The sequence below is a fragment of the Barbus barbus genome (genome assembly GCF_936440315.1).
Source record: "Barbus barbus genome assembly, chromosome: 6".
Taxonomy (NCBI): Eukaryota; Metazoa; Chordata; class Actinopteri; order Cypriniformes; family Cyprinidae; genus Barbus; species Barbus barbus.
The window spans coordinates 5,993,063-6,065,151 of record NC_136734.1 but is presented as its reverse complement, the minus strand read 5'-3'; the positions used below and the strand labels follow the sequence as shown (position 1 = coordinate 6,065,151).

The window sequence follows — 72,089 nt, the reverse complement described above, 5'->3', positions numbered from 1 at the left end:
GAAGGCTGAGCGTCTCCGGCTCTTGTCTGTCTGAGTGACCCGCTGCACGGCAGCCCTCCCTCTGCCCACCACCTCTTTATATAGCACCGCACGTCTCCGGCTGACGCACGGCACAGAGGGGCTGCTGGGAGGGAGTGCAGGAATGCAGCAGATGGATCAGAGCTCATGATTGGTTGCTTCTATTTTCTTCACATTTCAGGAAAATGGTTCAGCATTCTAACCATTTTCACATGTATTATCATGTAGCCTCAGTGGCTGAAGTAATTATCAGCCATGATTTTTGTCTGAAATCTTATGGCAGGTTTAACACAAAAATGAAAGAGAAAAAAAATTTGAAAAGAAACTTCAAAATACAACTCAATTCATTACAAAAATAGGATAGACCGTTGGCTACTGGTCCTACAAACACCCTTCTTTTTTCTTACCAAACATTTCTCTGTTCTTTTATAGTTTTAATCTCCTCCTTCATTTTCAAACTGACCAATCGTAACCCCTCATCAGTTACTAACTGTACATTCTACATGTTACAGACCATTTATAAGCTTACAGACAATACCTTAATAATCATCACCTCTAACAAGTTGTATTATTACCTTGAACATATAACCATTCATGAAATTTAGGCCTAAACATTCTTAACGGACCAACTCCTCCCCTTCAGGGTAACATATAGGCTGTGTCCAAATTCAGGGTCTGCATCCTTCGGAGTACTCATTTGAAGGATGTTACGTCACAGCGCCGCGACGAAGGCTGTCCAAATTCGTAGGATCCTTCAAATGCGGCTCACAAATACGTCCTCCTTTTCCCCGAATTGGAAGGATGGGTGTGGTGGATCCTTTCCCGTCCTACCTATCCCATAATTCTTTTCGGCAGAGCGTAATGGCGGACGAAGCGAGCGGTAGCGGAGTGGGAGAGGAGTTTCTCTGACAAAACAAGCTAAAGTTTATGTTTCGGCTCAATGAATTTGTAGGAGAAATTAGTAGAACACTTAAAAACAAATAAAAATAGGCTATAATGGCTTACCTGGATGTGACTGTCTTGTAGTCTGATATAAAAAACTCTCCGACAACGAGCAAAGAAAGTATTTATTTAATTGCTTTATTTCTTCCAAAAGAATTCAAATGAGGAGAATAACTCTTTGTTTGTCCATTTTCCCGCTTCTTGCTTGGCGCTGTCACGGTTGCTAGGCGACAGGATATGAGCAACGGGTAAGGGAGGGAACTGAAAGAAGGGTAGGCTGTCCAAATTCACAAACACTGACTTCCGGGTTTTGCGGACGTCGGAGGATCCCTCCTCCTTCAACCGGGTAGGAAGGATCCTAAGGAGGATGCAGACCCTGAATTTGGACACAGCCATAGTCGGCTTCCTGTTTGTGTGTCCCTCCTACTAGGCAGCTCCAGGAACCGGTAAGACAAAAAGACATGAACATTAATATACAAACATTGTTTGTCCAACTTCACCCTGAATATTTCACTCTGATAACAGTCACCATGGAATGTGCACCTTTCATGTGACTGCCACTTGAGTAAAACTAACAAAATAAAGATCTTAAAAAACAATTTGGTCTGGGTTTTCTTTAAGTTGAAACATGAGTGCTACATCACACTGTACAAGGATAGTCTGTCGATAATATTTCACTGTTTTTACTGTATATTTGAGCAAATGTTATCCACACTAGATATGCATATAGCCATGTGTATTTATATGAATATTCATTTAATATCTATAAATTTAAATAAGTATGTCATATTAGAAAGCCTTAAACTGAATGTGTATTGTAACGTTTGTGTGAAATTATTTCTTTTTTAAAGGGTTTTTTTAAAGTTTCAGATTTTTAGATTCAAGTTTGTGAAGTTTTTATGAAAAACTTATAAAAAAATAAAATAAAAATTATATATATATATAAATCCTTTCTATCCTCATTTTCACTCTCTGTGAAGAAAACTCAATTTGAAGGGCATTTCCTATTGTAGAAATGGAAATAAACTCCAGTAAATAAACTGTCAGGTTAAACAGAATGCTGAAGACATTAATTAGTGATCCCAAGCAGGTATTTATTGAACAGGTGGTTAAACTGAGAAAGGCACGTAAATAATGGCAATAAAAACAGTTACAGAGTTGAAGGAGCATTGGTTGATGCTGACGAGGAAGGCATTGAGGGGAACTGTGAGTAAGAGGGCAGTGAAGGAGCTGGTAAAGGGAAACACCACAGAGCCAGCCAGACTACAGCCAGGAAAAGGGAACTACAGCGGAACCGATGGAAGGGCAGAACCTGGATGGAGCCAGAGACTCGACAGACAGAGGTGGGGCCATGGGAGATGATGACCCAGGTGAAGTTGAGGAAATGAGAAGCTGACATGATTAGTCTGGAGGACCAGGGTGGAGCTGACGGCTCAAGGGACTGAGGTGAAGGAAGGGACCCAAAAGGCCACGGTGGAGCCAGAGCAACCAAGGACAAAAGTGGAGCCAGAGGGAAGACAGAGCCCACTGGAGCCAAAGGGATGGAGGATTGATGCATAGTGAAAGGCCTGGAGGTACGAGGGAGCCCTGCAGAGACAGTGGGATGATGGTCCATGGTGAAGACGAGAGAGCATGGAGCCAAGGTGGAGCTGATTGGTCAGAGGCCTGAGGTGGAGTCAGGGGCTATGAGGCCAGAGGTGGAGCTAGGGAATTATCACACCAAGGCAGAGCTGGAGACCGGAAGGCCCAAGGTAGATCCAAACCACTCAGTGGGACCACCGATTGAAGAGCTGAAAGGACTCAGTAGAGACAGGACCAAAGAACTGGCTTGAATTGGCAGAGGAGGAGAGAGAGGAAGGCTGGGCAGGAATGACATCACCGAAGGAGACTTTCAACTCTCCGATGAAGGAGACTTAGAGTTAAATGGAACCAGCAGAGATGCAGGAGGTTCAGAACTGGGTGGAACCAACGAAGATGCAGGAGAGTTGTGTTGGATGGAACCCGGATAGGAAGCATGGTTTTGATATAGGAGGGAATTACATTGCCTGTGCTCGTGGGCTGAAACTGTTGTAGTAATTTTAGAACTATTAATTTAATTTTAGTTTCTGGAAATGAATGCAGGCAATGAATTGTTTTTATTTGAAGAGAGTTTAAGATTCTAATGCTCGTTTCCAAGAATGCTCTAACTTCAACCTGAGGGAGTCACAAGCAAGGAACTTTGCTATCTTTACTCTTAAAGATGAATGCAACCAGTTTCCAGCAGAATTATGAAGAATTGTTTGATTACTTGCTTTTAGTTGAGTTTGACAGCTGGGTGTTTCCACGCGGTCTCCACGGGGTCGGAGGGAACCTCCGACTGATTGGCTGTTGATGTGTCATCGTCTGACATGTTTCAAGGAATGCCCTTCGGTGGTTGACTGGCTTCTTTGTGACATGATGACGCTCAAAGTTCTTCCTTGAGTTCCTTTCGTGTAGCTTCAGACTTTCAAGGGTTTCTTCAGAAGTTTGATTAAGTATTGATAGTTGTTCAATGCTCGGCCAGATGTTAATGGCTGGGAGAGCTTAACAGCGCGATCAGATGAGGAGCCGAAGTTTCAAACAGAGCGCGAGCAAGCAGCAAGCAACAACACCGAAGTTGGGTGTCTGTCTTTATTGGGCTGATTTCAGTCTGCCCCTTTTTCTGTTTGATCCAATCACAAGTGTTTCTGTAGGGCGAAGCCCCGCCCAGCACGGCTCAGTTTTCCATGCGTAACTCCTTTGCGGAGTTATTTCATAAAATGAAGAACATATCCTAGCAGATTCCTATAAGTGTTTTAATCATACATTACGATGAGAAAAGTCAACTTTCATCCACACCAAATTATTTCTGACGCAACTAGCTTTCATTCAAAATCAAACAACAGGTATTTAGTATACACAAAGTACATACCTTAATTTTATATACTACATGGGTTAATGCATCGATTAACATGCTACCTACTAAATAATCACACCAAGCATATGAAAGAGATAAAATAAACACAACCTAAATATATATATATATATATATATATATATATATATATATATATATATATATATATATGTTGCTTTCGGTAGCAGCAACAATTATTATGTCTTTTGGAACACCCATAAAGGTCCGATCTTCTTTGTTCTGCCAATAAGAAGAAAAGGCGTGTTTCTCTGCTGGGGAGAAATGGGAGGTCGTGGGAATGTCATTCTCGTTAGTGCCCTGCACGGGCCTCAAATTTAGGCCCTAGCCCGGCCCTGGCCCGAGACGCTCAGGCCCTAGCCCGGCCCACGTCCGACAGCTGATCAGAATTACCGGCCCGAGTGCGACCCGAGCCCGTCTTTTTTTCCCCCCTTCTCCTAAAACAGTTTATACTACTGTTTCGGCTATTAAAATAGTTCAGTTTTGTGTGTAATGGCAAAATTATTATATTTTGTTTCGTTTTTTTTATTAAGTTAATTTAGAAAAACGTTTAGAGCATTTTTGTTCGTTAAATAGCCTATAAGTTTTAGTTTTTTTTAAAGTAACGACCAAGCGGCCAGCGGCATGAGCTGATCATAGCCTATGTTTGATCAATTTAGCCTTCTCATATCATCACGACTTGCCTAAAATAAAATCTATAGATATACTAAAACAGTTCAAGCATATAACAATGTTTAAGCGTTAAACCTGCGCTATAATAATAATGTGCGCTAGCCTATATCTAAGTTTGTGTGGAGAGTGGAAGCTAAAGTGCCTCTGCAGGACACCAGCGCAAACACTTGGATTTGTTTCAGTGGAAACAAATTAAAATAGCCTTTTTTTTTGATAAAGGTAAGAGTAATACATCATTCGGACCTGTAAAGGGTCTACTTGTATTTGTGTGCACTCACAATACCAACTAATGGTAGTTCTTTTATAAAACAAAGAAAACAAACCTGATGCTCTTTCTGCCATCTTGAACAGGAGTGCTTCACAAAAATGAACCGAAGCTGAGCGAATACATGCCTCACAGACATGATACATATATCTATAGAAAGCTTTAAATTATCACTTAACGAAATAAAAAAATCGAAAACAAAAACTCTTTTATTATAATCTTAATCGTAATCAATAAAGATGCATTTCTCTCTAAAGGTACGTCTAATGAGGAGACGGCGAGTCAGGATCAGCAACTTCATCCTTGCGACACAGACTCAGAAAACATTAGTTTATTAGTAAATAATTCAAATATCTCCTTACTATTTCCCGCAGACACATTCATGGTTATGTTTGCTGGGGTTTTGCAGCAAGCTTTAGCCTATTGCGTGCATTTGAACGCAGAACTATTCAGCTGCGCTGAAGTCACTTGCCCACGCTGCTGCTGCTGCGGGACACTAAACACAGTCGAGCCGTTCTCAGTCACGGCAGCACGGTCTCGTGTTGTTTCCACCAGCGCGGCAATTTTTTTCATCACTAATCGATGGATGTCTACAATATAAAATAAGGAGAAACCCAAAACAGGCCCGTGGCCCGGCCCACATCTGAACTATGATGTGAAAATTGGCCCGAAGCCCGGCCCTAGAGGCATAAAAAAGTTGGGGCCCATCGGGCCCGGGCTGAAATGCAGGGCTCTAATTCTCGTGGAGATCTGGTGTTTTTCTTAGCTCGGACGTCAGTTGTAAAACCGTCTCTCCTGGTTGATAACATCATTGAATTTATGAGTTAAACGATCAGGAGATATCAGGGGGGGTCTGTGCTGGAGCCTTTCCAGATGCCACATGCTTTGTACTGTTGATTACGCAACTTTTATTTATGGTAAACAGGTCAGGAACAACATTGAAGGTTCTGTTCTAAATCCATTGCAGATGTTCCCTCAAATTTATCCTGGGTTTTAGAGGTCTCCTGAGATAAGGAGATTTAGGGCAGGAAATCGGCCAGCCAGTCAAATGCAGATGCTGGGAGTGCAAGTCTTAACTCCTGCTAAGGAATGTGCTGTCTTGAAATTATTTTGTGTGTGTGTCCTGGTCTACTAGGCACTACACTGTGCAGCTGGCAGGCATTGGTCAAGGGCAGGGTCTGACTCCAAACCATCAAGCTCCAGTAATATTCCTACTGTGACGGTCATCTGTGCCAGCTCACGAACCTGCTCAGACATGACAATCGGCTCAGGCTCTGGGACGAGTTGGGCTGCAGGCTCTGGCTCCAGGGTCACCTTTTTCCATGAAAGGACTTTGGCAGGCACTGTCTCATCACTCTTGGTGGGCTAAGGTTTTGAGGTGGACTATGGCTTTGTGACCATGGTGGGTGGGGTAAGGTGCTCTCTGGGCTCTGTATCTGCAGCAGGCACTTTCTCTGGCTTTGGCTTAGTGGCAGGATTGAGGAGGGGTGGGGAAGGACTTAAGAGGAGTTCAAAGACAGATGGTGTCTCTGTGGTGAAGACCGCGGACACAAAGAGGACTAGAGTGGACTGGGAATGCTGTGCCTTTGTGGCACTGATGTTGTTGCTCACGTTTCCTACAGTGAGTGAAGAGCCACTCAGCCACAGCACATATTCAAAATAACATTCCAGGGTACAGGTGGTAGTTCCTTCTGATAACTGTTGTAAAAGAGGATCTTCCAACCCACTCCAGAAGTGTCATTGCTCAAGGACACCAGAGCATGCGGAGCTCCTCCGCATTCGCAAACCACACATCACACACTACAGGCAGCGCAATCCTAACAACTTGTGCTCTTTGCCTATGTCTGCTACTTTATTTTTCTAGTGGTCTCTGTAATTGTCAGTCTGCAGTAAACAAAGTAGATTTCTTTACATCCATTTCTAGTCATTCAAGACTAAACCTCATGGCCCTGACAGAGACGTGGATCAAACCAGAGGACACTGCTACTCCTGCAGCACTCTCCAATAATTTATCTTTTTCCCACACTCCCCGTCTGACTGGAAGAGGTAATGGTACTGGTCTGCTTATCTCTAATGATTGGAAATGTATTCCTTTACCTTCTCTGGGTATTAACAGCTCCTTTGAATCACACTCAGTCACTATTACCCACCCTTTTAAAATCCATTTTATACTTGTTTATCAACCCCCAGGACCACAAGATAACTTCTTGGATGAATTAGATGTGCTGCTCCCAACCTTTCCTGAGGATGGTACTCCCCTAGTTATGCTTGGAGACTTCAATATCCACATAGATAAACCTCAGGCTGCTGACTAACACACTCTGCTTGCGTCTTTTGATCTCAAGAGAGTGTTAACAATGGCTACTCACAAATCAAGCAACCAACTGGACCTTATTTACACATGACACTGCTCCACTGATCATGTGCTGGTTACTCCACTGCACACCTCGGATCACTTCCTCCTCACTCTTAACCTCAAAATGGTTCTTAACACAACACATACCCCTCCGCATGTCATCTTTTGATGTAACCGACGCTCACTCTCAACTTCACGGCTATTTGCTATGGTTTCATCTTCACTTCCTCCCCCTAAACTGTTAGCAACTCTTGATGCTAACAGTACTACTGATACTTTATGCTCCACTGCCACTGCTCTTTTCTGCCAGCCCGTACCACCCCTTCTGCCCCTTGGCTGTCTAATGTTCTCCACGAACATCGTTCTAAGTTCAGGGCTGCTGAAAGTGTGTGGTGCAAATAAACAAATCCTACTGACCTTAATGTGTATCAGTCACTCCTCTCTTCCTTCTCTGCTAATGTCTCCACTGCTAAAAGGACATACTATCATAACAAAATTAACAATTCGTCTAACTCTCGCATTCTTTAAAACATTTTCCTCGCTCCTTTATCCTCCTCCTCCCCCTCCTTCTTTCAACTATAACAGCTGATGACTTTGCCACGTTCTTCATCAATAAAATTAAAACCATCAGTGCACAATTTTCCACAGCACAATCTGTCGAGCACATCTTACCAGCAAACATACACTCGTTCACATCCTTCACTCTCTGAGGCAGAATTCTCCAAACTCATTTAGTCATTTGAGTCTTTCATAGTTTTAGTCTAGTTTTATTCAACGAAAAGTCATTGCATTTTTGTCAACTTTTAGTCATTACTTTTAGTCAAACGGCAGTTACCAAAATGTATTATGGTAGCTATTTTATGCGTAGTATTCAAACAAAAACAGTCATCAATTCTTCTCTCTTTAGACCAAATCAATTAAGCTTATGAGAAATTTGAATCAAGGATTGAATTTGGAAAAACTGGAATACATTTTGGATACAAATTAAAATCATTTTTCAGATATGGTAGGTTTACTTAAGTATACGTTTATTTAACATCTTTTGTTGGTTAACATTGATGACAGATAATTAGGAATGCTGTCCATTTAAGATGGAAAGCATGCATGTAATACTGACACACATTCAGTTTTCACCCACCTGTTTAGGTTCACTTAAGCCATAGCCGACTTTATTTACATGTGATACTCTACACAATAGACATTTGGACTGCTGTGTGTGTATTTGAGCGCTGAGAGCTGAGAACTGATCGCGCTCTGTATGAGAACTGAAGAAGTGGACCGTGTGTGAGAGAGAGCACTTCTATCAGCACGATTCCGCTCATCGCGCCTTAACTAAATTTAAGTTAATCGACAACGAATTGTGACCCCTGGGAAAAACAGGACGTCTGGTCACCAAGTCCCTAACCCTTCGGGTGCTGAGGCCATTGTTTCAGATCACTAGTTCGCGTTTTGGTAGCCTATCAGTCCACTGCAGCTGTCATACTGAGACTAGATATGCGAACGCCCCTTATCCAATGACAGACACGCACATTTTGAAAGACAAGGCAGTTAACTTTGTCTATAGGATGTATTTTGAATGTCCGGTAGTCCTCAAATAACATTTTAGTCCCGTCTTGTCTTGTTAACGAAGACGCGGCATAAATTTCGTCATAGTTTTTATCATCAGATATTAGTTTTAGCTCGTCAACGTCTCGTCTTATTCACTGAAAAAGTTTTGTTGACGAATATTTTTCATCGTTGTCTTCGTTGACGAGATTAACACTGCACCAGATCCTTCTGTCAACCCTACTGGGAAAGGGCATCTCAGGAACCGCACTTCAGTGTTTTGAGTCTTACCTATCAGATAGGTCCTTCAAGGTATCTTAGAGAGGTGAGGTGTCTAAGTTGCACCATCTAACTACTGTGGGGTGCCTCAGGGCTCAGTTCTTGGACCGCTTCTCTTCTCTGTTTACATGGCATCATTATTATTTATTTTTTTATTTATTATTCCATTAGATTTATAAAGCGCTTTTCTGCTTTTCTAAGCACTCAAAGCGCTCTACATCGTGAGGGGGGTTGTCTCCTCGTCCACCACCAGTGTGCAGCATCCACCTGGATGATGTGACGGCAGCCATAGTGCACCAGAATGCCCACCACACACCAGCTTACTGGTGGAGAGGAGACAGAGTGATGAAGCCAATCTGTGTAAGGGGCCATGATAGTCAGAGACCAATGGGGAAATTTGGCCAGGATGCCGAGGTCACACCTCTACTCTTTTCGAAAGACATCCTGGGATTTTTAATGACCACAGAGAGTCAGGACCTCTGTACGTCCGCATCACTAGGTTCTGTCATTCAGAAACATGGCTTTTCATATCACTGCTATGCTGATGACACTCAACTCTACCTCTCATTCCATCCTGATGATCCGACAATAGCTGCTTGCATCTCAGCTTGTCTAACAGATAGTCTAACTGGTTGAAGGACCATCACTTTCAACTCAACCTTGGCAAGACAGAACTGCTTGTGATTCCAGCAGACCCATCGTTTCATCACAATTTCACAATCTAGTTAGGCACATTAACCATAACTCCTTAAAAAACAGCCAGAAACCTTGGAGTAATGATTGATGATCAGCTGACTTTCTCAGACCACATTGCTAAAACTGCCCCGTCCTGCAGATTTGCTTTATTCAACATCAAGAAGATCAGGCCCTTTCTTTCGGAACATGCTTCACAACTCCTTGTTCAAGCTCTTGTTTTGTCCAGGATGTTTATTCAAGTGTGCTATTAGTATACTTCTTTTAAACAAAAAAATAGGAAAGTATACTTTTGGTCTACTTTTTATGTACTTCTCAGAAACAGGCTTTATGTACTTCTCAGAAATATACTTAAAATGACATGTAAGCAGAGATGGGCACAAATACATGAAAATGTATTTAAAATAAAAATACAAATACTGTGTGGAAAAATGTATTTAAATACAAATATAGTATTTTGTATTTTGAAAATACACAAAATACATTTGAAATTGGCCATCCAGTGAAGTAACACTATTAAGGCCTGTTTACACCAAGAACGATAATTATAAAGATAACTATATTAGTGTATTCTAAGTATACAATGCAGTTGTGTCATCTGTCGCTAAATGCTCAAGCTCTTTAAAGCAGAAATTATTCCGATTGGCTGTCAATGTTTTTTATCATTCTTCATTTTTTGTGCTGTTATGGTTATAGTTGTCGTGTGCTATCTGCTATTATATTTAGGATGTACTCACACTAGGGGATTGACCCCCAAAGTCCAGTTCATTTCACAAGTGTGACTGCTCTGTACCGTGTCCAGTGCGGTTCGTTTAACCATGCCCTGACCCGCTTGAAGAGGTGGCTCGTGTGCGGTACACATGTAGTGTGATCGCTAACCGCACCGGAGCATGGAACAGTTAAAGGGGGGGGGGTATGTAATTTTTCAAAAACGCTTTAGAAAACTGAGTTGGGCCGAGTACCAAAACAAACTTGTAGCCAATCAGCAGTAAGGGGCGTGTCTACTCATGATGTGGAGGAGAGAGAGCGTTCAGTGAACAGCCGAGCCGAGCGACAGAAAGATTGAGATGGCAGATAAAAAATAAAAGCGGAAAACATCTGCGGAATGATAAGGCAAGAAGTGGGACCTGTGTAAATATCGGATCAGCTTTCCAGCGCTGAGAGAACTCAAGGAGTGGAAGGCCTGCGATCAGATGCCGAGGTTGCCTTGTTTCTTCTCAATAGGTGAGTAACACCATGTCTACACTGGACGTGCCACGCCACAACAGCTAATGTCTGCCTGGACGCGATAAAGCAACCGTTGAAAATCATTTGAAATTTGTGTCAGCACGACATAAACCGAACACGGCAGCAGTTTTCTGTCGGGGATTTGTCGCGCCGCGCAGCATCCAGTGTAGACAGCATCACTGATTATAATGACTTCTATAGTATACGGTGTAACATTGGTTTTGCTTTGTTTCACAGAAATAATCGTTGCCTGGGTTGCGTAGGCTACGTATGTGTGGGGCGGAGGTATCAAAATAGGGTCGAGACCCTATAAGGGTAGGGGCCTGTTTGTTTTGGTGATTTCCAATATCAACATTGGCTTCCAGAAATCGCTTACCTCACCTTTAATGTACTATTTTTGTATGTGCTATTGGTATCATTATGACAGCAAAAATCTTTATAACTACTTGGATATCACACTTTTCAATTAATTGAATTCGAGTTCATTTAGATTTAGAATGGGTCTGGTTCTCATCTTATTGATGAACAGGTATTGTAGTTTTTGAGTAAAGCTGCAAAATCCACCATTATCCTCAGCTGCCTCTTATAATCCTGTGATATCTGTCTGTTAGCGAAAGGACAATCGTGCTTGGGCTTTAGTACAAGGCAGCTGAGTCTAGTGTGAGTATACCCTTAGAAGATTTTTTTTTTTAATTATTTATTATTAGCATTATAGTTATCTTTGTCTTGGGGTACACACACATAAAAAGCTGCTTATTACTCATTTATCCATGTCTCTTTATCGCTCTGACGTGTCAATAGCTCCTGCCCACTAAAAGCTCCACAGATATTTGCATACTACGACGATATATAAACGATATAGAAAAAGTTAAATCGATTTACTTTATATCATCGCCCGCATTTATATTGTCATATCGCCATATCAAGCAGTAATGATTAAAGTTTAATGAGCACATTTGACTAGCTAGTTGTTAAAACCAAAATATGACCCCAAAAAAAATTTGATAGCACATGAAGGTAGTATTATTCCTTATTTCCTTACAGGAATCCAGAAATTTTAATTAGCCTACCCAATTATAGATGGAGTCATACAGCTGCAACTCACATGCATGTTGAACTAGTTGATACAGGAAACCAGAATTCCAATAAAGAGGTTGATTGGCAAAAAGTATTTTATGTAATATAATTTTTTTCAAAGGTATTAAAATACAAAATAGTATTTTGTATTTCAAATATGTATTTTAAATACATGTATTTGAAATACTGCCCATCCCTGCATGTAAGTATACTTGACTTATACTTAGAAAAAGTCTAAATATATCTGAGATATACTTGTGCTCCTAGAATGTTTTCATTGTTATATCATATGGTAGGGGGCGCTAGTACACATCTTCCAAAAAAACTGAAGTGAGGTGAAAAAAGTGAAGACGAAACCAAAATAACAGACGCTTCCACGTGTTAAAACAGCATCAAAACTGTGTAACGTAATAGAATAAAATGTCGACCAATGAAGAGGTAATAATGACTGTCAAGCTTTGGGGAGTTGATCGACTTCATCTACGTTTTGATGATCATTCTAAATCCAATTCATTTCAAGTCTATTTTCAGCTTTTTGTTCAAAATGTTGTTTATTTCTTTATTTTTTATTTATGAAACTTACCCACATTCAAGTGTTTAAAAAAATGAATGCATGAAGCTAGAATAAAATATTTTTGTTTACAAGAAGATACCCTGTTCTTTCTTTTGATGTTTTGTACGTTCAGATATTCATATAACAAAATATATACAAATTAATACCTAAATAGGGACATAGTAGTATACTTAAAGTATAATGTAAAGTTCACTTAAAGAAAACTTGCAGTATAAAACTTCTAAACTAGTAGTTTACTGAGACTATACTTCTATAAGTATACTACAAGTATTTAATTAGTAAACTATCAGTATACCTATGTTCACTTTTAGTATAGTTGCAGTACAAGCTAAAAACATTGATGTAAACTAGTTGTGTACTCAAAGTTTACTACTGTTATACTTAAAGTATACTTAAAAGTATTATTTTATATAGTAGAAAGTGGGCCAATTTAGTCCCAAGGAGTATTGAAATAGTACACTTACGAGTATACTACTAGTACACTGATATTTGTATACTTACTACATAAAGTTTACTCGAACTTTACTTAAGTATTCTTAATAAAATAAACTTGAAGTATACTACTTTTTGGTAAGGGATCCCAAAAAGGCACAAAATCACTTTCACAGACTTTTAAATTAAAGGGTTAGTTCACCCCAAAATGAAAATTGTCACTAATTACTCACCCTCATGTCGTTACAAACCCGTAAGACCCCACCCGTAAGAGTGAGTGCAGGTGAGGGACAGGAAGTGTAGTTTCTAACTAGGGCAGACAGAGGGCATATGTGACAACTGTCTTATTTTATCACATCATAGCCATTCCCTACTTTACAGCATGTTGTGTGTTTTGATCCTCATAGATGGCAAGCACTGTGATAGAGCCGTATAAAGCTGAGGCAGGCAAAATCAAAATGCAACCACAACAGTTTCAACAATCTTTTTTAGTGTGGAATCTGCTTTTTCTTTCTTAATTTCTTAATTGTTGCTATTCAATTTTAAAAGTACTGGTTGTTTTACAAACGACATGTGTTCGCAATTGTACTGATTCCTCCTTGAATATATTTTAATATGAATATGAAATTTTAACTACACCATTCTCCCGAATTTCAAATCCTGGTGTTTCAGAAGGATAGAAAAGAACAATTCATATTTGGAGTTAGTTTTGAGTTCTGAAACTTGATCTGAAATTCTTTTTTACTGCCATTATTTAAGGAATGATGCCTCACAGAACTGATGTTCCCTTATTCACTATTCCATTCACAGGGCTCCCAAACTGAACATGTTCGCTCCTATAAGATGGGTGAATACACTTTGAAGGTCCTTTCATCAAGCACACAACATATATGTCCACTTCTTATAGTCACACTAAAAGTAGACAAATTAAACAGTTCAGTGAGAGTGATGTGTGATGTGTGCTTTAATGTGTTTAAAATGTGTTTTAAGAGACTTTCAGCCGACAGAGCAAAAGTGCCTCATACCTAAAGTTTCTCTGTTGATGAAGATGAAAGGTTAATATCAATTTCATCAACATCTTATTAAAAGCAAGGGATTCATTTCCATGTTCATGAACAGAAAATAAATATAAAACAATTATGTACATTGGGGCAGTGGTTTTTCAAAGGCTTTCATCACACCATATTACAGCACGTGGCAAATCATAATACAGGGAGAAAATAGTTAACTCAAATGGACTACAAAAAGTAGTCAGTTTCAGTTAATTTCAGTTAAACCATGACAAATTATATATATATATATATATATATATATATATATATATATATATACTGTATATATATATATAAATGTATAATACAGCTCCATACGTAACCTCATTATCACATAATATCATTATGAATCTAGTACATACTTCCCATATTTTATTGGTCTTCAGTCAGTGAGCTGATGGTTTGGTCACTGTAGTAAGATAAAATAATATTAGAAATGAGGGTTAGTTACAAGCATCATGCATCAGTCAGAAACATATTCATTAATATGAATAGTTATTTAGCTTCTTAAAATAAAAGTAACTTCATAAATATTTAGGAATTATACTAATCCATAACACTTTCTCAAGTTAACAAAAAAAAAATATATATATTTTTTAGGCATTTGCTTATTTTCTTTTACCACAAGATGGCAGTGAATTAACTTGAAATATATTCATTCCCTTCAATAATAATAACTGCTCAAATAAAAAAAATAAAAATAAAAAAAATAAATATATATATATATATATATATATATATATCAAAACTTGCTAAAATTGCTCAACTTCCAAAATACTGCAGATTTACATTTCAAAATGACTTTTTAATGCTTCTACATGCAAATGCCATCAATGAGCCATTACTCTGCTCTTCAGTCAGCCACAAATAACTCAAATATTGACCAACTAAAGCAACTCAGTCAATGTCTGAGCTGCACAATTCAGTGATTCGGAGCCAATTATGCAAAACTCACTAATCACTTCTTTGATTCAGAAACTAAAAGCTGTTTCGGTCAATGCAGTCAAAGCACTGTGAAGAATGAAAGTGCAAACTTAAATTAGTTTTTATGCACATTCACATACTTTCCCACAATTAACAACACTTAAAAAGTATTTTCACAGTCTCTATTTTTGTTAGCTTTTTTTTTTACAGATTTCTCAACACTTTCAATAAATACATCTGTGGAGTTACAACAGCATCCTCAATTCAAAAGAAACAGAGGAATGTAAAGCAGCCCTAATGTCTTGAATTTTTTACAGTGCTGTCAGCAGCTAAATGATTAAAGCTGAACCAAAATGCACTTGCGATTAAGAAGGTGAAAGATACAGCGGCAGCTGCACGACACTGGGAATACTGTCAATGGACACGTGCCAAATACTGCTGACAAGCTTAGAAAACACGATATCAAAGAATACAATCAGAGTCTGCAGGTCTAATTAAGGCAGTAGACGAGAAACACGTGACAATGAGAAGCTTGATTTGAAAGTCTGGCATAGGAAACAACGGCGAATTCAATAAATACCAGCACCACAATATATTATCTACCCTCCGTCCAACTTAACCTGGTGCTGACATGAGGCTTATCATAGAATCCACCAGATTCAAAGGTAAGCAGCATTTAAAATGCAAATCAATGGCTACCGTCACTTTGAGAGTCAAAAACAGCATATCAGACAACACCTATGGCTCCCAACGATTATATTGAGGTCTTATTCAAGGAAAACAATCAAAACTGAACATTATTTACAACATTATTACATGTAATCCAAAGGTTCAGGCAAGCAGAAAAACATGGGCCAGTTGTTCAAAAGTAATCTGATCAGATTTTGGCCATCTGATTGGCTAAAATTTTGAAAATAGGTTGTTCAAAAGAAAAAAGGATTCTGAATTTGGATTAGATCACAAAATCCGATCTTGGTTTTGATCCGATTAAATCCTCAATTTGTGTTGTTCAAAACGTTTTAGTAAGCCAGGGATCATTTTCATCCAAAAAAAATGATTATTCTGATCCCAGCAGAAGGGATTTCAGGAACAAAAATGTAATAAATCTTTAAAACTACCCCACAAAATACTACACTTGTAACATGTAATATATCCCCAAATCCCTGAAAAGCTGTCATTATCAAATAAAAAGTATATTTAATTTTAAGTTTTTGTTTTTAATCACTTACCGTAAACTACATTGGCACAATCATCAGAGATGGTCCAGTCAGAAGTAGTTATTGTGTAAATGTAATGCAAAACTAAAGCATGCAAACCCCCCCATTTCTTTTTTTTTTTTCCATCACCATGTCCCGTTAGGGGCTCTGTGGGACACTAGTTATCCAGATTTGGAAATCTGAAAAAGTGTGTATCTGGATCAGGGTGATCAAATCCAATTTTGCTTAGTAAAACCAGCACAAAAGTAAGATGGGTGACCTGGTCCTGGATAGCAAAACATGGGATTTCCATGGGACTTCCGTTCTGATCCAGATTAAACTTTTTGAACATTCTTTTCTGCGAACTGGTTCTTTCAGACAGTTTGTTTCAATGAACTGATTCAAACAACCAATTCACCAGTTTGTTTACGTAATCATGCAATGACATAACATATATGCAATGATGTATAATGTGGATGTTTTACGTGTCTAAAGCATAAAAAGTGAATATAATAGTCTTCATCGGCTCATATAAACCATTACAAACCATAAAAACTTTCATTTGGGCCCCTTCATTAAGTGCCCATTTCACGCATGCGCATATCAGTTGAACTGTTTCCTCAGTTCAGTGAGTGTTGGAAGAAATGGAGCGCTGAATAATTTCATTAATCATAGGATCAGATACACCGCTATGACTGTCAGATGTCCGAAAGTGAGATTTGATTGAGTAGATCTGTGCTGCTCGAGCCATGAACTGCTTTAGTTCGATTTGGAGAACTGGTTCAACTAGTTCACTAAACAGAACAGGTTCAGAAGAATGATTCGTCCACAAACCGTTTGTCTGAAGCTCTGGATTACAGGTGATAATGTTATAATTCATGTTCAGTTTTCTGCACAGACTGATCGTTTTGCTTCATAAGACCTCAAAATTTTGTCAAGAGCCATGGGTATTCATTTTGTGTGACCTGATATGCTTTTTGAATTCTCAAAGATGGGCAGTCGTTGAATTCCATTTTATGAATCACCACAGTTTCAGCTAAAAGTCTTCTACATCTTGGATGGCCTGAGAAAATTAACAGCTAATTTTCCTTTCTGGGTGAACTATTAGTTTAATATGTAGATAATATGATGTCTCTTGCTTTTGTTCCTTCGTTGTATTATAAGTCACTCTGGTTATAAAGTGTCTGCTAAATGCATGACAAAAATTAATTGGAGAATGGTTATAACTGACTGTACTTTTTTCCCCTTTTAAAGAGCTGCTTCAGGCATTTGGATGCTGTACAGTCTCTGTAAAGTACATCAGCTCTCCTGCTGTTTAGATATTTTGCTAAAAGACAAAAGACCAAACTACTTTTTATTTTTTTTGCAGTGTTTGCACCTGATTTGTTAAATTAATTAATTTTGTTAATTAGGTGCTGAAACAGTGCAGGCGGTGTTTGCAAATGTGAATTCGCCCAGAGAGTTGTGTCCCAAGTATCTGTTCCTCCAATCAGTATAAACTCTATCAAACATCATGGATCATTGGCTGTAAAGCACAGGAGGCGTAAATCTGCACCGTATACTGAGATGGCACTTGTGTTTTTATGTCTCACATGCGTCACTTTGTGCACATTTCTTCATCTCATGAAAGAGTCCATCTAAAACACTCTCCATCAAACGTCCTTCATTTGGCCCTCGTTGTGTGTGTTATTTGGCCCCGTTTTTTTCAGGAGTCTGCAGCCCCTGGCTCGCTCTCATCTTCATCCAGCTCCTGTTCGTCAGACGGGAGCTGCACACGCTGCTCGTCCATTCGCTTGGCCTGAACTCTCTGGATTAGGCTGAAGAAATCCTCGTCTGGGACGGTTGGCGCCCGCGGACCCCCTTCAGGAGGAGAGCAACGCTGGTCATCTATCCTGGACGACTGAACAAATGCACAGAGAAACAGTCAGTTCACTAAGAAGTGTTTTTATTTGACACAAACATACATGAGCTACTTGTCCAGCAGTGCTGGGGAGCAACTAACCAGCAGCAGTGATGTCACTAACTTTAACACAATTTAGCATGTTTTCCAGAAGGTTTGTGGTGGCAAGCTGTTTTGAACCACTGAAACAAACTCCAAATTAACTGTTTTGGCTAGATCAAGTCAAAATAACGAATGGGAATGAATTAAGTATATGAACTTATCTATATACTATTATATTAGTGTTATTTATGTACTATTATAATATTTTTTTAAATATTTTGAATTAGCTTTTATTTTTTTACTTTCAGTTTTCATTTTAACTTCAATTTTACTAATTTTGTTATGTCCTTTTGTTTTCATAATTGAGCATTATTTATATACAGTAGTATTATAGTTTTTATGTAATATTTTGAATTAGCTTTTATTTTTCTATTTTCGGATTTAATTTTAGTTTTTGTAATAATTTTTTTTTTTTTCAAAGAAATGCTCCCTTGGCAACTGAAATAAAATAAGTTGAAGTACTAAAATAATTTTAAATTGAATTAAAGCAAAATAGAAACATTTAACAAAATTAGCACAAAACAAAATTACAAACACTTAAATTAAAATTAGAATTGTTGCCTTCGCAACTAACTGAAATTAGTTTGAAGCTGATGTGCTAAAATGGCTCAAATTTAAATAAAAATAGAGATAAATACAAATATTTGGGGGGGTAATAAAGATGATAAAAGCACATAAGACTGCAAAAATTTAATTTAAAACTGAAAATAAAAAACGAAAATATTCAAAATATGATTTAATAGTCTGTAAATAATACTAAAATATGGAAAAGGTCAAAAGTCCATTATAAACTTTTTTAAAACTTAAACTCAAATTAGAAATAACTGAAATAAAATGCATTTGTGTTGTAGTTCTGTTTTGCACTTTTGACTTTTTTTCTTTCAAACTGTGCTTTATTTCAGTTTTAGTAATTTTAGTTCACCCAAAAATGAAAATTCTGTCATTAATTGCATGTTGTTCCAAACCTGTAACAGCTTTTGGCGCTTTTCTACTGCATGGTATGGCATGGTTCGATTCAGTATGGCTCGTTTTCGGGGGGTTTTCCACTGGGTACAGTACCTGGTACCTGGTACTTTTTTCATTACCACCTCGGCCGAGGTTCCAAGGCAACCGTACAGTTACCAAAACGTGACGTGTAAACTCTGCTGATCACTGATTGGCCGGAGAAAATCGTCACTGCCTGCGAACTTGCGGCACAAGACACAACAGACCCGCTAGATTTAAATCGGCACAGCCAACGAAGGATCGAACGCAACTGTTTTGAATAAGCGCACCTTTCTTTTAACAACCAAAAAATGGCTGTTTCGTTGTCTGTTGAGGAAGTACAGCCTGTCCTCTCATTCACCGCCGAGGAGCGGATCCAGCGAGAGCGTAATGGAGCGACACGGAATTAAAAAGCTTTTCAGGAGTCACGGCAGTAGAGACGGTGCAACTAGCGACCAGTGAATAATCCCGCCCACTCTAAAGCGGTACTAAACTGCAGTGGAAACACAAACCAAGCCGAACTGAGCCGTGCCGTTCTGAACCGTGTCGAGCCGAGTCGTACCATGCAGTGGAAAAGCGCCATTTGTTCATCTTCGGAACACAAATTAAGATATGTTTGATGAATTCCAAGAGCTCTCTGACCCTCCCATAGACAGCAATGTAATTATCACGATTAACGTCCAGAAACGTAGGAAGAAGATTGGTAAAATAATCCATGTGACATCAGGGTTTCAGCCGTAATTTTACGAAGCTACGAGAAAACGTTTTGTGCACAAAGATTAAAAACATTATTTTAACTATGTCCTTGCTACGTTTCTAAGCCTTGATCGTGTTAGGATCCTTTGGGAGGGTCAGAGAGCTCTCAGAAATTCATCAAAAATATCTTAATTTGTGTTCCGAAGATGAATGAACGTCTTACAGGTTTGGAACGACACAAGGGTAATGACAGAATTTTCATTTTTGGGGGAACTATCCCTTTAAGTTATTTTATTTCAGTTAGCTCAGTCATTTAAACTTCAATTTTCAAAATATTTTGTATATGTATATTTTATTTTAGCGTCAATTTAATATTTTTTTAATAGTTGTAGTTCATAACCTTGATATTGGGAATGCCAAACGCACTCATAATATAGAAGGATGTTTCTGGGAGCTCACTAGATTTTAGAACAGAACAAAAGTCGCTGTGAGATAAATCACAACAGACAAATTTAGTCTCAATGCATTTCCATCACAGATTTCACTGATTACTGAAGGCTCTGTATCCCTCACCTGGCATTTGATGAGCATGTTGAAGAAGTCGTCGCTGGGCTCCTGCGGGTCATTCTCTCCACACAGGTGGCCCAGGTTATTGTGGGTGATTCTGAGTCCGGGCAGGTTACTGACGCTCACCCTCTGATCGTCCAGACGACGGCTCTGAGAGCTAGCGATCAAATCGAAGAGCTCTTCCGTTTGAGGAGACGTCAACAGGCTAGCATCTGAGAAACAGCACAAACAACTCATGCTTTAGGATTTTAATCTGTGATCATTTTACACTGATGATGAGCTTCGTCAGAGCTTTGAACAAAAGTGGTCCTGACTGAACTGTTTTTCAAGCAAATTAGAAAATGCAAATGCAAAAAAAAAAGTTATGACTTTAAAATTACTAAAATTACTAAAACGTTGACATTAAAATAAAAGGGGAAAATGCAAAGAATAAAATGACTTCAAAATAATGAAGAAAAAACAGAAAGTTGACATTAATTAATGCATTGACTAACAACGAACAATGTATTTGTCACTGAATTTATTCATCTTTGTAAACGTTCCTTAATAAAAAATACAGCTGTTCATTTTGAGCTCATGTTAGCTCAGGTCCATTACCTAATATGAACAGATACAACTTTTGTTTTTAAAAATGTATTCATGAATGCTGAAAATGATTAATACATGCTTTAATTAACTACATTATGAACTAACAGTGAAAAAGACTTCTAATGTTAACAAATGCAGTCTCATTGTTTGCATTAATTTGCATCATAAATCAACCACTTTTACTGTGTGTAAATCAAGCAGAGGAAATATTCTTTAAAATGTATCCATAATCGTACGTGTTTGAAATAACATGAGACGAGTAGATGATAGCTGTGTGATCTCTTCCTTTAAGGAACAGTGAGATATCTTGAGCGTCAGAGAGACGGTGTGACTGACCGATCATGTCATTGAGTGTGTTTGGATCCGCTCCTCCAGCGTTCTCTCCGTTGGGCGGCTCGTCCAGCTGACAGCGCTGGTCATCCATACGGCTGCTCTGAAACTTATTCAACAGGTCAAAGAAGCAGTCCTCATCTGACGCGTCACGAGCCAGTTTCTGCAGAAAACACACATCAGAACATCAGCTCATCGCTCACCATTACACAATCACATTCACAACATGATGTCAGTGTACACGATCAAAAGATAATTATGTCACATTCATCCGTCACTCTTACAGCCATTAGACTCTGAATGGATGGAGCCTAAATCACATTGCACTACAGCATAAAGTTACGATATGGGTGAAAATTATGTATATGATACAGAAAAACAAAAACATCATGGAGTGGAACAAATAATTTACAGTATGTGAATCAAAAGATCTAAAAAAAAAAATAGAGCATAAAGAAAAACTTTTAGGTTTCTTTTTCCTTGTATTGTAACATTATTTATGTTATAAGTCTAAAAAAGTTTAAAAGTCTCTTTAATGCATCCAGATGTTCTACTTTTGATGTTTATTATGTTTTTGTAATTAATCTTTTATTGCATACTATAAAATGACTGTAATACACTTTTTCTAAATTACCATAAATTTAAAGATACTATCATGCATAATAAATATAGCCACAATCTAAATACTTTACTATTATTTAAACAATATATCTTTTATTTCACATTATAGTAATGAAAATGGGGGGATGTCACCATGCAAAAAAATGTCTAAACGGAATTTATGTTCTTCAGTTTTTTCTTTTGTAATTAGATATTTTTCATTCTATAAAATTACAGTAATTTTCTAAATTACCATAAATTTAAATATACTGTGAAGTATGATAAAAAAAATATATATAACGTAAATACTATTATTTAAACAATATATAAGCTTCTTTTTTCACCTTATAGTAATGAGAAATGGACCCAATTCTATTAATTCTATTGATAGGATTGTGTCCTATAAATAGAATTCATATTCCTAGCATGAAATGTTTTTCATTTTCTGTTTTTAACTAAAATATGTGTGTGTATATATATATACATATATATCTATATATGTATATATGTATATACGTGCATATATATATGTATATACATGCATATATATATGTATATACATGCATATATATATATATATATATATATATATATAGGGCTGAAATATGACAAATTCCTAACATGTTTTGTGACATTCACCAGATCATATTACTGAAAATGTCACATTATCTCGAGCGTATATGAATGGTTCGGGTTCCTGGTCATGTGTTGGTGTATCTGTCCTAACATTAGTGAACGCTCATGTGAGCTCTTATCTACATCTCAACAGCTCTCTCTCTCTCTGTCTGTGTGTGTGTGTGTGTGTGTGTGTGTGTGTGTGTGTGTGTGTGTGTGTGTGTGTGTGTCACGATGACCTTTCAGTGGTCAGATGCACACACACTAAAACACTCTCCACAGCAGGGTACAGAAACCAAGACCAAAAAACTCAAATACAAAAACTAAAGATCTTGAAAGATTCATAACTAAAAATCAAAATGCCTTTTAACACATCTCAGTAATCCTGATTCTAAAGTCACCTTAAAACCATTGACACATAAGCTGCTGTTTGATTCAGTGATCTGGAATCAGTCAATAGCAGAGTGAAATGAGCATGCATGAGCGACCCAACCCTGTTCAATAACACTTCCACAAACCAGGCACACATAACGGCACATTCCACCATAACAACCGCTGTCCTGTATCAGCATGCATGCTAATAACATTCAACCACAGTTAGACAATCACCTATCATGACAAAGCTTAATCGTCACATCCCAGCTCATTGAGCAACACAAGACCATATCATATCATATTCAGATAACCAAATCATATTCAGGCTCAAGTGTCCTGACAGCACAGTCTTACAATGCAACGCAATATAAAGCCAGCAGATCACTATCATAGTGAAACTAAATATGAATACTTATGGAGCAATTCATTAATCCACAGCCGATCATTCAATCCCAGACGCGTCTCGCTCTATTCCATCAGTGTGTGTCCTATCTTTCTCTCTCTGTCCATCTTTGTGCCTGACTGTGGGAAAACAACTCATTAATTTGGCTCTGATTATGGGACGGCTGGGGGAGGGAGGACGGATTTTAGGATGAATAATGAACAGAGACTGTTAAACAAACTATTTAAACACGCCCTCAAAGACCGCAGACTGTTAAAACACACAATCACATACAAATATATGCAAATACAAAGTCATGCACAGCAAAGCCTCACATTCTTCAGCCTGTATGTCTGTCAACTGTCAGTGTCCGGTCTCTGCTACACCTTCCCTTGACTGCTCGTCTGTCTCTGTTCAGCACTCACTGCTGCTCATGCATTTACTTCAATAATTCAGTTACACTGAGGGTGAGATACAGAGAGAGAGAGAGAGAGTGAATGGAGCATGAAAGGTCTTTGTCCAAATAACATCATCACCATAGAAATTTCCATAGAAACCCCTGACCCCGGTGTTACAACCTTTGGTCACGTACGTAAATCCTAAAACAGCCACCGACACTGTGTGTGTCGAAGGTCGAGGACTAGAGTCTTTTTTTGCATTACCATGTCAACAATGAACCTAAAATTAGCTCAATATTATCCTAAAATAATGGCAATCATGTGTGAAGCCTCTATGCAAAATTACTGCTTTTGTATTGTAAAGGCGTTTAACACGCTGCAATTAGGATCAAATAAAAGAATCAAGCAGCTAAAACAGTGTCAAAATAGTAGTCTAAATCTATTTATAATCTGAAACAATATACCAAAATTTTTATTTTACTACAAATGCTACTATAATGTATAAATACTTTTTGCATTCCAATAATTTGGTAAAGTAATGTCATAGTGTTATTTAAGATGATAGTCGTGAACAGACATCAGCAGCAGGAAATGATGCACACTGAGATATATTTTCATATATGCCCCGTCCTTTGGGAAAGTCACATGCACACAGATGCATTAGCAGCCACGCAGCTGGTGTGTATTGATTAACAAAGGAACACAGAGAGTCACGGCTATCAAGTGAAACCTTCAGTGAAGCACTTTAAAACATAGATTGAATTAAAGCCCTGCAGACAGACACATCTGCACACTTACACTCTATGACTGTCAGCAAAAAACTATTCATCTCATTAAAACACTGCTGCACTAACAACTTTCAAAACCTAAGCAGTATATGTAAGTATGTATGTATGTATATATATATATATATATATATATATATATATATATATATATATATATATATATATATATATATATACATACGTGTGTGTGTGTGTGTGTGTGTAGATGTTCTAGATAGATAGATAGATAGATAGACAGATAGATAGATAGATAGATAGATAGATAGATAGATAGATAGATAGATAGATAGATAGATAGATAGATAGATAGATAGATAGATAGATACTCACTGCAGGTGTGACATGAACAGTGATGTCATCCGTGTCCACAGGTGAGTCGAGCCAATGTCTCTCATCTGATGACTGACTTTCTGCGTAACTTTTGCTTCTGCTAGACTGAGACAGCTGGTTCCTCGACCTCCTCGAAATACCATCATCATCCGGAGCATCGCCATTCTGCAGCACAACAGCCTCAAATCAACATTGCATCAACATGACATCCAGAATCACAGCAGCATCAAATCAACATCACATCAGCCACACATCATGCTCACATCATCATCACATCAGCCTCAAATCAACATTACATCAACATCACATCCAGAATCACAGCAGCATCACACGATAATCACAGCAGCATTAAAGCAACACGTGTCTGTATTTCTGCACGACTATGATTCTGCCGAGCAGGACATGCTCCTGGATGAGAGTCCATCATTTGATGACTTTAGGGTTAGGGTTTATTTAACAGACATTTAAACTATAAAGGTTTTGATTCAGGTTTATGTCCTGCATGGTAAAATCCTGGTCACTCAAATGTTGAGCATGTGACCTTTTCAGAGCTGTATTTCCACAGATCCACACTATCTATACTGGCTTTCTTGATGAACTTGGGTCTGGCTCCTGTTGGAGAAAAGAAGCAAATATTGATGATAATTCATGTAATATCAATTTATAGACTGCAGACATGTAGTTTTGGACAGCCATACACTACATAATTACTTGAAGTAAGCTGTCAATCATGATTATGAAAGCTGTCTCATACATTTGTATATATGGTATGTTACTCCACTGAAAGCTTTCTTAACCCTTTAAAATAATTATCAAACTGAGCAGATTTACATTGTGAAAAGACCATATAGTGTATGAAATAGCCACACTGTAGTGTTATTTACATATTGAGATACTATTATATTTTGAATTGCATTTATATATATTTTTTGGTTTCTTTTTAATTTTAGTTAATGTTTTAATAGTGTTGCTGTGTGATTTGTCATTTAAGAGTTTTTGTTATTTAAAATACAGTTTTTTGGGGGGGAGGGGGTAGTTTTTTTTGTTATTTTGTTTATTTTAGTACTTTGAATTTAACTAAACAAAATGTGAAATGTTGAAATTGCTTTATTTTTTTTATTACATGCATGTATATAATGATCCTGCCCTGCTGTTCCATATAAAGTGTTTAATGTGGTGTGTCAGTGTCAGGTTGTATAGACATGATTCGTCTGAGACTGTGTTACCCTGCATGTTAAACTCAGATTCAGATGGAGAGAGATCCGCATCCTTCACCCCTAGAGCCTCCATCAGCTCCTCCACATTCATCCTGGCCGTCAGCTCTCCGTTCCTGTCTCCGATCTGAGCAAAGCAAACCACACAGTTACACACATGCCAAGCAGGTCTGGCACTGCTGGGCACAGAATCAGCGTGGCCTCACCTCTCTGGAGATCTCCAGGTGTTTCCGGGCGTGATGCAAAGCCTGACGGTGCTTTCCCAATGACACGTAAGCGTTACCCAGACTCCAGCAGGCCCGGCCCTCCCCGACCCTACCAGACACACAGAACACGTTACTGCATAGAGTCGTGCTGATGTGAGAATGTGTGTGTGTGTGTGTGTGTGTGTGTGTGTGTGTGCTCACTGCTCGCACCTGTCGTTGAGCTCCTGAGCGATGAGCAGGTGTTTGAGGTGATATTCTATGGCACGTTCATACTCCTGCAGCAGTGTGTATGTGTTTCCCAGACTGTAACACGCCTGAGCTTCCATCACCTGATCCTTCAGCTGCCGAGAGAGCTGCAGAGTTTTCCTGAACAACAGAGCAAAACATCTGTGAAAGAACTCAGGCTGCATTTACTTGATCAGAAATACAGTAAAAATTGTGAATTATTATTAGAATTTTAAAAATAACAATTTTCATGGAAATATTGTTAAAATGTAATTTATTGCTGTGATCAAAGATGAATTTTCAGCATCATTACTCCAGTCTTCCGTGTCTCCTGATCCTTTAGAAATAATTCTAATATTCTGATTTGCAGCTCAAGAAACATTTCTGGTTATTATGAATGTTGAAAACCGCTATGCTGCCAAATATTTTTGTGGCAACTGTGGTACATTTTACTTTTCAGGATTCACAGATGAATAGAAAGTTCAAAAGAACAGCATTTATTTGAAACAGAAATCGTTTTTAACATTATAAAAGTCCTTCCTGTCACGTCTCATCAATTCAATGCATCCTTGATAAATAAAAGTAATAATTCCTTAAATAAGAAACACCACACCTCTCCTCAATAAGCCTTATGATTAACATATTTTCTTATGATTAACTATTTTGTTATTAAGTGTAAAATTGTTTACAATGACGGGAAAAATACAGAGTGTGCTTACATATAAATACATGATGTCTAAATCAAGGTGTTAATGATTTTATATCTCTCCCTTATTTGTGAGTTTTACCACCCAACCAGAAGCGCACAGTAAATAATCCATAGATGTACGTAAACTACAACTGTGACACATCCGTTTATTCTTATTTTCGTAATTTTTTTCATTCATTCATTTTGCTTAAGTGTGTGTTTTTCTTCTTGTTTGTCACAAGTGAAATTTTATGCTGATGCTCTGTACTTTAATGGCCTGTTTGTAGAAAATTATTTCTATCTTTAATAAACAGCTGGTCGTACGTGGTGCATCCTCTAGATAGCGCTGTAGTCATTGTTACCTGTAATACTCTGTGGCTGCATTGAACTGGCCCAGGAAAATGAGAGCGTTGCCTAGGTTACTATATGCTCTGCGCTCGGCGGCCTTGTCGCCAAATTCCTTTGCAATGGAGAGACGCTGGAAAAACAAGGAGGGACTGTGTGTTACTCTGAAACACAGATCCCTGCTGGAATGAGCTGCTCTCTCAGCCACAGCAGAGACTTCACATCAGCACACAGTTAGATGAGTGAATGAGCTGATGGTCAGTGGCGTTTGGCTCGTACCTGTCTGTGGAACTTGATGGCCTCGACAAAATTACCTAGCAGGTAATGAGTGTTGCCAAGGTTACCGAAGGCTCTTCCCTGTGCGGCTCGGTCTCCCAACTCCTTCACCAAAGACAAATTCATCCTGAAACAGAAAACTCGGCATTTCACTTTATTCAAGTAAGAACACGTTCATTTCCCCAATAGAAAAACAGGTTTTTAACAATTACACCCTCCTGGGAAAAAAATATTTTACTGAATGTGCACTTGTAGTGTACTTCATGTCTCTTTTTTTTTTTTTTTTAATTGTCCTTGCAGATAATATATTAACTTAAATTAAAGGCCACTTAAGTGACTTCAAGAGAGACACTTTAATGAATGTTTCTAAACACACTTAAGAACACTTTTTAAAAAGTGTACTTTGTAGTAATGTTAAAATTTAAAGTTTTATTTAATTTTTTTAAGTAGTACACTTATTTTGACATGTTGACTACATTAAAGCGCATGTAAAGTACTTTATTATAATTTTAAATGTAGTGTGTTATTCAGTTACATTTAGAGTTAATATATTTTTTAAAAAGTACTAAATTGCAACTCCAATATGAATGTGTAATTGAAAATATTTTTAAGTACATGACATATAAGTTTCAATAGAAATGAAAGCCCTACTTTTTAACTGAATAAATGTAATTGTTTTCAGTTGTGTTTGCTGATTCTAAACATTTTTTAACATCAAATAAATGCAAATAGTTAATAATAAACTATGCCATGATTTTTTTTTATTTTTTGAGTGCATAAATCTGACCTGTTTCTTTGATGTATGACTGACAAACACGCATCACATTAAGTTAATGTTAAAACTGCAATGTTTTCCTAGTAAACAGACACACAGAAGGAGCTACTAATGACTGTTTGAGGCTGTTTGTCCTCCGTCTGACACCTCTGGTCTCTCTGCGTCTCATTTATGTGCCGTTTAACCTTCTGGATCTGCTAAATGTCGCTGTTAATAATGAGCTGTGCTGCAGTCGGGCAAACAGGTCTCGGTGGGTTCTGCCTAATGATGCTCAGATGGTTCAGTAAACTCTCCATTGCTCCTGTGTGTGTGTGCTGGACTCACTCGTAGAAGGACGTGGCTCGCTGCAGCGTGTCTCTGACATCAGGAGGAAGCTCTCCAGGATCTTGTGAGATGCCCCAGAGCTGCTGCTTCCCTTTGGCGTGAAACACGTTCCCCATGTTATACAGAGCCCTGGCCTCGCCGACCTGCACACAGCAGCCGATTGTACACTGCTTATAACTTTTTAAATTCTTCAATTCAACAGACCAGACTCAACAGTACAGAAACCTTTGAGAAACATCACACCGACTCTGCTCTGAAACCAAGTGTGCCGCCTAACTAGACAACACTTTATAGTCAACATGTGATCAAAATTATGAGATACGTCACATTTAAGAGGCTTGCAAATTCTGCATTATGACATTGCCTGCTTAATTGTACTGAATGTGCACTTGTAGTTTATTTTAAAAAATATTATTTTCAGATATTATAATATTAATTAAATAAAAATTTAAATTAAGTGTATTTAAAGACAGACACTTTCATGACTGTTTCTATAAACACACTTAAGTACACATTTAAAAAATACACTTTGTAATCGTCAAATTAAAAGCTTTACGTCAAAGTACATATTAAATCATAATATTTTTTAAAGTAAAAAGTAAAAAAGTATTTTTAAAAAAGCACTTAAAGCACTTGATAATAATTTTAAAGAAGCACATGTAAAGCACTTGATTATGATTTTAAATGTAGTGTAATTTGATATTGCATTATAAGTTACTATATTTTAAACTAAATTAAAATTTTAATTAAAAATTAAATTAAACTTAAATTGCACCATTATTATAAATGTGTAATTACAAATATGATACAATACATGATATACAAGTTTTAATAGCAATTACATTAAATAATATTTTAGTTTATCATAAATATTTGTCAGTACATTCAGCAGAACTGTAACCATATTTCATAGATAATAGAACTAATTATGAAATTACATAAAGATGTACTTAAGTCCTGCTTAAGTGGGTAAAAACACTAAAGTTCAGCTAATTGCATTTAATATCAATTTAAACTACAATTTATATAAAAAAAAAATTATTGATTTGCAATTAACATGTATTTTCAGTATCCAAAAACAATTATATTCAGTTTTCACTTGCTTTCACTTTAAAGTATATTATTTCTGTAATAAATACTCACTAAGTAGGTTTCATAAGAGTTTCTCCAAACTAGCCTACGTTACATAGCATAACATATTCCTCATGATCAAGGCAATCCCAGAATACAAGGTTTACGTTTACACTTGTACAATTATCAGATTATTTTACCCAAAGTGACTTAGATTGCATTCAAGGTATTTTTCTCAGCTCATGCATTCCCTGAGAATACAACTGCAAATCATATTTGTGGTTTATTTGGTTATCAAATCCATCAATGTGTACTCCAGTAACACATCCAGTCTCCATTCAGTGAGAGTACTTGCTCAAACAAAAATAAATGAATAAAAACTAACCCCAGTAAAGGTGATATTGACCTTGAGCAGCAGTGTTTTTATTCATCATAACCTCAGACGCCATGTCTGTACATTAACCGTCTGATGAACATTGCTTAAAAAAACTGCAAATCTCATTCTTCATCTAGTCATATCTAATAAGGACATCCTGACAGAGGTTATCTCACCTTATCTCCTTGTTCTTGAGAAATGTCCAGGTGTCTCTGACAGCACACAGCTGCTTCGTCATAGCGGCCCAAAACCTTCAGAGTGTTTCCCAGATTTCCGCTGGCTTTCCCTTCCCCAATCCGGTCTCCGATCGTCCTGAATTACAATGTAGCTCTGTTTATTTTCATGGAATACAAACTTGCATGACTGAAACTACTGATGACTATAAATGGCAGGCATATTCACTGTTCTCACCGAGCGAGTGTGAGGTCGTGCCGATGGTACTCCAGGGCTTTGCCGTACTCCTTCAGGTAGAAGTAAGCGTTTCCCAGCTGGCTGTAAATGGCACTGAGGGTCTTGAGATCTTCTGTTCCCACCTGAACAGCAGCTTCAAAGAACGCTGTGCCACCTTTAAAATCTCCTGCTTTACACAGTCTTTCGCCCTCCAGCGCCAGCTCCAGACAAGATGCCTCCATCCTGCAAACACAAGGCATTCAGATCCTATAATGAATAAAAACAATGGGCTTTGTCAGGAAAAAATGCAATAATGTTGTCACGTTTGGTGAAAGGCTAAACACAACATTGCACACTAACAAGACTGGACTTATTAAGAACTTAATAATCCTCAGAAAGCAAATGATCATGCATGATTTACATACGAACTGTGTGTAATCTTAGCATTTTGAACAATGAACAAGTATCAAGTTGAAGCTAACAGCTACATAGATTTTCAGATTGTCAGAGGATGAGGTTTGTGTACTATAATAATGCCAGCTGGTTTCCATTACGTCATACATGCAGCAAAAAATAACATATGACATCATATTGTGTGGGATTTTCTTTTCGCATTGCGGCATTATACAGTATGTCATCGTGAATCCAGGACTACAAATAATGTCATCATCAGCCAAAAGTCGTTGTCATTGTTTGGTTTAATTAATCTAAAATGTTTACATGAACTGATGCATTCTGTGTTGTCGACTCACCACGTACACTAATTATATTCATGCATTTGATGCTTTTATTCAAAGTAATGGTTTCACTATATTTTGATGGTCCCTTTAACACATTCTGTAAGTAACGTTGCACCTACATATCTACTAACTCTAATGAGAGTTTGTTGACATGTAGGTGCTGGTAGACTGGTAAAGTTAGGGTTAGAATAAGTTGACATGTACTTGCAAAGTTAATTACAGTCAGTAGAATATCTATTGGGACACCATCACAATAAAGAGTTAGCAGATATTTATCAGACAGTCTACTATTCAGTAGATTCAGTACATTCAGTATGCGTGTAATTGTAATTAGTATACTTAATACATATTACTGTACACTATTATGTTTTAACCAAAATTCACGATGCTGAGTAGCTCACAAAGTCATTTTAATAATCCAGGAGAAAAGGTAAATTCACATCCACATAAAAGAATAAAAACAAGGAGTAAGACGAAACAGACAAAGAGTAGGACAAAACGGGGCTGTTTCATAAAAGATGCTAAGAAAAGCAGGGATTAAAGTCCAAAACCTGACTTGAAATAACCTAACAAATCAATCGGGCTAAAGGGGTTTCATAAATGACAATTTAAGTTTACAAAAGTCTCACTAATTTGATCCAGGTTCAATGAGTCAGGATAATTTGATGTGCACACGCATTCTTAAGCAGCCTTAAAGTCCGCATGAAATCAGAATTTACAATATTTATTTTGTTAGCACACATTGTTAGTCTTAAAGGGTTACTCCACCCCATAATGAAAATTTTGTCATTAATCACTTATCCCCATGTCGTTCCAAACCCGTAAAAGCTTAGTTCGTCTTCGGAACACAATTTAAGATATTTTGGATGAAACCCGGGAGGCTTGTGACTGTCCCATTGACTGCCAAGTAAATAACACTGTCAAGGCCCAGAAAAGTATGAAAGACTTGGGGTGGTGATGGTGCAGTGGATAAGACACATGCCTTTGGTGTGAGAGACCCGGGTTCGAATCCACTGAGAGACACCAATGTGTCCCTGAGCAAGACACTTAACCCCTAGTTGCTCCAGAGGCGTGCGACCTCTGACATATATAGCAATTGTAAGTCGCTTTGGATAAAAGCGTCAGCTAAATGAATAAATGTAAATGTAAAGACATTGCCAAAATAGTCCATCTGCCATCAGTGGTTCAATCTGAATTTTCTTTGCGTAAAAAAAGTATTCTCGTCGCTTCATAAAGTTCCGTTTGAACCACTGATGACCCGAAAGAAAGGCTGCATGGCTAGAAACGGATGATCCATTGAATGCGCAAGTAGCAACCATGCTAAAATGTTTTCATATGTCTTAAAAACCATGTCATTAAATCTTGGGCACAGTACATTAAATACAGTTGTAGCCTATATTTCTAAATTGATTTATTATTTAAGTTGCATTTTCTGTATACTTTTATTTTTGGACTAACAATAAAGTCAAATTATTATATGTGAGGGAGTCAGTGGTAATATCATTGCATTCCTATTGGTCAGTGTTAGAGGAACTCAGTTTAGCCTAACAGTAAGTCTGCCCCGGACCAGGGCTGCATTTCCCAAAAGCATCGTAAACCCAAGTCCATTGTAGACCCATTGCCACCAATGGAGCTACGATCAACTTAGGCTCATAATGCTTTTGGGAAACGCAGCCCAGGTTAGTTTCCCAGCATAAGTTGCCACAGTAACTGAGTTTGAGCTATGGTAAATTTGCTTTCGGAAACCAAATCAAGTAACAATAAGTCAGACTAACTGAAATAAGCCTGGCTTATTTGGTAAACTTGCTTTTTGAAACAGCCCCCTGGGAGTATACACTGACAAAATGAGAGAGCTAAACAGAAACAGCTGAATGGAATAATTAACTAATGAGAAACCAAAGAACTCACACAGGCAAATGGGAACAGGGACAACTAAACTAAAACAGAACATACATGAGACATCCCCCCCCCCCCACATCCCCCCAAATACAAGGAGGAAGGGAGGTGGTTCTGGAGGGAGATGAAGAACTAAAGAATACCAAAAAATAGTCCACAGCAAACAATACAGTCCGTGGGGAAGTGGAGGGTGGGAGGAACCAGGGGGAGGCCAGGAGCAGCCAGATGGTGGGCCATCCAGCTAGGATGAACCCCCATGGTGGAGTCACAGGAGGGAGGAGCTATGGTGGCCTTGGAGGAGGAAACAGGGAGACAAGTTCCTGCGATGGAGCTGATGAAGGTGGAGACACAGGTGGAGCCGAGCAGATGGAGAGCCAGGGTGATACTGGAGGCCTGGAGGGCCGAGACAGAGATTAAAGCCAGAAGATCATGGCGGAGCTGAAGCGACTGAGGCCAAAGGTGAAGCCAAAGGGAAGGAAGAGTCAGACGGAGCCAGAAGGATGGAGGGATGAGGTGATACGGAGGAGTGGAATCCCATGGGGGAGGCAGGTCGACGTCAGACCAAAGCAGAGCCGAAGGGACGATGGAGCCCAGCGGAGCCAAGGAATGGCCGAAAGGTTGGAGGGCCAAGGTAGAGTCCAGGGCTCAGAGGCTGGAGGTGGAGAAAGGGGATCCTCACACCTAAATGGAGCTTATGACTGGAAGGCCCAAGGTGGATCAACACAACTGGGTGGAACAGATTGAGAATGAGCCGAGGGACTGACACGAGGCAGCAGAAGTGAGGAAAAGGTGGATGCTGGAAGAGGAGGTGGGAGAGGGAGACTGGTGGGGGGGGGGGGGGGGTTTGGACTCAGGAAATGCAAGAGATTCAGGTGATGAGAGAAACGGGGTCAAACTCTCCAAGAATATTAAAAGGCTCAGAGGCCAGTCACAGCTCACCCTCAGTAGCGGGTGCATGGGGCTCCATTCCATTCCCACTTATTCCACTAAAACTCCCTCAGGGATGTGCAATGTTGCTGGCTCACACACCTGATCAGATGTGAGGTCGGGCTTGGGCTCCAGGGTGATTGATGACTCACTTCCTCTTGTGCTGGCAGGCTTGGGCTCGGGCTCTCCGTCTACGGTGGGCTCAAGCGATTGCTCCGTGCAGTGGGGTGATGGCAGGCTGGGCACTGGATTTGGAGTGGGGCTGGTGAAATCCTCTTCCATGAGGCAGATGATGAACGCCGAATTGTTGTTCACCAGCACCTAATCCACGAAAGCGTCAAAATTCTCCCGGGGACTGTTCCCCTGAGAGGCATGCCTAGGTCCAGAGTACGCCAAATCCAAAAAAATTTAAGTGTGGACCTCCAAGGAACGATGTTCCTTCTCAAGGCATAGGAGTTGGATGGTAGGTAGATCCATTGGGGAAAACAAGAAAAGAAAGAAAAATGCCACTAAATAACTTTCTGTATGGCCTTCTGTTATGTTTCAACCAAAACTCGCAATACTGATTAGCTCAGAAAGTCATTTTAATAATCCAGGAGAAGTAACATAAGTAAATCCACATCCACATGAAAAAATACACCAACAAGACCAGACAAAGAGTAGGATGAAACAGGGACTGACTAAACGATGGAGCTAAACAGAAACAGCTGAATGGAATAATTAACTACTCATGTTTGCTTGAGTAACTTTGATGTTACATATTCTCTCACACTATACAAGTTTCAAGATTTTGCCCAAAAATGAGACTGAAGCACATCCAGACTAAACACAAATGTTGTATGACTATACAGTATTCAGCTTTGTTTCAATCAGTCTTGATTCTCATTATAGCTGAATAAAAAACATGTTTCTATCTCGCTCTAAGAGATTCACAGCTTCACTGTCTGAAAGCAATTATATCTAGCCATGTTTTCACAAGCAGCTCACTGGTTTTGCTTTTTTTCCATTAATGTCTGAAACAGTTGTGATTTTGGCTTGGCTGCTGTAGAGCAAGAACGAGATTTATTCAGTGCTGCGGTTAGAAAAGTATTTTGGCTGGAGCAGTAGATGGGCTCACGTCCACCTCTGCTTTGTTTCTTTCCTCTCTGGATCTGCAATAAAAATAACACTTTAAAGGAAGAAACACTACACGATTTTCATATTTTCTGAAATCATAAAGGTGGTGCTTGACTTTGCAAAAGTTATCACCATGACAGTGTCACTATGTGGTTGCTAGGGTTAGTTTGGGTGGATTATAAGTGGGGGGTTTTCTGTCTGGTATGAAAAGAGACCTGAACCCTGCATCTCAGTGATCTTCTGCTCTCTAAATATAGCTCACATTCCTCCTTTAAGTGAAAATGGTGCGTCTGATGACTTAGTAAAGTACCATTCTCCACAACACATAATTTGACAAGTCAAACACGTGCCATTGTGTAATAGTTTGGGTCAGTGACTCTAAATATGAGCATTATTGTTGATTTACTGATATAGAGCATGTTTCAATGCAGCTTCACAGTAATAAATAGGTAAATATCAGTGTTAATGGTGTAAAATTAATCAATTATGAAGCAACCCAAATTTCAGCTATAAAGCAGCTCTACAGAAGACAACAGTGATATTATTCAGATAAACTCAGTTCAGTGTTGATTCAGTTCAGTTTAAAAAGTGTTGATGTTTCAAAGTGAGTGTCATTAGTCATTATTCAGCTCAGTTTAATTTGAAATTTACAATATATATACAAACTAATGTACTTTATTTAAAAAAATATAGTATCATTAATATATTTCATATATATTAATGCATTATGCTTGCTCTCTATAAATAAGATAAATATAAATTAAAATGTATTTATATTTTGTATGTGCTATCATATTGTATTTATTACACATTATACAAGAAATAATGAATATATTTGGCATTTTATGTATGTATGTATATATATATATATATATATATATATATATATATATACAGAGAGAGCGAGAGAGAAAGCTGCTTAAAGCATCATTATACAGCCACTACAATATACATCTAGAGTATATAGTATGTACTTCCAGTTTGTTCAGATTGATCAGCTCTTTATTCCTCCTGAACTAGATTATAGAAAGAAGCTTCCATATAACATCCATGTGTACCTGCATTTAGGTTTGGTGCGTGTCTTCTCCACATAGAGCCCGAGCTCCTGGTTCAGAGGTCTCAGTGTGGCCTGTGGTCTGGGGCCACGATGAACCAGACGACACATGGCTATCTGAGCCCCACTCAGAGGAAAAGCTTCAGTCGACATCATCCACAATATACAAAACTCACAGTCCCAAACCAATGCAACAAATCAGATGAGCAAGGAAAGCTACAGCACATGAAGTTCTCAAGATGATGCTTCACAATCACAATCCATGAGTTGCAGCATTTTGCTGTGACCAGAGTATCAGCTTTCAAATGTAAGTCCAGGTTAATAGCCAATCGAACAGTTCTCAGACTTTCTCAGTTGGATCCATTGAGAAACATGCACACTGGACTCTTAAAAAACACCAACAAACTTCTCTGAAACTTCATAAACAACTGCTAGTGAACACTTCCTAATGAACTCCAGATATCCATTGAGATCAAAGAAAATTATCCCAAATGTGCGCTGACCAGCAGGACGACTGCTCCTGTGACAGCTGGAAGCTACCCTAATTCTCCTGAAGGACACCTAGGGCACAGGCCAGATAATCCTGTTCCTGCTGACCCAAAGAGCTCAAACGCAAGAGATGGCCATGACAAAACCTCTACAAATGCAGTCATTGCACCATAAGTAACATAATTTCTACGGGGAAAAAAACACATTGAATGCATCTAATCTGCCTAATTTTATCAGATGTTGGTTACAGATGTCTATGAATGATTTTGGCCTCATGCTTTATTCTGTTTGGACACCCAAGAAGCCCTTTGTGTTTCACATGACAAACATGAAGCTCTACATACAAACCACCAGAATGATAAATGAAATTTATCTAGAACATTTGTGGCATGACTGCGGTTTGCAAATTGCAAGTTACAAATCAAACATATACCCAGCTACCAGGGAATATTCTCAGAACTTTGGCTAACATTCTAGCAAGGTTCTCTTAAAAATGTTTGTTCAAAGTTATCTGGTCTTTAATAATGTTCTCAAAACCTCAACACAAAAGCATTATTTATACAATGCTCAGGGAACTTTTTTCTGAAATGTTAAATGTTATGTTAATGTTCCATTTTTCCCTTTAAAGTTCAAATAATCAAGAAAAAAACATTTTTAAAAACTGAATGTTCAGGGAATATTCAAAAATTTAATTTTCATAACTTTCAAAACATTCTTAGAACATTTTCAGTAGCTGAGTATAAAACGGTTAGTTTTGGTCCCTGAATCAAATGAATTGGAACAGCATTACAAAAGTGCTGATATACAGTCTAACAGAGCTGTTTGTATCATTGCACTTGTCTGCATTTCTTCCAGAGGGACTGTCTGTCTATGTGTTAATGGTTGGGATTTTACACTGACTCTTCCTGCAGGTTACTTTCTGAGTTATTCACACAAGCGATCTATTCACAAACACCGATTCAATAATGAACAAAACAAGCCGCATTAATTAGTCATTGAATTATTCACTCAACCAAATTAATTAAAAGCACTGATTCATTTAGGAATGGGACAAGCTGCATTAATGAGTCACTGAATCATTCAAACAACCGATTTGTTCAAAAACACTCATTCATTGAATTACAAAACAAGCCACATTAATGAGTCATTGAATCATTCACTCAACCAGTTTATTAAAAACCACTAATCCATTAAGGAATGAAACGAGTAGCATGAATGGGTCATTAAATCATTCCCTCAACCATTCACTCAAAAACACTTGATTCATTAACGAACAAAACAAGCTGCATGGATGTTGGTGATTTATTCAATTGATAAAAAACACTAAATGTAATTACTTCAAAGTGGGTGAACTCCTTTTTTACTGAACTGTTGTATAACAGTAATTTCACATAAGCGAGTGCTGTCTGTGATTACCTGCAGCCTTGTGCAGCGCTCCTGCTCATGTCATGTGTGAAATATATTGCTTTATTAGCACCTGCTGACTTTACATTGAAGTCTTTAGATCGGGAATGTGGCACACATTGAGAGGTTTAGCAGGTCATGCACTTCAGGAAGCGCATGTCACAGAATGTCACATGCTCACAGAAAGTTGATGATGGCATTACCCTAACATGCACACTTTTGATCTCACCAGCGTAAGTGTGTGTGAGACATTCGTCTAGTGTCGCTCCACAGCATTTCACAACCTCGCTCTCTCAAGTAGGTCAAAGGCTGAGATCCTGCATGAATATTTCATGCTCCATATTTTCCATATGTACAACATCAAACGAGGGCCTTCATCATAAAAGTGGAGAACAGCAGATCTTATGTACTGTTGAATGCTGTTTTTTGAATGTAAATAATTTCTGAATTCTAAAGGGATGAGATAAATTAGCTTTGGTTGCTTTTCTTTGATTAATCAGACAGGTCTACACAGCTGCTCTTTCTAATTGTTTTGTGGATTATTCGCTGGTTAATCCCGAATTACAGCTAATAAGATTTGGAACAACTAGGATTAAGTATTTGAGTATTTAGTAATTAGCTGAGTGCTCTGACATTATTACACTGAATATAATAAGGTTATACGCTCACTGACACAGTAAGTCAATGTAGTATGTTTACTGTGCAAATTGTCAGTGTGCATTGAATAACAGGACTGTATTTGCCAAAACGTGCAGTACACAAGAGAGACAGGGCGAGGAAGAACCCATAATCAAGGAGCGTTTGTTGAGCACAATGTAATGAGGTCATGTTTCAGCTATGACATCATGTGCTCATCGGTGGGACAGTCTATAGGTTTATAATTGCTACTAATAATAGTCTGCATGCATACTATTAATAAAAACTAGTTTGCAGTATATACAGAGTGTAGTGCAGTCAGCAGCACCCTAATCAGATGGTAAAGAGTTAAAAAGTGTAAAGTCAAAGCCAAGCATACAAACTCTAGTGTACTGGCCAAATAAAACACCTCCCCAAAGCCACGTCAGGCGGCTCAGAAAGAAAATGGACTAGAGAAAACAAACAAAAAAATGGTATGATTTACCCTTCTAGTTTCCACAAGTCTGCAGTTTAATTACCTAAACTTCCCTCAGATTTAGTGCTGAAATTTGTAAGAATTTTAAATGTCTAAAATTCATAGATTATGTCTGGCCAAATAGGACAACTGCACATCTAAAAAGAAAGTTTTAGTTATAGCTGCAGGCAATCTATATATATATATATATATATATATATATATATATAACAAGAAGGGTTCCGGCTGGAGTGGCCTGGCTGTGGGACGAGGCCGCAGCCACAAGCACCACCTGCCATAGCCTCCTGAGCTCCCTGCTCCGCCATGGCCTCCATTCTGTCTGTTCCGCTCTGGAGGTCCCTGTCCTGTTTTCCTGTACGTGTGTGTCCTGAGAGGCCTCCAGAGGGGAGTTATGTCAGCCCTCTGTCATGTGTGTCATGTGTTCCCGCCTTTTGTGTCCATATTTGGTTTGTTTCCTGTCCTTGTTTAGTGTGATCATTAGTTCATTCTTGTCCAGCTGTGTTTGTCTAATTTTCTATGATTATCCTATGTATTTATAGTACTGTCTGTTCAGTTTGATTTGGTCTGGTCTACTCGTTACTCCCCAGTGTCCCTGTCTGTGCCAGCCTTGCCTTGTCTTGCCTTGTTTGGAATCATTAAAGACTGTTATTTTGAGGTTACTCCTCCTCTGCGTGTTCCTGTATCCTCCTCGTGTGTGCACCGTGACAGATATATTTATATATGTATATATTTCCAATTCATGATTCTTAACAATGGTACAATAATGTCAGTCTTAATGTCAGTCAAGTTATATCAAATGAACTATAACACATAACTCAACTTAACCCGGAACACTAATACATTTATTTCTCTAGATGGAGAGAAAATAGAAAGCCACAGACTCCTAAAGAGCCATCATTCCTGCGGCTGAACCTGTCATGAACTGGACCATTTGTTCTGACAATTATTGCATAATGAAGAGATGTGAGCTGTTTCTTACTGTCAGTGTGATGGACTTGAACGCAATTTGAAAACAGGAAATTTTACTTCTCAAAACACTGTGGCATGTGTGTCCTCATGACCTACTACTGATATAACAACCTGTTAAAACTATGAAAGCATCAACAGCTGAATCATGATCAAGAGCCTTGCTCGGCACAATTAAGAAGCTAACTTTCAAACTAAGAATGCCACTGCTTCAGCTGTTTTCCTTATGCATCTCTTGTCATTAGAATTCTGGCTTTTAAAATCATTTCTTTTGCTGCAAAGTAAATTGATCATGCATTACATATTTACACTGTAATATATATATATATATATATATATATATATACATACAGTATATATTTATACAGTATTTATACTTTCATTGATATTTTGCGCACAAAACCCCATCCCTACCTTAAACCTGACCACTTCTCAACAATATAAAACACGTATCAGGCAGACAAAAGCATAATTTATTGCAAAAACTCACCAGAAATGTATAAAGGCATCACAAATGACTTGTAGTACTATCCAAGTCTTCTGAAGCCTTTTGATATCTTTTTGTGAGGAGCAGAGTGAATCTTAAGGTTATTTTACTGCTCTGTAAACACTGTCAGATCTCATTCAAAAGAGAAATTCGAATTGAACAAAACACTTTCATTTTGTTTGAACACAAAGAATAAAATTAGACCAGATTAAAATGACACCTCAATTAGCAGATCTGAAATCACCTGTAACAATGGCCATACACACCTTTGAGATCCTAGGTATGTTTTCCAAGGTGTAGCTATAATAAAAGTCATTAAATAATAACTGTAACTGTAAATAACTTTGGTGCTGCAACAATATTGTACAATGCCATTATAACTGACCCCCTCATCTCAGTTACTCATTGTTCTAACAGCACTCGTTAATGTCAAAACGACTGAGATGGCCAATCAAATCAAAAAAGGCGGATGCTCTCCACAGGAAGGGAAAGTCGACTTTACTTCCTGAGAAGACAGGGTTCCTTTAATATCTGTCAGAAGGTATTGCAGATGTTCTACCAATCAGTCATCCTCTTCTATGCTGTGGTATGCTGGGGAAGCAGCATTAAGCTGGTGAAGAAGTCTGTTGAACAAGTCTGGTTCTGTGGTGGGTGTAGAACTAGACTCCTTAACATCTGTGGCAGAGAGCAGGGCTCTTGGCAAGCTTTTGTCCATTTTGGACAACATCCATCATCCGCTGCACAGTACCATCTCCAGGTAGAAGAGCACCTTCAGCGAAAGGATGCCATCTTTGTCCTGTTCCACAGACAGACCGAGGATGTCATTTGTCCCTCAGGCGATACAACTCTTTAACTCCTACCAGTGAGCAGGACTTAAACTGGACTGTTACTGTTGGTCAGCACGACTAATTTTATCCTGTCTTTTTTGTATTTTATGGACACTTAACAGTTCATTAGCGATTGTCTTGCCAATTTAATCATCTTGTCTGCTTGTCTTGTTTTAACCGTTGTCCGTTTTAATTGCTGTTACTGTATACTTGAATTTCCCTTGTGGATTTATAAAGTATCTATCTCCAATTTACCATATGATGCCAAACCCCCTACAAGCTCAGTTTTTGGACCTCAGTATTACTAAAACCCTGCATACGGCCATGGCTGTAACTGAAAAACTGATGAAAATTTTAGCTAAAATTATAATGAGACACATTGGTCGATATATAGCAACGCTAAGGGGAACTTTTAGCATCTTAATAGTGACACAAAAAGTGTTTGACCACACTTCAGATTTTGACACCTGTTGACTGAGAACAGGTTGGATATAACTACAAGAAAACTAAACATAAGTGTAATCATAGCTCTAATATGTCATGCAAAAGCAATAGTTGTTTTTCATCAGATATCATCTAAATAGCATGTCTCTCATTCATCACAATTACAGTTTAATGGGTTTTATAAATATAAAAAGTATTCTACATAAACTAAATTTATTTATTTTTTAATTAAAATACAATTTAAGACAATTTATGAATAAGCACAAGAATATTGACTATAAACAGTGTTAAGTGATTATATTTTCCAGTCAAACCCGTTAGCCTATCAATATTTTATTGTGCGATTTATTACAGGGCACTAAATGTTACATAGTTATCACATGAGATAAGCAGGAAAATTCCAAACTTAATCAATATAATATAACAAGTTAAGTAATAAATCATTTTACAATATACATTGTAAATATTGGTCATAAAAACACAAATTTTTTAAATATGGGGTACAAGAACCATACTCGCCATATATATTGGTGGACCATCAATTTTCAGATTAGTGCTCAATAAATATAGTAAATATAAATCCCAATAAGCTTGAGATAGCTTTATTTAAACAAATATTACCTCAGTCATAAAACTGTAACCTTGAAAAGTGCAAAAAAGCTACTAACCAAGCTGAACCCTGAATTAATACATTACACTGACAAGTTATCAACTATTGAGAGGATTCTACAGTAGTTTCTTCAAACAAGCTTTGTGCCAGCAGTGATTCATTCAAAAGGTTTTAAGTGTTGGGGCGAAGGTCAGTGCGAAATGTCTAACTCTCACGTTATGAATCTGGATTATATTTGTGTTGCTGAGACTCTTTCCTGTGATGCTCACAGATGTCTTTAATCAGTGAAGCTCAGACAGCAAACTTGAGTCAATGGAGGCCTATGACTCACTTCTCTGACATCACACACACCGAGCGGAGAGAGATTTCTATGGTCGCTATGAGGCGTGACGTACACACATACACATACACACACACACACACATCACTATGAACTGACGTTCTTGGTCTGCAAATCTCTCTTTGTTATTCATTGTGTGCTGTCTTCACGTCTTGAAAGGTAATAGTGTTTCTTATTCCATTATGACGCAATTCTGTTCCCACAACATACCACTCAAATGAGATGTCAACAATTACAACATCACTGTCAACCAAAACATTTTCCCCAGGCATCAGAAAGTTTCTTCACCACTGACCATGCAGAAGCAGGTAAATGTTCTGTTTTCTGGCCTCATGCATTACAAAATTCCCCTAAACATTAATAGGAATGATGGAAGCATGCATAATTTCAGTGCACTGTCATTGAATATTATTGAAATCTGTCAAGATCAACTGTTCAAGACTGTTGTTTGGGACTTTCAGAATGCAAGACGCAGCAACAGTGAGATCTGTCAGAGCAGTGTAACTGTTAGACACGTATGCAAAGACCAGGGCAGAAGTTCAAAGAGCATTCCTGAACATGCAAATGTCTCTGTAAACAGAGAGAAACTATCTGTGTGAGTTGAATATCGCTCTCCTGCTGTGTCTAATCTGTCTTATGTGGTTTTAGCCCTTCACAGACCACAGCGAGCCAAACAGTGGCGTTTGCCATCTCAATCTGTGCAGTCTCTGCCAGTCTGACAGCACTGTCTTCAAGAGAATCATGCCCACGTCTACAAGCTGAAGACAGGCCCTCCCTCACACAATCACAAGCCGGCAGACCCTCTCCTCCCGCTGGTGATTTTCTTCCACCTCCCCCCATTAAGAGCAGCTCTTTCTCTCGGTCTGCAGCAGATCAGACCCCCATCCCCCCCGCCGTGAGCTCCTACCTCGAGTGGAGCCGCTTGCTGGGCAGATCCGAGTCCATGCTGCCCGCCGACTGAGCCATTGGTGAGAAGCCGTAGAGAAACTCCAGCTGCTCACTGCTTCCCTCTTCCTCTGGGGCTCTGAGCAGACGCACTTCAGTGCTCTGTGAGTGTGTGTGTGTAATGGCAGCTGCTGAGGAAGTGAGGTATTGTGCCAATAGACCATAAAAGGCAAGTCCCTCCTCTGAGAGATGCTGGTGAGCAGGAAGCAGAGTGTGTGTGAATATGAATGTAAATGTATGTGCTGCATACACACTTACACAAACATATGCTATCTCTTTTCTTATTCACATTCCCCTGCACAACTGTACATTTTGTAATTTATATATTTTTTTACTTATCTTTGTATCGTTATCTCTGTCTTAAATTGTTATTTTTGTCTGTGCACTGGAAGATTCTGTCACTAAGACAAATTACTTGTGTGTATAAGCATATTTATATGTGATAAATCACTTTCTGATTCTCGTAGATCTTGCTTTATGTATGAATCCAGAGGAGCATTTGGTCACTCTTGCTCTGTTGCTCTTTCAAAGCTCAGAAGACTTGAAAATCCTGTCATTATTTACTCACCCTCATGTTGTTTAAAACTTGTATGCTGTTATTTTTCTGTGAAACACAAAAGGAGAAAATTTGTAGAATCTTAAATAGTAACAAAACTTACCATGGATACTGTATTGCATATATGTTTATGCATTCAGCAGAAGTTTTTATCCAAAGTGACTTACAAAAGCAATTCACCAAAAAGCCAACAACATTCACAATATACTTTACAATGCTAGGTTTATTAGACAACTAGATTATGAAGCAAGCTGGAGAAGAGAAAAAATGCTAAATTGAAATAGAATTATTCCAAGTGTTCTGAAGTCATGCAATATATTTTGTTTGGGTAACGAGCCCAAATTCCTTAAATCACAGTTTACCGATAATCATCCACACAGCTGGTGCAGGTGTCAAATCTATGGAATGTCATAGGATTGTGAGCTATAAACTTGCAAACGCAAGAAAAAAAAGGTAGAATTCTGAGTTTATATCCCGTAATTCTCATAATTCAAAGTCAAAATTGCAAAATAAAAAGTTGCAGTTACCTTTCTTATTTTAATTCCATAGCAGGAACAGGCCTCCATACAAATCTCATTCACCTTCCGATATAAAAATTGTGTCGATGCGTTGCACCAGACATCACTGATGCCAAAATTCTTTCTTGCATATGCGGAGAAAAAAAACTGGAGAGTTACAGTCTGTTAATTACAAACCATATATCATATGACTTTAGAATACCTGTAATATAGTGAAGAAACATACTTGTCAATATTATGATCTTTTAAAGGTGTTTTCTTAGTTCTTTTTTATCTTCAGAGGTGTAGTTATTGAATGGAAAAAAGCTAAAGATCCTACAAAAGTTCAAATTTTGAATGCCCCTGAAAGGTTTGGAATGACATGAGGGTAAATTAGAACCAAATGTTTATTTTTGGGTGAACTACAGCTTTAAATGTTTTCGAACATTTTGCAATTTAGTTTCTTAACTTATATGTTGTATAAAATTTTAAAAAAGAGAAACTAATGAGTCAATCTGTTATAGATCTATACTTTTACTGTATGACATTAATGTGGAGATCATTTAAACTTTGACGAAGGTTTGTATTGAGATCTAAGACTTTTGACATTGGTATCTTTTAAAGCCTAAACCTCTCTAAAAGAGATTTCAGCATCTGATGTTGTTGTGCAGATATGTTGTATTTAGTGTACACACTGCCTGGGTGTTTGTCAAACCCTCATTCATAACGCTTTCCAAAAAACCCTCAGCAAAAATGAGAAAAACAAAACTTACATCAAAGGTTTGGTCTGTCAACAGATGAATGAGATGGAGAGATGACATGCAGGCTTTGATTTCAGAAGCACACATTCATCTCAGCCCTCATGTCTGACAGTATAATCATATCCACAAGCTAATGTCACCTTGAGCTCATTTTGTGTTATGATCAAAATGAAATGGGCAGGAATTTCTCAGGAAATGGTGCTGTTTGTGCCTGAACATCCTGAGCAGATTCTTAAACTATTTCCACCAAACCTAAATAATGTATGTACTTATAGCCTTGCAAGTTTATTTATTCTATTTTATTTACTGTTACTAACCAATAAAAAGCCAAATCATAAAACACGACATTATTACAATTTTTAAAAATCATCACATTTCTTTTTCAGTGCATGTTTTGTCCCATGGTACTGTCACTGTTTTTCAGGCTTGAGTGTTTCAGGTTTGAAGGTCAGTGCAAATATGTCTAATAATGGCTTTATCTAACAAACATCATTACACAAGGACAAGGACTATTTTAATTTTCTGAACATGCAGCGAAAGCCTGGGGTGTTTATTCCAATAAAGCATTTTTAAGGTGCATTCAGCAGTAGTTCAGCTAGCATTTAAATGCAATGCCACTCTGGTATTGTTACTTAAAGTACATGTAGCCTACTTTAAGTACCGATTCCAAAATGTCATTAGACACCAACTACACTTTCATGAAAATATTTGTATTATACATGTTTGGACTGAGTTTTTATTGCCTTTAAAGCGTTTTGACCTGCAAGTGGTGATAGCCTGTGGTCTTTCAATTTTTTTCAAACAGTGAATCATTTATGAAGCAATTGGTTCAGTTGATTCAAAGTTTTGAGAAGCTTTGTATCTGTCATCACTAATCTACTCATGTAGCCTAAATTGCACTGGTACTATTGTGTTTTAGAGACTGGTAAATTCCCTTATACCTGTAAAACAGAGAAGAAGCAATTTGGGCGTCACTACTCAGGATTTTCTCCATACAGCATCAGCCATCTTAGCTTTCTGTCTTCAGAGTTTTTCTGCTTATTCAATTCAAAAAGATGATTCTCTTATTGTCTGTGGCTGGTAAAGTGCGATAAGTGTATTGCATTGTACAATTTTCACTCTTCACATCAGCGAAGGACATTACGCTACTATAGTGTAGATTCTCTCTTCGGGTGCATCTTAATCAGCTCGCTAGGTCAGTAGTCAGGGCACTGATCAGGGAGTCTGCCATTTTAAAGGCAAAATCCTTTCAATGCACTGAAACTTTTGCTCCCTAAAAAATCCCACAAATAACTGCAAAAACTAGGGCTGCGTTCCACTCTACTTTTAGACACGCACTCGCCAACTTCCCTAAGCACTTCCCCTGGGGGGATTCCCCGCTGCCATTTTGAAATGCGTTCCACTTCGTGAAATGGACGAGGATAGTTTATATGAACAGACCCTCGACCCTTCGATTTTGACCGAGGGAGCGAGTCTGCTTTATATGCACACTTCAGGCCACTCCATAGACCTCAATGCAACACGATATCGACATAATCGCAGTTTAATTTATACCCACCCCAAACACCTCTATAATATATCAATTATTTTTTTTTACATTTATAACTGCCCAAGCATACCTAAATACATATTGAATGCTGCATCTAACAAATTCATAAGGAAAAAATATAGCGGATTCAAAGTGATCAAGGGCTCAGGACCTTCCAATTCAGCCCATTCCAAGGGTTTCACCAGAAGTGGGCACTCATGCAACGTAATCAATGACATGCATCCGAGTGAACGAGACGGAGGGAAGTTTGCGAGTGAAGGGCATAAAAAAATGAACTGGAACGCAGCCTAGAAAGCATCGATGCTCACTATGCTCCCTTACCGGAAATTACGTCACATTTCTGAAGCGCAAAACATAGAACACATGAGCAAAAACTATAGAAATACAAAGACGGTCCAATCCTGTTTCTAATGAACAGTAGAAACTGCAATATGCAATATGGCAGAGTAGTCCCGCCTTCTGAATAAAACAGCCAATCGTTCATTGGTAAAGTCATTGACTCATTCACTGCAGCTGCCAAACTCCGGTTCCCATAGAAACCTGAGAGACTCGCTCATAGCTATGTTATATCTGTGCTCGTGCTTAAGTCTACCGTGGTCAAGCCAGCCGCAGTTCAGAAAAACACGGTTAAGCCAGCGCATTCAAAGCACTTTTCATTCTAGACGCCCAGAATTGAGATGTGATGACATTTTTCGTTATTTTCTCTCTTTGTTTTATGTACATCTGCGTAATATTCGTGTTATTTATTGCTGTCTTTGTATCTGTATTAGGCCTACTATATTCTTCTACCTGCATTTCATTGCAAGATTCGTAGAAAAGGAGATATGGGACATTAATCGATTTAGAGGGGTATTACGACCCCGTTTCTAATAAGTAGATGAAATGAATGGTCAGTTCTTAAACAGGACGTCCTACACTATATGCACGCCTCATATTAAACCATTTTACTGCAGAATGTTTGAGATATGGGACATTAATACACTTAAGAGAGCTATAAAGACCTCATTTCTAATAAGTACAAGAAATGAACGGTCAGTTCTTATAGAGGACATCCCATACTATAGGCACACCTCATATGAAACCATTTTACTGCAGCGTTTTCAAAATATGGGACATTATTCGATGTAGAGGGATATGAAGGCACAATTTCTAATAAGTACAAGAAATGAACGGTCAGTTCTTATATGGGACGTCCCATAATATATGCACACCTCATATGAAACCATTTTACTGCAGCATTTTTGAGATATGGGACATTATTACATTTTGAGGACTATAAAGACACCATTTCTAATAAGTACAAGAAATGAATGGTAAATTCTTATACAGGACATCCCATAATATATGCACACCTCATATGAAATCATTTTACTGCAGCATTTTCAAGATATGGGACATTATTCAATTTAGAGGGGGATAAAGAGCCCATTTCTAATAAGTACAAGAAATGAATGGTCAGTTCGTATACAGGACATCCCATACTATATGCACACCTCATATGAAACCATTTTACTGCAACATTTTCAATAATCCCCCAATAATTTTCAATAATGGGTCATAGCGTATGCCCAGTCTTGCTTCTGGAGATCTCACTAAAGGTTCAGCTCCAAACCTAATCTAATTAAGAGTCAGGAACAATAGTTACAGGCAGGCTTGTTGGAGCAGGACTGACACTGAACTCTATAGGAACCTTCCTGAAAAATACCCCTCATGTATTATGTGCCTTTTAAAATATAGACAGTGGTTCTACTTCTTTGGTTAAATAGCCTTTTGTTGTATTTGTTGTATTCAGATGCATGCTATGTCCAGTACACATAGCCCTCTAAATCGAATGATGTGCCATACCTCGAAAACGCTGCAGTAAAATGGTTTCATATGAGGTGTGCGTATGGGATGTCCTGTATAAGAATTTACCATTCATTTCTTGTACTTATTAGAAATTGTGTCTTCATTTCCCTCTAAATTGAATAATGTCCCATATCTCAAAAATTCTGCAGTAAAATTGTTTCATATGAGGCGTGCATATAGTGTAGGACGTCCTGTTTAAGAACTGACCATTCATCTACTTATTAGAAACGGGGTCGTAATACCCCTCTAAACATATATACCCCATATCTCCTTTTCTACGAATCTTGCAATGAAATGCAGGTAGAAGAATATAGTAGGCCTAATACAGATACAAGGACAGCAATAAATAACACGAATATATAAGCAGATGTACATACAACAAACAGAAAAAATAACGAAAAATTCTGGGCGTCTAGAATGAAAAGCGTGGGACCCTCTATGTTGGTCCTGCAATTATCGTAAGCATAGTAATACGGCGCACCATAATTGTTTTTCTGAACTGCGGCTGGCTTGACCGCGGTTAAGACTGCATATGTACAGTGGTACACTGGTCTTGCTTGAAAAAGAAGCTTTTTAACGTTTTTTAAAGAACAGCATTCTTGGGGCAGTTAATTTGAGAATTTGTTGCTGAAATATGTAATTTAATTAACCTGATTTATTAATAAAGTCATGTAAATGCAGCTTACTTGCGTTGTCAGGTTACTGATGTGCATGTAAAGGGGGAAAACTGGTTGATATGTGTGAGTTATCAGCTTAGGCTACTGGTGTGCATCAAAGGTGCTCAATGCTTATTCGATGTTTTTATATATATTGTACGTTTGGGTACAATATACGTTTTAAATAAATGTTTACACCATTTTAATAAGTTTTGATAAATTCAGTACAAATATTTATTCAGTGCCACTTACCTCGTGAACTTGACATAGGCCAACATACACATAATGTAACCTTAACACTTCTAGAAATGGAAATGGAAAATATTAAACACTAATTTTAAAGATTAACTATAATAGTGTATCAGTGATATCTATGCCACTGACTATAGAACATTTTAAGCAGTTTTAAACATCAGCTGATAACAGAGCCCCCTGGTGTGAGCAAGTGAAAATTAATTTGGAAGAAGATCTTTTTTTCTTTCTTTCTTTTTCTATCATTCTTTCTTGAGCTGTGCATTAAATTATGGCGTAGGCCTACCGACAGGCGAATGTTTCATAGGCGCGCGCGTGTTGTTTGGAACTACTAGCCTATAATCAGCAGACACGAAATATAGGCGACCAACTGGCCAGTTTTTTGTTTATTGAACTATTATTAAATATCAGACGACAGTGGTGCTGTGTTTCTTCTTTTCCTCTTCGTTTTTCTGGTGTGGTCAGGGCTTGAATTTAACATTATTTCCTTCATAATTCTGGCTTTAGATGGCAGAATGTCTGTGGCTTGTGTTGAGAGCCCGTGGGCTCTTCTGGGGCCGTTTGTTTGAGTTGTGACAGATCTGGGTTTTTCCTGAGGAATTCAGGGGAATAATGCGCCTCTTTGTGTGCGTTATGGATGTGTGTCACAATCACATCGTCCAATACACTCACGCCGACTCTTAAATCTTCCGTGACATTTTCATAATCCATTCAAATAAGCTGCCCTTAAATTTCATTGATGACTGAAGTGTTAACTATTTTATTTAGGCTATAGACCTATAATTGTAGGCTATAATAGACCTGTATTAAAAAAACATTTTCAATGAGGAGTCGCCTAAGCTAGTCTGTATCCTCACAGCGCGTCAGTTATGCGGTGATGCGCGAAATAATTGCGGAACAAATTAATTGTAATATTAATTTAATAATAAAATTAACCTAATAATAATATCCAGAAAAATGACTACATTAATTGAAAATGCCAACTACTCTTAATAATGAGAATATTTAATGCTTTTGACAATATCTCTGACTATCGTCGATACATTATCATCGTCTTATGCCCATCCCCCACCCCCCAACACGCGAAGGCCCCCCGCAGTGCATGCCCGTCCGCTACGCCACATTTATGAGATGAAGTGCAGAGTTTGGCCTCTTTCTCTGTGTTGTTGTATTTTGTCCACTAGAGGGGGCAACGGATCCGTACAAGGCATTGTTTTTCTCTCAAAATATGAGTACATTAACTTATTACGACAATGATAAACAATGTATAATTAGTATATATATATATATTGATAAATATATGATAAAAACTTACCTGCCTAGAACTTTCTTGTGATCCTGAAGACTTTGGTTAGCTTGTTAACTGTTCAGGTGTGTTTGATTAGGGTTGGAAAGTGGTCCTTGAGGGCCAGAGCTGAAAACCCCTGTTCTAAAATAGCAATGATAAAGTATCATTGGTAAATACAATTATATATATATATATATATATATATATATATATATATATATATATATATATATATATATATATATATTATTAATTAGGATTAGAGCTCAGTTTTGGCATTTCTGAAACTTCATACAGAGGGGTGGGGGGTGGGGGGTTGTGTGTGTGTGTGTGTGTGTGTGTGTGTGTGTGTGTGTGTGTGCACTGTTCTCATTTTGTGTAATTAATATTGTACTAAAGTAATTTGGTCTTTACAGTAAAGCAGCTGCCTGATTTCTATGAGGTGACAAACTATTACAGGACCAAAATTCATCATGACAAAAATGATGTCTTGATCTCACAGGTCTGAAATTGACTGAACAAATACATCTTTAAAATGTACCAATACTAGTTTATATTTAGTTAAAATAATGTTTTTTTTTTGTTTGTTTGTTTTATTTTTATTTTCTTAATAAAGCAAGAAGTTCATAAAAACATGTCTGGTCACCCTATAATCAAAAGATTAAAAATAACAAATAAATAAAAATATATGATGAATAAATGAAGGCTGTTTTAACATCATTAAGATGTTTTTGCATTGTGACATTTTTTCAACAATTAAGCACATTATTACAGCAATTTTCATTACTGTAATATGTCCAGATATTTCACTTAAGTCATTTCTTTTGCCGTTGTTGCCATTCTCTTCATTCTCAATGCTTATTGACATTTGGCTACTGCATCATAGTATTTTATTATATATATATATATATATCGATATATGCCGGTTGGTAAGTGTAAAGGAGACACACACACACACACACACACACACACACACAGATCATATGTTTATGCTCCCATGAGCCCTAACAATGACACTGTTCAGGTTCGCTGACATCATCAGAGAGGAATATAATCAAAACACGCTCACTGGAGAGATTGGGGGGGGGGGGGGGTAGCTTGCCAGGGACTGTTCATAAGGAGATTGTCTTTGACTCTAAGGAATAATGTGGTTTAATCTGTCGTGGCGCGTGGCGTGCCTGCATGCGCTCCTATTGTTTTAGACTACAGCATCTTGTGACACGGGCCTAATGACCCCGAATCACCCCTCCTCTTCCTCATCATAAGGAAATAATTATTGTATGTTTGGCAATAATCTGCTGTCGTATCCTATCAGCAGAGTGCTGGATGAGACAGTAGGGGTTTTAAGGAACTCTTTATTTAATGAATCTTAAGAGGAATCAAATCATCTGTTCTTTTAGCACAGCAGCAGCAGGATTTTGGAAAGACTTGCTCTTTTAATACCCTCCATTTAAGAAAATCAAGCCTGCAAATGCAGGGCAAATATGAAATATGTGAGCAGCTTGGGCTTAAGGGATCATTATTTAATGAGCCTGTGAAATGCAGGTCTTCCTGGACTCTTGTCATCGAAGACCAGAGTCAGAAGAACAGCAGCATGTTTTTAGGGATTTTTCTTGAATAGCATGTAAGGACACCGTTCACAGATTTCATCTGCATATTTTTTTGCACAGTAAACACTATTTTGATGTAATCTGCACTCTTACAAACAAGCAAGAGAAAATAATCTCTTGAAGATTAGAGTTAAATTTAATGCCACTATAATAGTATTTTACTGTGATTGAAAATGTCGTATATGATATTTGGGTTTTATATCATTATCCTACAGAGAGTCACGTGATGATATTTATTATTTTTGATGATGGCAATATTTATTATTTTTCATGATGTAGGCCTGTCTTCAAGTTTTTGAGCATCACAGGCACCATAAAAATGTGTCATTTTAAACATGAATTATAAGAGAGCGCTATCACACAACCAAATCAATAATTATTACAGTCTCATGATCTATTATGTAAAAGCACCGAATTTTCTGTCAAAAAAAGTAATTTGGAAAATAATTTAAATTTAAATTATATATACATTTTAAAAAATGTAGGGATTATTATTATTGTTACAGTTCCTCTGAATTTAAATGTCATGAAAAAAAAAACATCCCTATCACTTTTTTTATATTATGTATTTATTTATTTGTAAAATTGCTCTTACATGGCTTGCAACAATTACCTTAGGATTACCCCTATAAATATATATAGTTAAAATGGCATATAGTTAAACAATATTATTAAAAATATGTATAAATATGTGACCCTGGACCACAAAACCAGTCATAAGGGTAAAAGTTTTGAAATTGAGATTTAAACGTCATCTGAAAGCTGAATAAATAATGCTTCGCATTGGTATATGGTTTGTTAGGATCGGACAATATTTGGCTGTGATACAACTATTTGAAAATCTGGAATCTGAGGGTGCAAAAAATCAAAATATTGAGAAAATAACCTTTAAAGTTGTCCAAATGGAGTTCTTAGCCATGCCATTACTAATCAAAAATTAAGTTTACAATAGGAAATTTACTAAATATCTTCATGGAACATGATCTTTACTTAATATCCTAATGATTTTTGGCATAAAAGAAAAATCAATAAGTTTGATCCATACAATGTATTTTTGGCTATTGCTACAAATATACCCCAGCGACTTAAGACTAGTTTTGTGCTCCAGGGTCACATATAGTTTTAAAAAAATTGCATTGCAGAAGAGAGGTTGCACTGTATTGTGTTACTTATATTTGTATGACACCATGTGACGATTGAAAATAATGTTTATTGCTATTTTTCACACAGAAAATGTCCTTGTTTATCTTGAGAATCAGATATGAGATAATGAGACTGTTCAAAAAAGAGCACCGAAAGCTGTGCATGTGGTTTGATGTTCTTCACTTCTGGATTTGTTTTCTCTCATCGTCTTGAAAGGAAAGAAAAACAGGCTGTTTTGCCATCGAGCATATCTTTTAATCCACATATTATGTCACATCACAGCGGCACATCTTATTACTGTACAGAGCAAGAAGAAAAATCCAAGACAAAATGAGATTTCAGTAAGCTGCTTGAAGGTTTAAAATGGCCAAATGAACTTTGATTTCCTGTGTTTTACTGTCCATTCAGTAAGTGCGAAAGCCATCTGTTCTTTTTACTTTTCTTTTAATGCTCAGCTCGTGTTGTTTTGTTTCTTCAGATCATATTTCTAGCACTGTTGTGTCCTCAGCAGAGTTTTAAGAAACATGTGGATGTACATTCACTCAAACAATCCAAACAGTCCAAAAATGTCTTTAAAACAGACATTGCAATTATGTTTGCAAAACAACTTTATTTTCAACCAAAATATTGTTATTTGAACATTTATTTTTATTATTCTAAGAATTTCTTAGAATGTTCATCAAGTTCATAAGGACATTTTGAGTGTTGATCTAAAAACATTTTATCTCAGCTTTATGAGAATGTATATCTAATATTAATAATATTATAAGAATGTTCCATAACTACCATAAAAATAAAAATAAAATAAAAAAAAAACATTAGCAGGGAAAGTCACAAGGTGTGTCTAAACTTCCACAAACACATACAGGCTGCGTTAAGGCTTTTTTATATAATTTATACAAAATTTATACTAAGATCTTATTGATTTAATGGTTTACAAAACAAGGTGCAAATTTATTAAAAGAAAACTGGTGTGCATTTCATACTGTCTAATTTACAGTATTATTACCTTCTGGTCAATTTTTATTTTTATTCATTTTTATTTTTCATTTCATTGCAATGAAAGTCCTATATTTAGTTTAATAATATTTCGTATTTTTAGGGGATTTTATGGTAATAAATTATATTTATGGAATAGTTATAATCCATTTATTACCTGTTAACCACGTGTTAAGCAAAACTTTCCAACCTAAACTCTTGAATGCTTTGGAGCACAGACTTACATGGTCTCTTTTTAAACAAGACAATGGCAGATTATTTCTGAAAAAAAGTTTTAAAAAGTGAAATAAGTTATGGAAAATTAAGTTTATTGTTATTATTGTTTACTGCTATTTTAAAATGTATGTGAAAAATGTGTAATATATGCACCGATCAGGCATAACACCTTCCTAATATTGTGTTGGTCCCACTTTTGCTGCCAAAACAGCCATGACCCGTCCAGGCATCCCAGAGATGCTCGATTGAATTAAGATCTGGGGAATTTGGAGGACAAGTCAACACCTCAAACTTGTTGTTGTGCTCCCCAAACCATTCCTCAACCATTTTTGCTTTGTGGCACGGCGCATTATCCTGCTGAAAGAGGCCACAGCCACCAGGGAATACCGTTTCCATGAAAGGGTGTACATGGTCTGCAACAATGCTTCGGTAGGTGATATGTGTCAAAGTAACATCCACATGGATTGCAGGACCCAAGGTTTCCTAGCAGAACATTGCCTAAAGCATGACACGGCTTGCCTTCTTCCCATAGTGCTTCCTGGTGCCACGTGTTCCCCAGGTAAGCGATGCACACACACCTGGCCATCCACGTGATGTAAAAGAAAATTTAATTCATCAGACCAGGCCACCTTGTCTTCCATTGCTCTGTGGTCCAGTTCTGATGCTCATGTGCCTACTGTTGGCACTTTCGGCGGTGGACAGGGGTCAGCATGGGCACCCTGACTGGTCTGCGGCTATGCAGCCCCATACGCAACAAACTGCAATGCACTGTGTATTCTGATACCTTTCCACTAGAGTCAGCATTAACTTCTTGAGCAATTTGAGCTACTGTAGCTCGTCTGTTGGATCGGACCCTGTCGCCGGTTCACCCCTCTTCCTTCCTTGGACCACTTTTGATAGATACTGAACTCTGCAGACCGGGAACACCCCACAAGAGTGGACCCAGTCCTCTAACCATCACAATTTTGTCCTTGTCAAACTCATTAAAACCCTTATGCTTGCCCATTTTTACTTCTTCTAACACATCAACTTTAAGGGCAAAATGTTCACTTGCTGCCTAGTATTATTCACTTCACCTGTCAGTGGTTATAATGTTATGTCTGTCATTTTGGACCACAAACAGTACAAGTATGACTGTTTCAGTCAAAAAGACCCAAGAGCATGAGGGATGTTTCTGGTTGTATGTATGTTGTGGGAGACACCATGATGTGAAAAGGAAAACTTATGATTTGTCAGGTCAAAAACAGACATATTCAGTCATGCTATAGTTGAAAATAGGCTAGTGGGATGCCTCCAAACCAGCAAGGACCAGCAAACCAGCTTAGATTGGTTTAATTTGGGCTGCTTTTTAGCAGGGTACTCTAATTGATTTACTCTTAGAGAATACAGAAGCAGCTGTTGAGGAACAGTAGTGAACAGTTCTTCCTTTTGTTCCTGCATGTGCTGATGAGATTTTTTCATCAGTTTATTCTCAAGAACTAGTAACTGTGCTTGAACATCACTTAGGAGAACATTACTACTGAAAAAAAGGTTATTGCTGAAGTTTCGAGAAATGGCAGGACAGTGCTTCTAAAAAAGACTTGTATCAACATAGGTTCATTGGAAAAAAAATGTGCCTCTATACTCCAAATATGTATCTACACAGTTTACTACATTTCCAGCTGAAAATAACACTAGCAGTAAAACACCAACAACTTTAATTCCTTTTCACACAAATTATGATTACAGGGGCAGATCATCAATTAATAAAGACTTATTGTTGTGCAAACATTTTCATCACATAACCAGCTCTGTATTTTTGGCTTTTCTGACATAGTAAACTTGCTCTGTAGAGCACCCGGTACAGCATTGCACTTTTCATGTGCAGCGCTCCGGTATCCCATCAAACATGAGTCACAAAAAGAGAGCTTAAAACTTGAAAAATTGTAAATAAATACATTTGCTGAAGCAATGATAAAATAATCAAAACCTGATAGTGGCGAACACCCAGTTGATCCCTGGGCGCTGCAGCAAAAATGGCTGCCCACTGCTCCGAGTGTGTGTTCACGGAGTGTGTTTGTTCGCCACTCATTGCTGTGTGTGTGCACTTGGATGGGTAAAATGCGGAGCACAAAACTGGGATGTCACTAAACTGGTATGGTTGCTTCAGTTTTTCTTAACTTTGCTTTAGTTAACATTGGTTATGTTTAATGTAGATGCTATCTGCTGATCTGTAGGCTGTATAACATTCTAAAAGTTAAACATTTTACATTCTAAGAGTTATAATGAAAAAAGTTATTGAAAAACATCTAGTGAAGGAATGTAATACATTTTTAAAGTTAATTTTTTCAAGCTACTTTTAAACGTTGGCTGCATGGGTAAAAAAGAATCCAATATACACATACAAGTCAAAATTGCGTTGAGAGAAAAAAAAATTGCCGGCAAATCCTGTAAATTTGGCTTGATTCAGAACAAAGCAAAATAAAAATGAGAAAATATAAGCAGCTATGAAATTACATTACAAATTTATATATACGGTTATAAAATAAAGCACAAATTATTTCGCTTCATCATAAACACCATAAATGTGTAGCCAAAATGAATTTATTTAGAGAAACTGAAATGTAGCCCTATCTACATCTCTCATTAGACATGAATACAAAAGGTGCTCTGCATGGCGATCACTTGGATTTTTCCCTTATAACAGCAGAAACTACTTAAAATACTCTCATTACTGTCATTTTTGGTCATACAGATAATGATACTATACATTATTTGGAACTATAAAGGGTTCTTTTTATTTATGTATGTTCACAATAAAAACATTTGTAAAATAAAGAAAACAAACAGGATGCGCATTTTAGCAACAGCTAAGAAACATTGAATTGGGTGCAGCTCTAAGATCTTTTGTATAGAGTCAGAGAGAGTAAGGGATAGATGTGTCGAATGTCACTGGTGAAGCCGAGCAGTTTGGAAGCCACCAAACCAATTTACCTAATGAGAAAGTTGCAAATCCCACCAAAGCCCCGCTGCTGAGAGGAAGGGAAGGACTTCGGGCAGTGAGCTGGCAAATCGTTGTTTTCATTCCGCTCGGCCACATCTTTGGTATCCGCTCATGGCACAAGATTTTAGCCCTCCTCTAAAACCTTTTAAAACTCCCACCCAAGCTCACAATCCCAAGACAATTCCTCCGGCCGGCAGACAAGCTCCTTAGGCTAATGGCCATTTTGCCTTGACTTCCAGTGCGCTTTAGCCTGGCAGTAATGCGTGTTATGTCGTTCGGACCGCTCCGGTAAGCTGACTAGAGAAGTTTCCCACATGTTGAGAAGATATTGACCCTGGTGTGCGAAAGACAAAATATACTGGACGTGGGGATCAGCGCCGAGGGGGATGAATTTCATGATTTACTCATCTTAATGTAATCCGTATTGTTGTTATTTTATTGTATTATGCTTATTGTTTTGTTTCCTTATGTTTGTTTTTCTGCCTGTTGTTTTTATGGGCTGCAAAACAAGAAAGAATGATGTCATATCTTCATGCAGTCTCAAGATTTCCACCTGACTGCTGCTCAAGATTTGCACTGACTACTTTATTGTCAGTGCAATTTACTGCTCAGTAATATGCCCTGAGAGTATGGTTTACCTCTGACAGAAGGTAAATAAGTGTTAGATCAATGCACAGGTCACAGGTTTGTTCTGACGGGTCACAGACAGCGGAGAAAACAAAACAAAACAAAGCAAAATAATACACTGGAAAAAGGAAACTTTTTTTAAGTGAAAAGTAGAATTTAATATAGCCGAATCAACCAAAATATGTTAATTTATACAAACAAACCTAGTTTTTATAGGTTAAATAATGTAGAAATTGCTCTTTAAGCTAACAACTGCATGGTTACTGCTTTTTATAGTGTAAAACGCAACCATGAACTTGCATGATTAGGATAGAAATAAACAGGTTTATCAGCTTATAAAAGAAGGAGAAAAACAAATATGGACAGGTTGTATGTTGCCTCTATTCTCAACCAAATTACATGCAGTATGACTGCATTTAATGCTTGAAAAAAGGATGAACATGTTATGCTCTGCCCACCTTGTGTCTGTGCTATAAACTATTGTCTGCTGAAAGCATGAAAACAGTCAAATCCAAGAGACATTTAGAAACCTAAATTATAAAATTCCTAAGCAAAATCCGTCAATGTCTCTAAAAGGTAAGAAAGGAGAGTTTGTTGTGATAGTTTCATCCATGCAGGTTTGTGATTGCCTGGGTGTCGTGTCTTCCTGTCTGTGTTTGTATGTGGGTTGACCAGGGTTAGTTTAACCCTGACCTCTGCACTGAAAGCAGACAGACAGTATTTTCTTAAGATGAGAAAAACATTCTCAAAGAAGTGAGTTCATGCTGCATTTACTCTCTGGACATCAACGTGGACGTGAGGAAAAACACTTTTTTTAATGCAAGTGATTCAATCGTGAGTTTAGGAATGAAACTCTAATCCGTAAGACTTCACTGATCGTGCATCATGGTAGATCCCCATCTAGAAGAGCCCTGTTAAAGAAATACTTCACCCAAAAATGGACATTTGCTGAAAAGTTAGATGTAGAATGTAGATGAGTTTGTTTCTTCATCAGATTTGGAGAAATGTAAGATCCTCTGCAGTGAATGGGTGCCGTCAGAATGTGTGCCGAGTCCAAACATCTGATAAAATCATCACAATAATCCACAAGTAATCCACACCACATACAGTATCTCACAGAAGTGAATACACCCTTCGCATTTTTGTAAATATTTTATTATATCTTTTCATGTGACAACACTGAAGAAATGACACTTTGCTACAATGTAAAGTAGTGAGTGTACAGCTTGTATAACATAGCCATTAATGTCTAAACCGCTGGCCACAAAAGTGAGTACACCCCTATATGAAAATTTCCTAATTGGGCCCAAAGTGACAATATTTTGTGTGGCCACCATTATTTTCCAGCACTGCCTTAACCCTCTGGGGCATGGAGTTCACCAGAGCTTCACAGGTTGCCACTGGAGTCCTCTTCCATTCCTCCATGACGACACGGAGCTGGTGGATGTTAGAGACTTTGCACTCCTCCACCTTCCGTTTGAGAATGCCCCACAGATGCTCAATGAGTCACATGACAGCGGGAAGAGAAAATGGCTAATTGGGCCCAATTTGGACATTTTCACTTAGGGGTGTACTCACTTTTGTGGCCAGCGGTTTAGACATTAATGACTGTGTGTTGAGTTATTTTGAGGGGACAGCAAATTTACACTGTTATACAAGCTGTACACTCACTACTTAACATTGTAGCAAAGTGTAATTTCTTCAGTGTTGTCACGTGAAAATATATAATAAAATATTTTCAAAAATGTGAGGGGTGTACTCACTTCTTTGAGATACTGTCAATCCATCAATTACCATCTTGTTGTAAAAAACAAATCCATCATTAAGACATTTTTAACTTCAAACTGTTGCTTCCAGCTAAAATATGAGTCCATAATAACACTTCCTCCAGTGAAAAAGTGGTCTGGTCTGAATCAGGAGTGAAATCTGCACAGATCAAACACCGTTTACAAGCCAAAACAGTCCAAAACAGCTCTAAACAAATATGTGGGTGGATTGCGATGTGAGAGACAACAGAAGATGGACTTTTTCCCTGGAGGAAGCATTATTATGGATTATGGATTCATATTTTAGTTAAAAATGTCTTAATGAATGGATTTGTTTAAATGCAACTTTTGTCTTTGTGAGTATTTATTGTTCACTTAGTGGTTATCAGAGATGCACCTGCATCTGAGAGTTCCAAAAGTCCAAAAAGACATAAAATGAATGCTATTACTTAACATCAATGTGAAGAAGTAACGCCCTAGCAACCACATAGCAACATGCTAAACAAACGCAATGCACATTTCCTGCAGAACATGTTAAAATGTAGTTATTCCTTTATGCAGTGTCTTTCAGAAGCAATAAGCCTGTCTAATGGTGAGCAGAGAGAGATTTATTCATCTGCCATAGGATGCTTTATGTAAAATCTGAAAAAACAAAGGAAACACTTCACAACTGTACTGTTAAAACAATAGGTTTGTGGATATTTTCTGGTTTGTTGGTTGCACTGAGCATTTGTGTGGCGTGCTAGCATGTCTTGCATTACCTGTTGAGAAGGAGACTGGCTGCTGACCAGATGCTGAAGAGAGACGGACCGCTGCTGGCCGGGTTCAGTTACTGCCGTTACCATGGCAGCGGGTTCACCATCACAAAAGTAGCCTTATGACAAACTCGGGTTTCAGCAGATGGAGCCAAATCAGCACAGCTTCATCTTTAGCTGAGCAATATTCCAGTGCCTCTGTGTTTGCAAAGCTTCATGAACTTACAAAGACCCCATGACATGCATGCGTGTTAGCTTTGAGCTCATCTATGCTAGTTTATATGCATTTCAAATAAATGTCTCAGTGTTATTATAGTTAAAAATGTCAAATTAAACCATAAAAAAAACTTTTTTTTACTGAAAATAAAATAAACATTAACTGAAATACAATAAAATATTAAGAAAAACTTTAAATAATTTTATTTCAGAAAATTGCAATCTTTCTAATTTTATGTTTATTGGTGGATTAAAATAAAAATTAATAAAAACTATACAGACATATTTGGACAAAACACTCAACAAAAAAGTGGGGAATATAAAAATCAAGAGTAATTCAACATTTATGAAAACTATAATATCTCAATGATACTCAATGTTGTTATTGTTAGCTAAAACTGAAACTACAACTACTAAAATGTTTTTATTAATTAAAATTAAGTATAAATATTACATTAAATATTAGAAATTGAATTGAATTAGAAACTTAAATACATTTTTGTTGAAGTACTAAAATTGCTCAAAATAAATGGTATTATATTGAATATATAAATGTAAATTGAAGCTAAATAGAAATAAACTAAATGTCACGAATCTGGTTAGTGGTCTTTTGTCCGACTGCCACAAGAGTTCGCCTCACATCATATTGACTCTCACACCTCACATTACACTGGACTGCATTTCCCATCATCCACTGCACTGATTGCACATACACAGCTGATTGCACTAAGTACACCCAGCTGTCTCAATCACACGCTCATACATGAGAACTATCACACAATCACACACCCTACTTAAACCATGGACTTCCTTTCACAGATCGCCGAGTATTGTTCTGCGTTTAGCACTCTCCGAGTGTTAGCTGCCTTACCGAGCCCTCAAACCGGGAATGCGATCACTCGAGGACTTTATTCTAGAATATCTAGATGTTGCTAATTCTGATTTTCCAGATGATGTCTTGATCGATTTTTTTTTGTGACAGGATTAATCAGCCACTAAAGTCTAAGCTTATTTGTGAGGGTCCACATTCCTCACTCAGCATTTTTGGACTATGCCCTGTTGTGTGTTGGCTCTTCATTTACTGTGGGTGTTGCGGAGGAGGAAAATAACACCGTGTTTGTGCCTGTAATGGCGGCTGCTGAACTCCGTAAGTCGCAAGCTCTGGGACATTCAAGTGTATTGATCACTACTACCGGAGCACGCTCACAAGATGGCGGCCACAACAACACCCCGTCATGTCATTGCTGCCATTCATGAATCAAGTCAAGTCACAGCTGCTATTTCTGAGTCTTGTCACGTCACCGCTGATCGTCCAGAGTCTCGCCATGTCTTCACTGATCGTCCAAAGTCTCGCCATGTCTTCGCTGATCGTCCAGAGTCTTGTCATGTCACAGCTGTTCATCCTGAGTCCTGTCACTCTCTGTCTATTGCACCTAGATCATCGAGGTCAGTTCTTCAAGCTCCCAGACTGGCATACAGCGTGGAGGACCTACCGCTGGTGTCAGCCCGTGCAGCTGGTATCCCTAAACCAGCGCTCTCAACCCTTCCTGTTCCTGAACTAATTCTCCTGTCGGAAGCATTTCCCATGATGGGGATCGCTTTTTGGTGTGTTTGGGCTGCATACATCACCGCAGAACGTCCCGGAACGGTGCCCGCTGCAGTTTCACTGCGGCGCATGCGGCAGAGCCACCTGAAGCAGCGGTGCTCGCTACAGCTCCTTGTGTGTTGGTGGTGCCCACCAATGCACGTCCAGCCCATCATGTCATGGTCGAAGGAACCGTAGATGAGCACTGTACCTGTCCTGTAAATGAACTCTACTTGTTTCCTAATGTTACCACTGTAGAACCTCCAGAGGTGGTGGCGTCTGCTGCAGATCCTCCAGAGGTGTCAGTGGTAACCCTCTATGAACTCTCGCTCTGTCCTGTCATGGCTAAAAAGGCCGTCTATGAATCCTCATCCTGCCCGGTCACGGCTATGAAGGCCGTCTATGAACTCTCGCCCTGTCCTGTCTCAGCTAAGGAGGCCGTCTGTGAGCTCTCGCTCTGTCCTGTCACAGCTAAGGAGGCCGCCTGTGAACTCTCGCCCTGTCCTGTCATGGCTAAGGAGGCCGTCTGTGAGCTTTCACCCTGTCCTGTCACGGCTAAGGAGGCCATCTGTGAATTCTCGCCCTGCCCTGTAATGGCTAATGAGGCCGTCAATGATCTCTCTGCCTGTCCTGTCACGGCTATGGAGGCCGCTCGTGAACTCTTGCTTTGTCCCAAACTGGCCACAGAGGCCACTTATGAACTTTTGTCCTGCCCTGGGCCAGCCGATGGTCCCATCTCCGAACTCTCGTCCTGTTCTGAATCAGTCTTGCAGACAGATTGTGATCTGTCTGTCTGTTTGAATGCTGATTTTGAACTCTCTGTTTTGCCCGTTTCTGTCAATCTGTCTGATCATGAACTGTCAATCTGCCCAGGATCAACCTATGAATCAGTTTTTGAATTGTCTGTCTGTCCCATTTCCCCTAATGAGAATGTTGAACGACCTGTCTGTCCAGTTCCTAACAAGAGACCTGTTATCTGCCCCATTCGTCCAGTCATGAGCCCAGAAACTGTAAATGCACAACATATTTATCCCGTTAACCCTGTCACTGCCATTCTTGTTCTGTTTCTCCAAATGTGTCTGTCTTGCCAGTCCTAGTTGGGAGTCCGTTTATGAATTGTTTTCCTGTCCAGTTCCAGTCTATGAGTCAGGTCTTAAGCTGTCTTCCTATCCAGTTCCGGTGAATGAATTAAATTTTGAATTATCTGCCAGTCCAGTTTTGATTAGGGAGTTTGCTCATGGACTGTTTACCCGCTCAGTTGTCACCAAAGGAAATATTAATGGACATCCCATGTTCCTTGTCTCAGTCCTTGAGACCGTGTATGTTCTCTCTGTCTCGTGGGTCGCAAGGTCCTCTAGGTCCCAGTCCCTGCCATGGTCTACAGTTCCCTCTGCTCTGGTCTGGAATTCCTCTGCTCTTTCGTGGTGGTCTACTGCTCCGGTCTGGTGGTCGTCTGCTCCACTGTGGTGGTCGTCTGCTCAGGCCAGGTGGTCTTCTGCTCTGCCCTGGTGGGCTTCTGTCTCGTATGCTCCACCCTGGTGGGCTCCTGTCCCGTCTGCTCCGCCGTGGTGGTTATCCGCTCCGTCCTGGTGGGCTCTAGTCTCGTCTGCTTCGCCCTGGTGGGCTCCTGCCCCATCTGCTCCGCCATGGTGGTTGTCTGCTCTGCCCTGGTGGGCTCCAGTCCCGTCTGTTCCGCCCTGGTGGGCTCCAGTCCCATCTGCTCCGCCCTGGTGGGCTCCAGTTCCATCCGCTCCGCCCTGGTGTGCTCTAGTCCCGTCTGCTCCACCTTGGTGCTCTGCTCTGCCGGCTTTGCCTCGGTTCCGGGTCTGTTCACTTCCTCACGGACCTGGCTGTCCGTCCCTCCCCCTGTTCCGCCTCCGCTCCACCGCCCACCTGGATTGTTCTGAGTTTGGAGCGTCTGGAAGCCGCTCCTTGGGGTGGGGCTCTGTCACGAATCCAGTTCATGGTCTTTTGTCCGACTGCCACAAGAGGGCGCCTCCCCATCATATTGACTCTCACACCTCACATTACACTGGACTGCATTTCCCATCATCAACTGCACTGATTGCACATACACAACTGATTGCACTAAGTACACCCAGCTGTCTCAATCACACGCTCACACATGAGAACTATCACACAATCACACACCCTACTTAAACCATGGACTTCCTGTCACAGATCGCCGAGTATTGTTCTGCGTTTAGCACTCTCCAAGTGTTAGCTGCCTTACCGAGCCATTCAGTGTTTATGTTTAGCTCCGAGTATTGTTCTGCATTTATCACTCTCCTAGTGGTAGCTGCTTTACCGAGCCATTCTGTGTTTGTTTAGTTCCAGTATTGTCTAGCGTTTATCGCTCTCCTAGTGATAGCTACATTATGGAGCCCTTCCGTGTTTTCTAAGTCTTAGTTTAGTTTATTTTGTTTATAGCCTCGTTTTTCCTGATTCCTGCCTGGGTATCTTGGATTAACCCTTGTCTCGCCATTCGGACTCTGCTCATACCTCGTTTGGATTATTGCTCAGGTTATCGGACTACCCCTCTTCTCAAGCCCTCTGGATATCTTTCGTCGAACATAGACCCACGCTTGCCCTAGGATTACTCTGTGTCTTGCCTATGCCATACTTGTTTGATGTAGTTCGACCCTGCCTGTGTTTATGACCACGTCTCTAAATAAAAGCCTTGCAAATGGATCCGCACGTCTCACGTCTCGTTGGCTCCGTAACACTAAATGACTAAAATTTAAATTAAAACTGAAAATATAGGTAACACTTTAGTATAGGGACCCATTCTCACGATTATCTCGTTTGGTCAATAATAGCAATAATAATAGCATGCCTATTATTAACATATTGGCTGTTTATTAGTACTTATAAAGCACATCTTCTGCAGGACCATATTCTACATCCCTAATCCTACCCAATGCCTAAACCTAACAACTACCTTACTAACTATTAATTAGCAGCAAATTAGGAATTTATTGAGGCAAAAGCTGTAGTTAATGGTTTGTTGATAGCGAAAATTGGACCTTAAAATAAAGTGGGTCTAAACTGGCTAAAATAAAGGCCAAATTAAAAATATTAATAAATAATGTTATAGTATATAAATGCTAACATAACACTTCCAGGAAAACAGACCAATAACAGGAATCTTTTTTTGGCTAATAATTAGATTTTCATTCGTCCATAGCAAAGATTTTGCTGGACTCTATCATAAATTAAATGCTAAATTGGCTCTATTATTTAACAAAGGAACAAGCTCTTCAAAACGCACTCCAAACTTCACTTGTGAAACCGTTCAACATTTCAGCACATCACTTTGAGTACAGAAGCAGCCTGATGACCATGTCTGGGCTGAGGTCAGGCGCTGCTCTCCTCTGGTTCTTGGCCTACTTTAGCTGGAAGTGGATCAGGGACAGGGATTATCAGAGCCTGTCACACACACTTACAGTCCCACATAAAAGAGTGTCCAGAGACGAGGAAAATAGCATGTCACCACAATATAAGCTTCTGTTTGTCTTTGTCCCATTTCCATAAAGAAGGCCTAAGATAATGCAGCGCTCTCTTTTATCCCTTTATGTCAATGGATGATCTGCACTAAATGCTGGATTATAAGAAGGAATTGAATAGGATCTCACAGAAATCCAGGCTCCTCAGGTTTAAGAAAGTGGGATCTGTTTTTTTACACACTGAACTGATTCAGCTCAGCAAGATAATAATAAGAAGATAATTCTGTCATCATTTACTCACCCTAATGTTTGTTCAAACCTGCATAAGTTTCTTTGTTCTATAGAAGATATTGTGAACAATGTTTGTAACTAAACAGTTGACGGCAGCCATTGACTTCCATAGTATTTTGTTCCATACAATGGACAGTCAGTGGCTACCAGCAACTATTTTGTTACCAAGATTCTTTAAAAAAATCATCTTTTGTTTACAACACAGAAAAGAAATTCATATTGGTTTGGAATGACATGAGAGTGAAAAAAATGGTGGCAGAATTTTATTTTTTGGGTGAACTGTCCCTTTAATTAGCTGTTCCAGTGCGTTTGATCGCAACACACTTGTGCATCTCTAAGTGTTATACCTTTCTTCTCTGAGATGCAGCGTGTTTAGAAGCAGTTCAGTGACCCTTGCGGATCGTTCTTTCTCCGGCTGACAGGATGAGGCCCCCAGGGACCCGTGCTCTGCCCTTTGGATTTGTCTTTGACCTGCTGCCCTCCGGCTCACCCGCCTCGCACACGAGCACCTCTCCACACGAGCACCTCTCCACACCGGCCAGACGGCCCATCACCCGAACCGTTCCTCCAAGAAAGTGGGTCACGAGTCTGAGACTGTGGGATTATGGGCTGGGAGACGAGTATATGATTCCTAAATCCTGTTGCCCCTGAAAGAAAGAAAGGAAAAAAACACAACACGTCCCCCTCTTGACCCAGAATGGCTCCCCTTCCCAAAACAAACCCCCTCCATCCGCTTCTCCTTTAGTTAGTGCGCATGAAAGACGTCACTCAATCTCCACGAACACTATTCCAATAAACCACCTAAAAAAAATGAGGAATGTCCTCCTGCACCTACACCTGTGTGATTTGCAGAGCGCTGGATGAATTGTTTTCTAATCAAGAGCGGCTCAGCATTAATGACGTATAATAATGACACACTGATGAATGCAGGCTTTTAAATGGCTGACCCCGGAGCTCCTCGCGGAAGCACATTTGTCCCAGATTCACTGACATCCCGCAAATGAATTACACATTATAAATCCATTCATTTTGGAGCTGATTTGTTGCATCCATCATTATATGAGTCGGTCCTGCTCTGATCCATCTCTGATGACACTGCCCTGATGGCTCTCTGAAAGTCTCACTGCTGACTGAAGACTCTGAATGTGTTGCATGTTAAAAAAAAACATGATTTATATAGAAATACCTATAAACATACTATAGGTCAAAAATTGATGGTTGGATTTGGGTAATGTATTTGTGTAGGCTAAAATAGTTATTTGGGACATTTGTGCATTTCTGATTTACTGTAGTAAGTGCTGGGTAAATTACTTACAATTTGTAGTACGTTAGCGATTCCAAATTACTAAAATTGTAGTTAGTAAGTAATCCATATCATTACACGTTTGGTAATATAATCGAACTACTTCCTGATTATTTTTAGTTTACTTTTGAGCTAACACATTTCTCGGATTGATTTAAATAGCATAATCTTGTACCATATTGACATAAAACTATAAAGAGAAAGGAAATACATTTTCTTTGTTGTTATTAACAGCATGAAGTGGATTAACCCTCTGGTGCTCTTCGGTCCCTTTTGACCAAAAAAGTTTCTGTTTTGAATTTTTAAAAATCACAGCTTCATCGGAATGGTACAAAACTTTGTGACTTTTATGGCATTTGGAATGTGAGCACACACACACAAAAAAAATTGAAGGTATGATTCGTGCAGGCTAAGTGGTCGTAAAAAAAAAAAGTCACACTTGTGGTCTTCGGTCAAAAATAAGAAATTATTTTTCCATAAGAAATTAATGGGAAATAGACAAAAATACAAAAATTCTGAGAATGTAATGCAATAATGCAACTACAATGCAGTAAAACGTGAACAGCAAGGAAGGGGTTACACTTTAAAGCATCAAGAGTGCAAAACAGAAACATCCACACACACACATACACAATTATACACACTCAAATGAATTGGTATGGCTATAACCATTTAGCCAAAATTAGTCAGAAAACTGAAATCAAATCAGACCCAGAAGAATTAAGCTCTGATAAAATATTTCTGTTCATTTTTGTTACATTTTTATAGAATGTTTGTAACAAAATGCTTTCTGTGTTCAGGTTTTACTATAGTAATAATAATTCAAAAACTGATTCAACATATAAAAAAAAATTAAATCTAAACCTTTACAAAAAGTTGTCTTTGAGAATGTCTAAATATATATCTAAACCCACAACTGAATAGAAATAAGTATTTATGTCTAAGAACAATTAGAGAATTTAAAGGCATTGACTCTATTTTAACATGAAAATACTGCAATTGAAAAGTAAAATAAAAATATATTTTTTTTAAATTGTATTATTTGCAATGGGAAGAAATAATAATAATTATTACATAAATATTGATTAGTTCCATGAAATTATCTCAAATTAAAAAAGAAAAAGAAAAAAATGATAGAACAAAAATATGTTACATTGATTTTACTGGGGGGTGGGGGGTTGGGGTTCAATTTTAGGTGTCATTTTGGCCGTGAAGGTCACAAGTGTGACTCCCAAATGAGGAGCACCAGACATCGCATTGCGTCAACATTACGTTATGTCAACTTCAGGGGGTTCCCTTTTTTAATGAAAGTATTATTATTATTATTATTATCATTATTATTTCAGCTACTGTTTATGTTCAAGTTTAGTTTTAATAATCCTGCTCAAGTCCTACTGTATATTGATTTATTCACTTTGACTGATCTCTGCTGAAGAGAACCTTTAAATTGTTATATTTCACCCTGAAATCAAATTATTGTTTTGACTTCTGGCATTATTTTTGTGAAATTAAGCACATTTCTCTCCAAATTTACTATTTGTTGTATTGCTTTATTTAATGCTGACTTTACTGTATCACAGTAGTCTAATGAATAATTATTATTATTTAAAATATAGCAAATATAGCGATGTGTGTAACTGATGACTAAAATGAGTCTTGAGTGAAAATATTCTGCCTTTTCTGTTTGTTTTCTGCAGGTCGTCAAAAGATCAGACCACCTACAGAAGAGCTCAGCCGCTCCAGAAGGACGTGTTAACTTCTCTTAAGGGCTTTGAACTTTGACCTCTCATAATGCGTCTGACCTGACGTGTGTTGTCTTTGCTCTTTTAGACAATTCCTCAAAATAAAGAAGGGGTCTTAAGGGTCACTCAAAGCAACATGAAATATGGGGCAGTTGCGCTGAGGAATAAAAAGGCCAGCGAGAGCGCAGAGATTCCTCAGCGGTGGACAGTTGTGGCTTCGTATTGTTGCAGGATGAAGCCAGCGCCACATGTTGGGCTATAAATGTGTCGGCTGTGAGCTAAAGGCTATTGTTGTGGAGAGAGTCACAGCATTCTGCCTTTGTGCCATTATGTGCTCCATCATTAGCATCTCAATATTAGGAGGCTGATGTCAGTAGAAGTGCAGTCGCCCTTTGAACCGAGCAGCATCTCAAAACCGCTGCCATCTGATGAGACACTGACGTCGCTGATGAATAGAAAGTTCAAAAGAACAGCATATATTTGAAATAGAAATAGAAATATTTTGTAAGATTAGAAATGTCTTTACTGACACATTTGATCAATTTTTATGTCCTTGATGAATAAAAGTATACTTTTTTTCAAAAACATAATATCAAATCAAATAAAAATATCTTACTGACTCCAAACTTTTGAACAGAAGCGTATGCTTTAAAACAAAAGAAAAACTATAGATTCAACTTAATTTCATGAATAGTCAATAAATAAAATAATCTACCAAAAAAAAGATAAATAACAAATAATTATCAGACACTGACTGACTGATACACACGCTTGTTACTGATAATGAGTGAAGTGGTAGGTATCACTATCACCGCTGACTCTGTTTAATGGGGTTGTGCACCACAGCTAATCATATTCAGACAGTTACAGTAGGACACTAGTAAACAAAAGGCTCAATGGTGTCACCCGTCCAGACCCGCCATGGCCCGCTGACCCTCTGAATGGTCAGCACACTCTGGCGGCAGTTGGGCAGTCAGGAACGCGCGGACAAGAGCGGTTGGGCAGTTTAGCCAGCTGCTCTGGAAGCCATCGCTCGCCAATGAAACTGCCAGATGGACACACTTTCAGAACAATGAGAGTTTACTGCGTTAGCGGCTAGGCTAACGGATAGCCAGCCATGCAGCCGAGGGCCATGCGGGTCATCAAAAAAGCCTCGAAACGTCCTGCTCAGAATGGGACGCAGCTTTTGGATGTCTAGTGAGAAAGTCATCTTCGCTTCCTCTTAAATAAACCCAGATCCAAAAACTTATGCAAGATCCCCGAGTTTCCATGTTGCAGTCTGGCTGGTCTTCCCTCAGACGGCAACAGGCTGAGTGTCCTGGGATCACCACTACATTGAGTAACCAAGCCTGTTTAATGAGGCGTGTGATTGGTGCCCTCCTTCCTCGCACAAGACGCTCCATTCAGAGGCGTGATTGATTATGACAGACACACAATGGAGAGCTGGTGTCAGGACCAGTATGCTCAACCTCTGACCACCAGACTCCAGCATCTATGCACACGCCACTTGTTTACATGCTTACGAATGCATGCATATACACAAGGACTTATACATGAAGATGACCTGTGTGAATTGGTCGTTTATGTCAACTCAGGAGTTTATTAAACCCAGTAATGATTACTGAACATTTAAAATTTGCACAAATATTGAAGCTGCATATGATATACTGCAAAGAAACATAGAATTTAGGTGCAGAAAAACTGAATCGGTATCACTTGTCATGTTTTTCTTTTAAAGCATACTCAAAAGAATCTTGGTTTTATTTTTACTTTGAAAAATCTTTATGTGTGTGGCGGGGGGGGGGTTACTTTGAAACTGCTTTTGCTTAGAAATTGATATTAAATATCACAAACATTTACTTAATTAAATGTTTACTTAATTAAACAAATTAATTAGAATAAAATAGTAAAGCAT

The 72,089-nt window shown here is 38.3% G+C and overlaps 2 protein-coding genes across 4 annotated transcripts in view; both read right to left on the bottom strand.

The window, feature by feature from the left end:
- The window catches only part of LOC306870636 (adenylate kinase isoenzyme 1-like), an 18,913-nt gene extending 18,825 nt beyond the window's left edge, over positions 1-88 (bottom strand). Inside the window, exon 1 of the mRNA XM_079418024.1 lies at positions 1-88. This exon is cut by the window's left edge and continues 36 nt beyond it. The gene's annotated coding sequence lies outside the window, so the exon portion shown is untranslated.
- A 16,119-nt stretch (positions 89-16,207) lies between these two features.
- On the bottom strand, positions 16,208-44,209 carry LOC306870914 (G-protein-signaling modulator 1-like). 3 transcript variants are annotated; one of them, XM_079418499.1, is made up of 14 exons: positions 44,048-44,209; positions 30,751-30,972; positions 30,516-30,651; positions 28,893-29,035; positions 27,797-27,920; positions 27,535-27,650; positions 26,470-26,625; positions 26,260-26,368; positions 26,066-26,180; positions 25,381-25,451; positions 24,840-25,004; positions 21,358-21,514; positions 20,440-20,645; positions 16,208-18,084 (listed from the first exon to the last, which is right to left on the bottom strand). In XM_079418499.1, the coding sequence occupies exons 1-14, from the start codon at positions 44,104-44,106 to the stop codon at positions 17,890-17,892; spliced, it is 1,974 nt and encodes a 657-aa protein (XP_079274625.1). In that variant the 5' UTR covers positions 44,107-44,209; the 3' UTR covers positions 16,208-17,889. The 3 variants fall into 3 exon arrangements, with proteins under 3 accessions (XP_079274625.1, XP_079274626.1, XP_079274624.1); XM_079418500.1 differs by having other exon boundaries at positions 30,751-30,996; positions 44,048-44,205; XM_079418498.1 differs by lacking the exon at positions 44,048-44,209 and adding an exon at positions 36,467-37,005.
- Positions 44,210-72,089: the final 27,880 nt, after the last annotated feature.

Coding starts and splice junctions, on each gene's coding strand:
- LOC306870914 (XM_079418498.1), bottom strand. CDS start 36,618: ATGATGTCGACTGAAGCTTTTCCTCTGAGTGGGGCTCAGATAGCCATG. Junction 27,921..28,892: donor CGAGCCACGTCCTTCTACGA/GTGAGTCCAGCA, acceptor TTTCTGTTTCAG/GATGAATTTGTCTTTGGTGA. Junction 25,452..26,065: donor ATCTGAGTTTAACATGCAGG/GTAACACAGTCT, acceptor TTTCTCCAACAG/GAGCCAGACCCAAGTTCATC.